Here is a 72,089-nt window from a genome sequence, read left to right as displayed (position 1 = left end):
TTTGGCCACTAAATGGCATCAGTGTTTGTGCAACGTTTTAGACTGATCCAATGAACCATTGCATTTCTGTTCAAAATGTTGTATCAAGACTGCCCAAATGTACCTAATTTGTATGTTTAATAACTTTTCATGTTCAAAATTGTGCACTCTCCTCAAACTATAGCATGGTATTATTTCACTGTAATAGCTGCTGTAAATTGGACAGTGCAGTTAGATTAACAAGAATTTAAGCTTTTTGCCAATATCAGATATGTCTATGTCCTGGGAAATTTTCCTGTTACTTACAACCTCATGCTAATCGCATTAGCCTATGTTAGCTCAACCGTCCCGTTGAAGGGACATATTTTGTGTTTTGGAAACCTATCTCTTGTAAATGTACCTACACTGTTCTCACAACCCAATTAAATGTTCTGGGAACCTTTAAAGAACTCAGAATATCAAAGGAATGTTTTGTACACTCTGCTGTGGGAGCCAATTTAGGATTTTTGCCAAAATTTGTAATACAGGATACATTTATTGGTTAACCTCGTTACATTTTGTTACAATAGGCTACATTGTTTCAGTTGTCTCATTCTTTTTTGTAATTGGATTCCGTCTCTTTAAGAGATGATGCAGCGGCTTGTGCTCACTCTAATTTGGACAAATTTAGAATGTCACTTTTTCTCAGTCGTAGGCTGGGGAGCCATACATTTTTTTGACCGAATCCTAACTTTTGTTATCCCTGTGGAAATATTTGTACTTACCTGAAGATATTTACCTTTAAATCTGTGGATACCTTTACATACTGGAAATATGTGGAATAAAGTATTGCATTTTTTACGAGTCCGTGGTCATTTAACTAGAGTGAGTGATGCATGTCTACCAAACAGCCTCAAGCTAAGCTATCGCTGCCCCTACACAGATACAAACATTATCTGAATGTCAGCACAACTGGACAGTTCTCTTGTCATATCCCCACAATGTTCCCACAACCTCAATAAATGTTTTAGGAACTTTTAAGGAACATAAAAGAACATGTTCAAATAAAATCAAAGTGTATTTGTCACATGCGCTGAATACAACAGAGACCTTACAGTGAAATGCTTACTTAAAGGCTCTAACCAATAGTGCAACAAATGTATTCTGTGAACATTCTTGTAACATTAGGCAAATGTTTTTTTTGCAACCTAAAAGAAACATTGTATAATCACCTGCACAACTTGACAGTTTTTATGTTCTGAGAACATATATTTTGTATCTTTTGTGATGTCCCCAAATTGTTCCCACCAAACTGTTCTCACAATCTAATGAAACATCCTGGGAACCTTTAAAGAACAGACAAAATGTGTTCTTGGATAGTTCTTGCAACATCAGGCAAATGTTTTCTACAAACATTGTATAATCATCAGCACAACTGGACAGTTGTTGTTATGAAAACATTTGCTACAACTTAGCGAATGTTCTGGGAACTTTCACAGAACCAATTGTGGCTCCTGGATTCGGTCTTAAGTAGCAAAATTTGAAATTGTGTTTTTTACATTGGATAAAAGTAGAGACTCAGAGCTACAAAATGGTATATCATACACTGCATTTGAGGAACAATGGGAAAGTAATTCTGCTTTTAAATTTGATCATCTTGTAAACTCACTTTTGAGAAAGTCCCCTTTGAATGTTTTGGTATCTAGTGAAGAGCTCTCCTTTGTCTATTCTCATTCAGCATTGTTCACAACCACTTAAGCTTTAGCTCCACTCATCTCGTTTTGCTCTCGGAGCGCACACTTGACACTGGCCAATGATTTGTTAACCTCTGGATAACATGAAAACAGCCCAACCAGCTCTGCTGGCAACAATCTCATTACGTTTTTTTTGCAGACGTTTACTGACAAAGGCCATATTCAACAGGTGTTATACACACATCATGTAATGTTAGCTAACGAGCCAGCCAGCTAACGTTAGCTAATTAAACAACAATGAACAGTGCCAACAATGCCATAGTGTTGGGAGCTAACCAACCAGGGTCAATGTTAGCTAGCTAACATTAGGCTACAACAAATAATAACGTCAGCTAGGGAGCCAGCCAGCTAACGTTAGCTAGCTAGTTAACAGTACCCTTTAGCTTGAAATTAAATCCCTTTCTGTCAAAATTAGAAACATGTAATATCTGAAAATGTAGCTTGCTAACGCTAGACTATTTTACCTGTATACATCATCATGCATGACACATCTCCCTGTCAGGAATGCCATACCATGGTGGCCCTTAGTTTGAAGATGTAATCCAGAGACAGGTGTTTTCTCCATCTCTGTAGCTATCATACTCCAATTCCACTGATTTCAAAACTTGATCCTCCAGAGTGTGGAGAGCAACACTTATGCAGCTCCCCTACACAATACATTAAAAAAAGCTGTGTTCGACAGGATTACCAACACAGACTGACGAGCTCAAATAGACAGAAGCCTTATATATGGCAGACCAATCCGGAACTTCTCTCTTGGCATGTCCAGCCCACTCATTAACATTTTTATTTGTATTTACAGATGGCATACAAGTTTGTTATTAAGGCACATGAAAGTTCATGTTCGAGAAGGTATTTCTGGCAAAAAAAAAACGCATTTTGGTAAAAAAAATATATTTTTACATTCACATGGCTCTCCTGTAAAGTTGTGACTTGCGACATACGACTAGTTTCTTGAATCAGGTCACAATTTCTGTTTGCTGGGAAAACATTACTGGTACATTGTGGTATTACATTACCTGGAAACTTAATGAGAACTTTTGGGGAATATTCTGTAGTGTTTGTTACAAATGTTGTGCACATTTTTATGAATGTTAGGAGAACATTCAAAGGATATTTCTTTTAAAATCTTTAAAAAAAAAAATGTTATCATGTTATCATCCCAATGTTAGATAAAACCCTATCTAGAACTTAATGGGAATCGTAACTAATGTTCTGGGAATGTTCCCGGTTTGCTGGGTCTGCTAAAGCAAGGGCAAATACCCTCCAGCACATCCTAACAGTATGTCAGACGTGTGCGTGTGTGTGTGGGTGGTGCTTGTGCATGTGTACATGTATGTTCGAGTGTGTGGGACCGAGTTGAAGAACACAATTTCACAATACACTCATCCTTCTGCTCTTTCCATTGTCTGTCTGCCTTAATTCCAGCTCCCTATCTGACACCCCAATGATTGATGTCTTCCAATCAAGATCTCTCCCCCACATGATGGGGGTGGTGTGTGGTGTGTGCAAATGGCAGGCAGGCAGGCGGGTGAGGCGTTTCCCCAGAAACAATTTTAAAAACTGCGTCCCAAATGGCACCCTATTCCCTACATAGTGCAACATTGTTTGGTCAAAGGTAGTGCACTTTATGGGGAATAGGGTGCCATTTGGGTCATAGCCAATTTGATGGTGTTTTGCCTCTAATGGAATTGCGAATAGTAAAGCAATCATAACTCTGTGTCAAATGAAGTTTGCAGTCTTGTTCTTTTGAATGTCATGAATTTAAGGCTTTCTCACATTCACATTCAGCTGCAGGCATTTTGTCCTGTCCTCCTCATGTAGTCCACAGCAGCACATCATCTATGAACACTATGTGTGGAGTTTGTGTGTGTTTGTTTGATGTGTGTGGTAGTGGTAGCCATTAGCATGCAGTGTGAGCAGTACATTGACTATCATAACTATTCACCCCCTCAGATTTCTTCTAATTTTGTTGTGTTACAAAGTGGGATTACAATGGTTTTAATTGTTCATGTTTGTCAATGATCTACACAAAATACTATGTAATGTTGGAATGTTTGTTCAAAGTGAAAGAATATTCCAACATTCTTTAAACATGAATGAAAAATTAAATACTATTAAGTCCTGATTAGATAAGAATTCTCCCACCTGAGTCAATAGATGTTAGAAACTCCATTGGCAGCAATTACAGCTGTGCTTTCCTTTGGGTAAGTCTCTAAGAACTTTGCACACCTGGATTGTGCAATATTTGCCCTTTAAAATTGGGGAGAAAAAAGCGGGTAAAATACAAATAATATGGAGAGTGATACGGAGAGTGATGTGTTAGATTCGCCCCAAACATAACACTTTGTATTCAGGACAATTTGTTGTTGTTGCAGTATTAGTCAGTTTGGAAGGACACCTGTATCTTTGTAAGGATTGTGTGTATTGGTACACCCTCCAAAGCTTACTTAATAACTTGCTCAAAGGGATATTTTTTTTTACCCATCTACCAATAGGTGACCTTCTTTGGAAAAGCTCCCTGGTCTTTGTGCTTGAATTTGTGCTTGAAAATCACTGCTAGTCTGTAGGACTTTACAGATAATTGTGTGTGGGGGAGAGACAGGGTAGTCATTCAGAAATCATGTTAACCTCTATTATTGCACACAGAGTGAATCTATGCAAGTTATTATGTGATTTATTAAGCCATCTTTTACTCCTGAACTAATTAGCATTTTCCATAACAAAGGGGTTAAATACATACCGTATATCACCAATACATTTGAGTTATTTATTGTGTATGAATCTGTAAACATTTATTGAATTTTCTTTTCACTTTGACATTATTGAGTATTTTGTGTAAATCAGTGACAAAAATATCTAAAATAAATTCATTTAAATCCTACTAAAAATCCATGGTGGATACTTATACATGAATAAACGCATATTATTTTGAAATAATATCTTTCAAATAATTGACATGAAGGAAGGGACCAGGAAATCTGGTCACAATGCAGACACAGTGGATGGATGAGACACATTTTAATACCATGTGTAGACACATGTCGGAAAATGTGGGAACAATCAGAATGTGGATAAGATCAGGACAAAGGACGCATGTTAGTCCCATGTATAAACGAGGCTTGAGATATGTTCTCTCTCTCTCTCTCTCTCTCTCTCTCTCTCTCTCTCTCTCTCTGTCTCCTCTAGACTGCAGGTTGTTTGGTGGCTGCAGAGTGACCAACAGGAGTAAGAGTGAGATAAACTGTATCACCAACAGCGTGAACGAGATGAGTGAGATGAGCGAAAGGCCACAGTTGGTAGAGATGAACTACATTACTTGTAACCACAGTAACTGCCTGGGGGCGACTGCCCAACCAGAAGAACTCATAGTGACCATAGACGAGACGTTACAGCTGCCGCGGGATACACACACTGGGACCTAAACCTTGGGCACATCAGTCATCTGATATCGGATAAGAGGGAAAGGAAACAGACAGTTTGCTTGGGTTTCCTTCATAAATGGAGCAACCTAGTCTATCACAAACCGATATCCACTGTCCATTACAGTACAGCAGTGGCATCGTCTGATGTTTGTCATGAGGTTGTTAAAATGAGGACAAAAAGTATTGAAAAGTCTTAAAACAAAGGCGATGGACAATTTTACAGCACTGGATGCAAAAGTTTGACATTGAACTGGAGGAATAACTAGCAGTTGGAGTGGACTGATTCTTTTTCTGAATTTCACCATCCTGTCACTCATCATTGTGGCTTGTTCTTGGTAAGCCTTCACCTGTACACATTGTACTCTCTAAATGTGATCCAAGTATTTGACCGTGACTAATCTCTCGTTCACACACACACACACACACACACACACACACACACACACACACACACACACACACACACACACACACACACACACACACACACACACAGTCTTAAATGTACAGTGTAGTGGTTGAAGTGCAGTGACGATCAATTCAATTTAGCTCCTATCCTCTTCATTGTCCAGATATAGTTCTACGTGCTATGAGCAAGATGTGATCTCAACAAAATCATAACGTTCCAGGTACAATATGAGGGTGAGACAATATTTTTTTCTCTTGACGTTGTAACACGACTGGTGAAACCAAGGTCATTTCGTTCTATGGAAACTGCAATTATATTACACAAAAAAATACATGATGAAGATGTGCATGTGCATGCGTATTTCACACATTTTTTATTCATTTTTATTTCACGTGTTACATATTTCGGATTAATAACTTCTATGTGTACCGTGTCTTTCCAAATGCTCCCCGTGACTTCAATCATCAATCTCAGCAAGAGCTTACAGTTCTGATATATTTTATGATATTATGTATAGCAATGGGAATGTCCCAAATGCACCCAATGATATTTGAAGCCTTTCATTCTGTATTACCTCACTACTAAGGGCTAAGAGCTGCTGCTGTTGTGTGTGTGTGGTGTGTACCATGCTGCCAAGGTGACCTCAAAGCTAAGGGGGTTGTCTCTCCTATTCTACTGCTTTACTGTACGCTCCCTCTAATGGTTAGATGCATTGGGGGAAATCATGGTGCACTTTACAGTAACTTCTGCAATGCACAGTGATGCTGCATAATGTCACATATAGAAATGCCATGCATAGATTACATTTCATGAGTAATAGAGCATAATACAGTAGTCCTTTCTATTCATTATATTTCTACATGTACCATTGTTGCAAGAAAATTCTCTTCACATCAAGCACAAGGTCTAGTTTCACCAGTCTTTTGATCAAGTCCTTCCTCACCACTTAGTCCCCTCTCCTTGCAGTCTGTGATTTCCAGTGTGTCCAAAAAGCTGAGCAAGAATAAAGACCAAAAACAACCTAGAAGTAGTCCTTGTCAGTTTCTTCTTGATTACATTTATATTTCTCCCTTATTTTACATTTCCAGAGTTGAGATTTCACAAGTTAATATTATATTCTGATTGCAAAATATTTTAACTACATGCAGTCTATTAGCTTCCAGAATGTAAGTAGGTACTGTATATCTAGCTGTCCGATAACACATTCTGATTGTGTTACCCCTCCCAAAAAATGTAATAAATTGTCACGACTTCCGCCGAAATCGGTCCCTCTCCTTGGTCGGACGACGTTCGGCGGTTGACGAACTCCTCAATGCTGTAGGAGTTCCACCGTCTTCGTCCGGATCACCCTGCCTTCTGGGTCGTCCCCGAGGCCGGTGTCGCCGTGTGTCAAGGAGGGTTACTGTCACGACTTCCGCTGAAGTCGGTCCCTCTCCTTGTTCGGGCGGCGTTCGGCGGTCTACGTCACCGGTCTTCTAGCCATTGCCGATCCACCTTCCATTTGTTTTGTCTTGTTTTCCCACACACCTGGTTTCAATTCCATCATTAAATGTTGTGTATTTAACCCTCTGTTTCCCCCCATGTCCTTGTCCGGTATTGTTTATTGTAGTGCTTGTGCACGTTATGCTGGTGTGTACCAGGTTTTGATTACCCATTGATTTATTGTTCTGTTTACGGTGGTTTTGTTTAGTAAACTGCAGTTTTTGCTGTCTGCGCCTGACTTCTCTGCCGCCAGTACGCACCCCCTACATAAATATCCTATTAACAACTGCAAACATTTCTCATTGCAGGAAATTTGCTGTAAAACTGCTAATTTTCCTCTCCGCCCCATGGCAAAATAAGTAGATTTGCACAAGTTAACACCAAAACTTAAACATTTCCATTAAAGTTGTCATAAAATGTAAAAATCTTCTCTCCGCCCCATGGGAAAATGTGTAGAATTGCAGCAAGCTAGCTTTAAAACTATAACATATTCTTTACATCCCATTGCAAAATGTGTAGAATTAACTTAAAATTGCTCTCTGCAGTGAGTTCTGATATTTTGTTCCCATCCCCATCAGTTGCACAAAAACTGTTCAAAACAGAATAGTTTTTTATTTCTTAATCAGCTTTAGGTTTACAGGCTTTTATTTGAAATGGTTCGGGAATTGGTAATGTCAATGTTTTGAAATTATAATATTCACTCACAGCATGTTTACTGTTTTGCACTTTGACATTGAGAACAGACAATTATTTATCCAAACTCATGAAAATATATGAAGTGTGGTCTAACACTAATTAGGGATATCCAATTAACAGTGCCTTGTAAGCCTTAAATTCAATCAAGCTTGAAGACAGCAGGGAGGAGACCACAATTAGCCCACATTAACATTGCAGACTTTTATCCAACCTGCCTCGGATTCTGATTAGTGTATTTAAACTCATAACACCCCCCCCCCCCCCCCCCCCCCCACACACACACACACACACACACACACACACACCTTTCTCGGAAAACAAGAGATATTTTCCTGCAATTCTGCACATTTTGCCATAGGGTGTATTTTAAAGCAAGTTTGCTGAGAGAATATTTAGCCATTTTTTAGCTAATTTCATGCAATTATACAAATGTTGCCATAGGGTGGAGGAAAATGTTTGCAGCTTTTAATATGGTAACTGATGATCAATGGGCCCCTATACTAACTTACCAATCTAAAAATATTTAGCTGACATTGGCAAATTGTGAGTGCTGATGCACAACCAAATTTCGAAATTGCACCCCTTGTGTATTCTATTATTCTTACTCTCAACTGTAAGTTGAGACACCGACCGTTCCACAAAAAAAAAGATTAATATACTGTATATACATTCAAATATTTTTGTATTTGTCCGTTGACCTGTACATGATTTACATTCTAAGTCTAAAACACACTACTGCATTATCAATCTAATCTTCCCTTCTTCATCAAGTTCAAGCTAGGACTACAAAACATGGTTTGAGACCTTGATATGTAGGCTGTTAATGGTATATGCAGTGTCATTACATAATTGTATTAGTACTACTATCATTTCATAAGTGTGTTTTCTCCATCTGTAGCCCTTTCAGTTTTTTGGTGTGATGAAAGAATTACACTTTGGTTTTCGCTATTTCCTTTCAATTTGTGTCAGACAACCAGGTGAAGGGAGTTTCTAATAATCAATGACTTAGTTGATCAATCAAGTACAAGGGAGGAGAGAAAACATGCAGACACTTGGCACTCCAGGAATTGAGTTTGACACTCCTGCAAAATGCTGTGCCTCATCGAAGTGTTGCACAGTCCAGGCTGGGTTCCACCCCTGGGGGAGAGGAGAAGGTGAAACTCTGCAGCAGGGAGGTGAAGAACAGGAAAAGTTCCATCTTAGCCAGCTGCTCCCCAGGACACACCCTCTTAGCTGAGGGGAGAATCAATCACAGAACACCTTTCTCTAACTCTCAGTGTAAAGTATAGAACAGTAACTATGCCAGCACTTACATACTCTAGCTATAGAGACAAGTCAATGATTCAACTTCAGTTAAACCGAGTCAAGTATTACTACGTAAGGAGGATGAGTTGTACATGTGCTATTTCCTGTAGGGCAGCATCATTTGGCACCAATCTGGGGTCAAATGACATGGAAGAGATGTAGTACCATATTACATAAAGAGAACGGTAGGATAAATGTAGCACAGTATTATCTAAAGAGAATGGAAGGAATGTGTCTCTCTTTCTGAACTTACCCTCCTGATCCAGGAAGTGTGCAGGGTTGAAGGTGTGAGGGGTCTTCTACTCTGACTCATCCAACAGGACAGACTGGAGGGTACCTAACACCATGGTGTTCTGAGGGGACAACAAAACAGACATGATCTCATCAACTCACTGTATTATTTATTAGATACAACTAGTACACAGTGTACACAGTGTTATGGCAACAAAGATGAATGTATAGTTGAAATTGTAAGGGATAAACGCAGACATTCTGTACAGTACCTAGGAAATGATGGGCAACGCTCCCGAGTCCATTTGCGATGTTCATTTTTCCAAGGTAATGTAAATTACGGATGTGTTTATCCAACTTATACCACAGTTGTCAAAGAAAACAATACTCAAGCACAAATTTACTGGTATGTTTAGGTGCATATTGTGTCATGATTTCAAAGTTTCCTGATATCTTTTCCAACTGTCCTGATATCTTTCCCAACTGTCCAACTGTCTTGTTATCTGGTTTTAATGGCCATTCTAGAATGCCCTTTTAGCCAATCAGAAACGAGTATTCAACAACGCTGTGGTATCTAACTCTTTTTCAAATGTTGTTATGGGCACAGTCAAACAACGGAAGTGATGGATTCGACGGATGGATTTGCTAAACTGCAGCACTCCAGTGGCAAACTTGCCAGAGTAAATTATTTGAAAGAGACAATTTATAAAGTCATGTAAACAAGTGTAAGTGTATATGTGTAATTTAATTTTTTATTTGATTCATGTTCGCTAACATTAGCTAGACCTACTAACTTAGTAGGCTAGTTCTGTTGTGATAATAATGTTAGTTGTGTTGTGGTAGAGTTCATTAAGGCCCACCAAGCCAACTATTGTCTAATGATACATGTAATTATAAAATATAGGCTACATAACTATGCAACTTTGTTGAGCATCCACACTAGAGGAAAGTTGATAGTTTATTGTTTTACAGTTTTACATTCCTACACCTGTCAATCAACTGATCAATGCAACCTACTTCTGCCTATGAATAATGTGGTAACAGAAGACCATTCATGAGGTTTCTAACACACAGATACTGATTCAAACCATTCAGTGCTTTCAGGATGTGTTCATTGTCATAGTGACAACTGCAAATAATACTTCAATATAAATGTAGGTCTAATGAAAAATAATGTAGTAACTTGTATTTAAATGTAGCAATTCAACAACAAACACTGTTTGACCTTTACATATTTTACAGCATGTCATGGCCTCATTGCTCAAATGGTTTGCAAGTGATTGCCATTGGTCTAATGGTTGTCAGTTCTTTTGGGTCTTCTTTTTCACTGTGATCATCCCTGTATGTCCTGTGGAACTATTGGCAATGCCACAGTGCAACATGCATTTTCTATGCTGTAGGCCTGTTTAACTTTCAGCAATTAGCAAGAGCAAGCCAACTTCTTTCCCCGGATAGACTGGTAGACCTAGTATAAATAAATGTTCTTTAGCTTTGTAGCCTATAGATTTTCCTGGGATTTCACGAGAAGTGGATTGGCCTATAGCCGAGAGGCTTGCATAGCCTATATAGCCTGTTGCGCAAGGGAACAGATGAGAGAGGCTAGTGATCTGTAGCCGAAGTAAGAAGCTAAATATTAGCTAGATATTAGGCCATTCGTTAGCTAAATATTAGGGTTATAAGCTAAATATTTACCTGTCAAAGTTCAAGAAAAATAAGATAATAAGATGATCAAAATGGCAGATCTGTGGTGCGTTTCTCCAGGCTGCGCTCAGTGGTCCCCAGTCACGTACAGCTCCACAGTATGGATTAGGCCTACGTTTTTAGACAAGAAAATTATTTTACAATGGGCTACAACAACAGAGTGCAATGAGGAGTGAGTTATTGTTGTCAAGAGAATATGCAATTATTGTCCATGGGCTGTACACTTCAGTGATGCAGGCTAATTTGAATAACCACTCACATGTCCTGTTTTGTTTCATGCCGACATAACTGCACGCCAACAGCCTAGGCCTGATTATGCAACCGTTTGGACCCGTTTAGGTCTATTCTAGACCGTTTAGAAGGTCCAGAAAGTTACATTAGCAGGACAATCACATGGTGTAGGCCTATTTTGTCAGAATGTAATCTGGTATTAAGATACAGTAGGCCTACTATTGAAAATAGGGGTTTCACCTTTCCTACACTATTTCACATTCAGCAAGCAAGAGCAAGCGTGCACCTCTCTTCCAATAGGCTATTAGCAAGCTAAATAAAATGTGTAATTGCGCAACAGAGCAATGAAGACAGACAGGCTCGAGATGTAGCCTATATCCGAAATTAGAAGCGTAGGCTAAGCATATTAGCCCATCATTCATAAACTCAGTGCTAGGCTTAATACTGGAGTAACTATATCCAGTCAATTTACACAGCGGGAAAAAAGTTAACGGTTAATCAGATAACAAAACAGTAGGTACAGTAGCCTACAATATGTGCTCCGCGGATGCTGCCCCGAGTGCGCTCCTTCACAGTCCCTGGGCATGCAACTCGAAAAGATCCATATTGTTTCAGTTTTTTAGGGACAAGAAATGAGTCCTGCCTAGGCTACAACAACACAATGCAATTAAGAACGTTTTTTTTTAAGTGAGTGGAAAACTCTTCCTTAGAGAAAAAAAATTGCAGAGTGCTGTATGACTGCACTATGCTGCAAATACTGCGTCCAAAATACCAGTTTTTTTTACTGCAGTAATGCAGTTACAGCTGAGTATAACAACAGTTCAGCTGCAATACACTGCAGTTAATCTGCAGTTACTGCGTCCATAATACCACAATACCACAGTCCATAATACCACAGTCGACGGCAATCTTTTTTTTGTAAGGGCTAGCCTAGGCAGTAAACTGCAGTGAATTGCGTATGTCAACTGAAGCTCAAAAGCCTGGTGTTTTGAACATATGTTAATTTCGAAATAAGTGCATCTAGGTTGCCTAATTGGGCAACCATTTGGATCAGTTATGGGGGTTTTCTCAGCAGTTTAGCCTACAGGGTCCAGGCACATTAGCAGGACAGTAATATGGTGTATTTTGTCATGATGTATTAGCTAACAGAAACATGCCAATGCAGGGATTTCTATGACAATGCACCAGTGTGGAGTAAATTGTATTCATAGTTTCCACGTTTGGCTTCCATGTTTTCAAAGCGTTTGACAATGAGGTGGATAAGTAAGGGATTAATGCTGATGTTCTGTACATTACCTTGGAAATCATGGATGACCCTCGGAGTGTGGTGTCAGGAAAATAACCTCACACTCAACGTCAACAAAACTAAAGAGATGATTGTGGACTTCAGGAAACAGCAGAGGGAACACCCCCCTATCCACATCGATGGAACAGTAGTGGAGAGGGTAGCAAGTTTTAAGTTCCTCAGCATTCACATCACAGACAAACTGAATTGGCCCACTCACACAGACAACATCGTGAAGAAGGCGCAGCAGCGCCTCTTCAACCTCAGGAGGCTGAAGAAATTCGGCTTGTCACCAACAGCACTCACAAACTTCTACAGATGCACAATCGAGAGCATCCTGGCGGGCTGTATCACCGCCTGGTATGGCAACTGCACCGCCCTCAACCGTAAGGCTCTCCAGAGGGTAGTGAGGTCTGCACAACGCATCACCGGGGGCAAACTACCTGCCCTCCAGGACACCTACACCACCCGATGTCACAGGAAGGCCATAAAGATCATCAAGGACATCAACCACCCGAGCCACTGCCTGTTCACCCCGCTATCATCCAGAAGGCGAGGTCAGTACAGGTGCATCATTGCTGGGACCGAGAGACTGAAAAACAGCTTCTATCTCAAGGCCATTAGACTGTTAAACAGCCACCACTAACACTGAGTGGCTGCTGCCAACACACTGACACTGACTCAACTCCAGCCACTTTAATAATGGGAATTGATGGGAAATGATGTAAATATATCACTAGCCACTTTAAACAATGCTACCTTATATAATGTTACTTACCCTACATTATTCATCTCATATGCATACGTATATACTGTACTCTATATCATCGACTGTATCCTTATGTAATACATGTATCACTAGCCACTTTAAACTATGCCACTTTGTTTACATACTCATCTCATTTGTACATACTGTACTCGATACCATCTACTGTATCTTGCCTATGCTGCTCTGTACCATCACTCATTCATATATCCTTATGTACATATTCTTTATCCCCTTACACTGTGTACAAGACAGTAGTTTTGGAATTGTTAGTTAGATTACTTGTTATTACTGCATTGTCGGAACTAGAAGCACAAGCATTTCGCTACACTCGCATTAACATCTGCTAACCATGTGTATGTGACAAATAAAATTTGATTTGATAACAGCAGACCTATCAGATTGCTGCCAGCTCATAGCAAACTGTTGAAAAAAAAGCATTTGACCAAATACAATGATATTTCACTGTAAACAAATGAACAACAGACTTTCAGCATGCTTATAGAAAAGGGTACTCAACATGTACGGCACTGATAGAAATGACTGATGATTGGTTGAAATACATTGATAATAAAATGATTGTGGGAGCTGTACTAATAGATTTCAGTGCAGCCTTTGATATTATTGACCATAATCTGTTGTTGAGTTATTTTGACTATTTTCTACATTGTAGAATAATAGTGAAGACATCAAACTATGAAATAACACTATTAAATAACACTAACACTATTGTTAAACCCTTTTGCAATTATGTTAGCAGAGCTGAAGACTGATGTCCTGATTAAAGAAGCAATAAAACTGGCCTTCTTTAGACTAGTTGAGAATCTGGAGCATCAGCATTTGTGGGTTCGATTACAGGCTCAAAAAGGCCAGAAACAAAAAACTTTCTTCTCAAACTCGTCAGTCTATTTTTGTTCTGAGAAATGTATGTTTGAAATTAAGGAGTGAATTTGCCAAGAAACTGAAGATCTCGTACAACGCTGTGTACTACTACTCCCTTCTCGCATGGAATTGCCTTAATTTCTCAGAACAAGAACAGACTGACGAGTTTCAGAAGAAAGTTATTTGTTTCTGGCCATTTTGAGCCTTGGATTAGCTAACACAACGTTCCATTGGAACATAGGAGTGGTGGTTGCTGATAATGCGCCTCTGTACGCCTATGTAGATATTCCATAAAAAAATCTGCCGTTCTCAGCTACAATAGTCATTTACAACATTAACAATGTCTACACTGTATTTCTGATCAATTTGATGTTATTTTAATGGACAAAAATGTGCTTTTCTTTCAGAAACAAGGACATTTCTAAGTGACCCCAAACTTTTGAAACGTAGTGTAACTCAGAGGGTTTTCATTAATGGAAGCTTCTCTAATGTCAAACATGTCAAGTGAAGTGCACCACAAGGCAGTTCTCTAGGCGCTGTTCTCAGGCCAATGACCTGCCACTTGTTTTTATAAGAAACATTAAGGTGTTTGAAATTCAAAATTGTTTGCATAGTCAACTTACACACAGCACAGACATACACACTTATCCCACCAGACATGCCCCCACGGGACATTTCACAGTCCCCAGGTCCAGATTAAATTCAAGGAAAAGTACAGTATTATGTTGAGCCAAGAGTGCATGGAAGTCCCTTCCATCTTATGTAGCGCAAGTGAACAGCAAACTGGTTTAAAAAACAAATAAAGCAACACTTCACTGCACAACTCCTCTCCCCCATGTGACCTACTTGTTGTGTGCATGCACTGACATTTATGTGTAACTGATAGATGCGCACACACACACACACACACACACACTACATGTTCATGTTTTTAAATGGATGTAAATAGTAAGTAAGTCTTCGGTTTGTAACGTATTTTTCGTTATGTGTTGGACCCCAGTAAGACTAACTCTTGCCATTGGCGTCGGCTAATGGGGATCCTAATAAATCAAATAGATTTTTCCTTTGCCATCCTCAGTGGCAACGTTCTTATGCCTTGCTTGCTGCTAGTTAGCTTACTAGCTATGGCTACATAGTCACAATGTGACGTTCTTCTTCCTCCTCTGACGAGGAGGAGTAGGAAGGATCAGAGGACCAAACCTAGAACACTAAACAAAATAACAAAGGAAAAACTAAATGGTTCTGAAAGGTGACATACACATAACAGAAAATAATCACCCACGAAACACAAGTGGGAAAAGGCTACCTAAGTATGATTCTCAATCAGAGACAACTAACGACACCTGCCTCTGATTGAGAACCATACCAGGCCAAACGCAAAACACAACATAGAAAACGGAACATAGACAACCCACCCAACTCACGCCCTGACCATACTAAAATAAAACATAACAAAAGAACTAAGGTCAGAACGTGACACACAACCTCTGCAGTCAGAATAAAAGCTAAGTTTATTGCGTCATGTTTGTTTAAGCTGTTTATCCTGCTTATACCACAGTTTCCAAAGAAAACAAGACTAAGCACATTTCCGTTGATAGTTTCATTTATATAAGCAAATTCATACTTTCTCAACTTTTGGTTTGCCATAGACCCGCGATCCAGTCGTTCATTCGATTAGTTCTATATTTATGGGCGCGACCCAGTTGTTTGTTCTTTATGTTCCATTGCCATGCTCACTGGAAATGTTCTTATCTAGCTAGCTACAGATAACACAGTCACAATTTCTGCAGCCAAAATAAGAGTACAGTAGCCATTTTCTATTGACATTAATTTGGATACATCCATAACAATGAGCTGATAATGCCGATTTTGCCTGGCATACAGTGGCTTGCGAAAGTATTCACCCTCCTTGGCATTTTTTCAAATTTTGTTGCCTTACAACCTGGATTTGAAATAGGTTTCTGGGGGGTTTGTATCAATTGATTTACACAACATGCCTACCACTTTGAAGATGCAATTTATTTTTTACTGTGAAACAAACAAGAAATAAGACAAAAAAACAGAACACTTGAGCATGCATATATATACACCCCGTCCAACGTCGATACTTTGTAGAGCCACCTTTTGCAGCAATTACAGCTGCAAGTCTCTTGGGGTATGTCTCTATAAGCTTGGCACATCTAGCCACTGGGATTTTTGCCCGTTCTTCAAGGCAAACTGCTCTTGCTCCTTCAAGTTGGATGGGTTCTGCTGGTGTACAGCAATCTTTAAGTCATACCACAGATTCTCAATTGGATTGAGGTCTGGGCTTTGACTTGACTAGGCCATTCCAAGACATTTAAATATTTCCCCTTAAGACACTCAAGTGTTAAGTATGCTTAGGGTCATTGTCCTGCTGGAAGATGAACTTCCATCCCAGTCTCAAATCTCAGGAAGACTGAAACAGGTTTCCCTCAAGAATTTCTCTGTATTTAGCGCCCTCCATCATTCATTCAATTCTGACCAGTTTCCCAGACCCTGCCGATGAAAAACCTCCCCACAGCATGATGCTGCGGATGGTGTTCTCAGGGAGATGAGAGGTGTTGGGTTTCAGCCAGACATAGCGTTTTCATTGATGGCCAAAAAGCTCAATTTTAGTCTCATCTGATCAGAGTTCCTTCTTCCATATGTTTGGGGAGTCTCGCACATGCCTTTTAGCAAACACCTCTCTTGGCAGGTTTGTTGTGGTGCTATATATTTATATATATATTAAATTTTTGAATAATGGATTTAATGATGCTCCGTGGGATGTTCAAAGTTTCTGATATTTTTTTATAACCCAACCCTGATCTGTACTTCTACACAACTTTGTCCCTGACCTGTTTGGAGATCTCCTTGGTCTTCATGGTGCCTCTTGCTTGGTGGTGCCCCTTGCTTAGTGGTGTTTCAGACTCTCGGGCCTTTCAGAACAGGTGTATATATACTGAGATCATGTGACAGATCATGTGACACTTAGATTGCACACAGGTGGACTTTATTTAACTTATTATGTGGCTTCTGAATGTAATTGGTTGCACCAGATCTTATTTAGGGGCTTCATATGAATGGGGGTGAATACATATGCACGGACCACTTTTCCGTTTTTAATTTTAAAAATACGTTTTTTTTTATTGTTTTTTTTAATAAGTAATTTTTTAATCAATTTTTTTAATCCATTTAAATTACAGGTTGTAACACCACAAAGTAGGAAAAAACGCCAAGGGGGATGAATACTTTTGCAAGGCACTGTAGCTAAAAAAGTGTGCCTTCTCGTCAGGACACTTATCAACACTGACTGTTAATTACGAGGAGATAGGATTGCATATCAAACACTAGGCTAGAAGCTAGCTAAATAGTTTGTTGATAGCAAACCTGCCAATATGACAACCCCCCCCCCAAAAAAAAATCAGTTGTTGAAAACAGCTTGTCTAACTAGAAACATGTGGAATGATTTGACAGATTTAGTGACTGAGGGGATGGGAGAAATTCATGTTCAACATTTACCACTTTAGGTCATCACGGTACTCCATTCTGCTTGTTTATGTTTTATCTGTCGGCCCCAGCCGTACTCAGGCTCTGTGTGTAGTTAATCCGACCCTCCCTGCCTAGTCAACGCCATTTTACCTGCTGTTGTTGTGCTAGCTGATTAGCTGTTGTTGTCTCACCTACTGTTTAGCTAGCTCTCCCAATTCAACACCTGTGATTACTGTATGCCTCGCTGTATGTCTCTCTCAAATGTCAATATGCCTTGTATACTATTGTTCAGGTTAGTTATCATTGTTTTAGTTTACAATGGAGCCCCTAGTTCCACTCTTCATACCCCTGATACCTCCTTTGTCCCACCTCCCACACATGCGGTGACCTAATCTATTACAACCAGCATGTCCAGAGATACAACCTCTCTCATCATCACCCAGTGCCTGGGCTTACCTCCGCTGTACCCGCACCCCACCATACCCCTGTCTGCGCATTATGCCCTGAATATATTCTACCATGCCCAGAAATCTGCTCCTTTTACTCTCTGTCCCCAACGCTCTAGGCGACCAGTTTTGATAGCCTTTAGCCGCACCCTCATACTACTCCTCCTCTGTGATGTGGAGGTAAACCCAGGCCCTGCATGTCCCCAGGCACCCTCATTTGTTGACTTCTGTGATCGAAAAAGCCTTGGTTTCATGCATGTCAACATCAGAAGCCTCCTCCCTAAGTTTGTTTTACTCATTGCTTTAGCACACTCTGCTAACCCTGATGTCCTTGCCGTGTCTGAATCCTGGCTCAGGAAGGCCACCAAAAATTCTGAGATTTCCATACCCAACTATAACATTTTCCGTCAAAAAAGAACCGCTAAAGGGGGAGGAGTTGCAGTCTACTGCAGAGATAGCCTGCAAAGTAATGTCATACTTTCCAGGTCCATACCCAAACAGTTCGAACTACTAATTTTAAAAATTACTCTCTCCAGAAATAAGTCTCTCACTGTTGCCGCCTGCTACCGACCCCCCTCCGCTCCCAGCTGTGCCCTGGACACCATTTGTGAATTGATCGCCCCCCATCTAGCTTCAGAGTTTGTTCTGTTAGGTGACCTAAACTGGGATATGCTTAACACCCCGGCAGTCCTACAATCTAAGCTAGATGCCCTCAATCTCACACAAATCATCAAGGAACCCACCAGGTACAACCCTAAATCTGTAAACAAGGGAACCCTCATAGATGTCATCCTGACCAGCTGGCCCTCCAAATACACCTCCGCTGTCTTCAACCAGGATCTCAGCGATCACTGCCTCATTGCCTGTATCCGCTACGGAGCCGCAGTCAAACGACCACCCCTCATCACTGTCAAACGCTCCCTAAAACACTTCTGTGTGCAGGCCTTTCTAATCGACCTGGCCCGGGTATCCTGGAAGGACATTGACCTCATCCCGTCCGTTGAGGTTGCCTGGTCATTCTTTAAAAGTAACTTCCTCACCATTTTAGATAAGCATGCTCCGTTCAAAAAATGCAGAACTAAGAACAGATATAGCCCTTGGTTCACTCCAGACCTGACTGCCCTCGACCAGCGCAAAAACATCCTGTGGCGGACTGCAATAGCATCGAATAGTCCCCGCGATATGCAACTGTTCAGGGAAGTCAGGAGCCAATACACGCAGTCAGTCAGGAAAGCCAAGGCCAGCTTCTTCAGGCAGAAATTTGCATCTTGTAGCTCCAACTCCAAAAAGTTCTGGGACACTGTGAAGTCCATGGAGAACAAGAGCACCTCCTCCCAGCTGCCCACTGCACTGAGGCTAGGCAACACGGTCACCACCGATAAATCCATGATTATCGAAAACTTCAACAAGCATTTATCAACGGCTGGCCATGCCTTCCGCCTGGCTACTCCAACCTCGGCCAACAGCTCCGCCCCCCCCCCCGCAGCTACTCGCCCAAGCCTCTCCAGGTTCTCCTTTACCCAAATCCAGATAGCAGATGTTCTGAAAGAGCTGCAAAACCTGGACCCGTACAAATCAGCTGGGCTTGACAATCTGGACCCTCTATTTCTGAAACTATCCGCCGCCATTGTCGCAACCCCTATTACCAGCCTGTTCAACCTCTCTTTCATATCGTCTGAGATCCCCAAGGATTGGAAAGCTGCCGCAGTCATCCCCCTCTTCATAGGGGGAGACACCCTGGACCCAAACTGTTACAGACCTATATCCATCCTGCCCTGCCTATCTAAGGTCTTCGAAAGCCAAGTCAACAAACAGGTCACTGACCATCTCGAATCCCACCGTACCTTCTCCGCTGTGCAATCTGGTTTCCGAGCCGGTCACGGGTGCACCTCAGCCACGCTCAAGGTACTAAACGATATCATAACCGCCATCGATAAAAGACAGTACTGTGCAGCCGTCTTCATCGACCTTGCCAAGGCTTTCGACTCTGTCAATCACCATATTCTTATCGGCAGACTCAGTAGCCTCGGTTTTTCTGATGATTGCCTTGCCTGGTTCACCAACTACTTTGCAAACAGAGTTCAGTGTGTCAAATCGGAGGGCATGCTGTCCGGTCCTCTGGCAGTCTCTATGGGGGTGCCACAGGGTTCAATTCTCGGGCCGACTCTTTTCTCTGTATATATCAATGATGTTGCTCTTGCGATTCCCTGATCCACCTCTACGCAGACGACACCATTCTATATACTTCCGGCCCGTCCTTGGACACTGTGCTATCTAACCTCCAAACGAGCTTCAATGCCATACAACACTCCTTCAGTGGCCTCCAACTGCTCTTAAACGCTAGTAAAACCAAATGCATGCTTTTCAACCGTTCGCTGCCTGCACCCGCACGCCTGACTAACATCACCACCCTGGATGGTTCCGACCTTGAATATGTGGACATTTATAAGTACCTAAGTGTCTGGCTAGACTGTAAACTCTCCTTCCAGACTCATATCAAACATCTCCAATCGAAAATAAAATCTTGAGTCGGCTTTCTATTCCGCAACAAAGCCTCCATTCACTCACGCCGCCAAACTTACCCTAGTAAAACTGACTATCCTACCGATCCTCGACTTCGGCGATGTCATCTACAAAATTGCTTCCAACACTCTACTCAGCAAACTGGATGCAGTTTATCACAGTGCCATCCGTTTTGTCACTAAAGCACCTTATACCACCCACCACTGCGACCTGTATGCTCTAGTCGGCTGGCCCTCGCTACATATTCGTCGCCAGACCCACTGGCTCCAGGTCATCTACAAGTCCATGCTAGGTAAAGCTCCGCCTTATCTCAGTTCACTGGTCACGATGGCAACACCCACCCGTAACACGCGCTCCAGCAGGTGTATCTCACTGATCATCCCTAAAGCCAACACTTCATTTGGCCGCCTTTCGTTCCAGTTCTCTGATGCCTGTGACTGGAACGAATTGCAAAAATCGCTGAAGTTGGAGACTTTAATCTCCCTCACCAACTTCAAACATCTGCTATCTGAGCAGCTAACCGATCACTGCAGCTGTACATAGTCTATCGGTAAATAGCCCACCCATTTTTACCTACCTCATCCCCATACTGTTTTATTTATTTTATTTTCTGATCTTTTGCACACCAATATCTCTACCTGTACATGACCATCTGATCATTTATCACTCCAGTGTTAATCTGCACAATTTTAATTATTCGCCTACCTCCTCAAGCCTTTTGCACACAATGTATATAGACTCTCCTTTTTTCTACTATATTATTGACTTGTTAATTGTTTACTCCATGTGTAACTCTGTGTTGTCTGTTCACACTGCTATGCTTTATCTTGGCCAGGTCGCAGTTGCAAATGAGAACTTGTTCTCAACTAGGCTACCTGGTTAAATAAAGGTGAAATAAAAAAATAAAAAAATAAAAAAAATGCTCCCCCCAAAAAATGTGTCTCGGCAAAAACAAATCAATCAATGTTTTTTCCTCATTGCATCTGCATTTACAATGTATCCAATTTCAGTTTTTGTAGTTGTAGGTTTAACTTTCTGTAACTTTGTAGCAACTATGTTCTGCATGTGTAGGTGCATATTGCGTGATGATTGCAAGGTGTCCCGATATCTTTTCCAACTGTCTCGTTATCTGATTTTAATGTCCATTCTAGAAACTAGTTTTCAACAATGCTGTGGTATAATAATGAATACACCCTATACTTTTAAGTCCCTATGATAAATGACCCTATCAGTTTGTGCCCCTATTGGCCCTACTCCCTACCACATTTAAGGCTTCTAAATGTACAAACAGAACACAACACTCTGACAACATACTATACATTGAGTTGCATTTGAGTTATGAGGAACAAATCCTTGAGTGTTGCAGTAAGTGGTCCCTGAGATGACTGACCTTAGGGATGGTGTACCCTCCAACCTCAGTGTCTTTAGTGGCCTTGCTGTATACATTGAGCGGTATGATATTCCCCATCTTCTGTGTCTCATGGATGACTACATCTGTGTAGGACGTGCTGTCCCTATCTTCCATGGAGGGCTGCCGTGACGACCCAACAACTGCATCCATCTCTACCTGCACCTTGGCTACATCAGGGATAAAAGATGAAAAGACAATGTTTGCATTGTCTTTTCATCTTTTATCCCTGATGTAGCCACGGTGCAGGTAGAGATGGATGCAGTTGTTGGGTCGTCACGGCAGCCCTCCATGGAAGATAGGGACAGCACGTCCTACACAGATGTAGTCATCCATGAGACACAGAAGATGGGGAATATCATACCGCTCAATGTTCAGAAAGTCGTCATGCTAGTTGATAGTGTGTGTGTGTGTGTGTGTGTGTGTGTGTGTGTGTGTGTGTGTGTGTGTGTGTGTGTGTGTGTGTGTGTAACTCCAGGTTATTAATGTAATAACATACTGCTCTCTAGTGGTGTTGAAGTATCATGCTTGTTAGGCGTCTCTTCTACACCCGGTCTGTACACAACATCAGATATTTTCAGATAAACATGTCTTGCTGCTCCTTACACTATATATGTTTTAAAGATTTCATGTAATTAATGAGGACCATGGTCTCAGTAGTTTCATGCAAAGATGAGGTGCTGTGAACTGATTTGGGCATTGAACTGTGTGCACTCACCGTTAGAGGTCACCAGAGACTCATTCTATTATGCATCTTATAAAATAATGCAGGATATTCAACCTAATGGAAATCAGGAAACAATCAATTCTAGAAATCAGGAAACAATCAATTCTACTAAAAACTAAAAATAAGTGAGAAGTAGGCATTGGTCTGAAGCTGAAAAGTAAAGGCAATTCACATGCACCACAATGCCCACTCTACCAAGGTTTTCCAGCAAACAGCTTTGACATACTACAGCAGTAATGTTGGTATATTGTACTTTAAACAATGTGTATGCAGGTTGCTTAGTATTCTAACCTTCTCAAACAGCCTAATTCATACTCATAAAGGAGGTGCTCCCACAACAATGTGATTTGTATTGCATACAAGTTAAGTATTGTATTCTTCACACACCACACTAATCCCATGCCACTACCTTTAAAGGCTTTTTAAAAAATATATGAAAACAAGCTTTGTGTAAATAACACATACACATGCTTTTGGCATAAATAAAATATACTGTACATTAAAATGATGCCTGTAAATGGCACCAGCAGATATAGTTTGCCAAGCCAACTGTACATTTGGTTTGACAGTGGACAGTATAAACTATAATGAACAAAAATATAAATGCAACATGCATTTCAAAGATTTTACCGAGTTACAGTTCATTTAAGGAAATCAGTTAATTGGAATAAATTCACTAAGCCCGAATCTATTGATTTCACATGACTGGGCAGGGGAGCAGCCATGGGTGGGCCTGGGAAGCCAGGCCCAGACAATCAGAAGGAATTTTTCCCAAACAAAAAGGCTTCATTACAGACATAAATACTCCTAGGTTTTATCAGCTGTCCAGGTGGCTGGTCTCAGATGAAGAAGATGGATATGGAGGTCCTGGGCTGGCGTGGTTACACGTGGCCTGCGGTTGAGAGGCTGGTTGGACGTACTGCCAAATTCTCTAAAATTAAGTTGGAGACGGTTTATGGTAGAGAAATTACCATTAAATTAACTGGCAACAGTCTGGTGGACATTCCTGCAGTCAGCATGCCAGTTGCACGCTCCCTCAGAACTTGAGACATACAATGGGGAGAACAAGTATTTGATAACCTGCAAAATCGGCAGTGTTTCCTACTTACAAAGCATGTAGAGGTCTATAATTGTTATCATAGGTACACTTCAACTGTGAGAGATGGAATCTAAAACAAAAATCCAGAAAATCACATTGTTTGATTTTTAAGTAATTCATTTGCATTTTATTGCATGACATAAGTATTTGATATATCAGAAAAGCAGAACTTAATATTTGGTACAGAAACCTTTGTTTGCAATTACAGAGATCATACGTTTCCTGTAGTTCTTGACCAGGTTTGCACACACTGCAGCAGGGATTTTGGCCCACTCCTCCATACAGACCTTCTCCAGATCCTTCAGGTTTCGGGGCTGTCACTGGGCAATACGGACTTTCAGCCCCCTCCAAAGATTTTCTATTGGGTTCAGGTCTGGAGACTGGCTAGGACACTCCAGGACCTTGAGATGCTTCTTATGGAGCCACTCCTTAGTTGCCCTGGCTGTGTGTTTCGGGTCATTGTCATGCTGGAAGACCCAGCCACAACCCATCTTCAATGCTCTTACGAAGGGAAGGAGGTTGTTGAAAAAGATCTCGCGATACATGGCCCATCCTCCCCTCAATACGGTGCAGTCGTCCTGTCCCCATTGCAGAAAAGCATCCCCAAAGAATGATGTTTCCACCTCCATGCTTCACGGTTGGGATGGTGTTCTAGGGGTTGTACTCATCCTTCTTCTTCCTCCAAACACATGGCGAGTGGAGTTTAGACCAAAAAGCTCTATTTTTGTCTCATCAGACCACATGACCTTCTCCCATTCCTCCTCTGGATCATCCAGATGGTCATTGGCAAACTTCAGACGGGCCTGGACATGCGGTGGCTTGAGCAGGGGGACCTTGCATGCGCTGCAGGATTTGAATTCATGAAGGCGTAGTGTGTTACTAATGGTTTTCTTTGAGACTGTGGTCCCAGCTCTCTTCAGGTCATTGACCAGGTCCTGCCGTGTAGTTCTGGGCTGATCCCTCACCTTCCTCATAATCACTGATGCCCCACGAGGTGAGATCTTGCATGGAGCCCCAGGCCGAGGGTGATTGACCGTTATCTTGAACTTCTTCCATTTTCTAATAATTGCGCCAACAGTTGTTGCCTTCACACCAAGCTGCTTGCCTATTGTCCTGTAGCCCATCCCAGCCTTGTGCAGGTCTACAATTTTATCCCCGATGTCCTTACACAGCTCTCTGGTCTTGGCCATTGTGGAGAGGTTGGAGTCTGTTTGATTGAGTGTGTGGACAGGTGTCTTTTATACAGGTAACGAGTTCAAACAGGTGCAGTTAATACAGGTAATGAGTGGAGAAGAGGAGGGCTTCTTAAAGAAAAACTAACAGGTCTGTGAGAGCCGGAATTCTTACTGGTTGGTAGGTGATCAAATACTTATGTTATGCAATAAAATGCAAATTAATTACTAAAAATCATACAATGTGATTTTCTGGATTTTGGTTTTAGATTCCGTCTCTCACAGTTGAAGTGTACCTATATTAAAAAATGACAGACCTCTACACGCTTTGTAGGTAGGAAAACCTGCAAAATTGGCAGTGTATCAAATACTTGTTCTCCCCACTGTATGTGGCATTGTGTTGTGTGAAAAAAGGGCATGTTTTAGAGTGGGTTTGTATTGTCCCCAGCACAAGGATATACTACACCTGTCAGGTGGATGGATTATCTTGGCAAAGGAGAAATGCTCAATAACAGGGGTGTCATTTTTTGGGAGAAATAAGCTTTCTGAGCATATGGAACATTTCTGGGATCTTTTATTTCAGCTCATGAAGCATGGGACCAGCACTTTACATGTTGCGTTCATATTTTTGTACAGTATATATACAGTGCCTTCGGAAAGGTTTCAGACCACTTGACTTTGTCACACATTTTGTTACGTTACAGCCTTCTTCTGAAATGGATTAAATAAATAAAAATCTCAGCAATCTACACACAATAACACATAATGACAAAGCATATCCTTGCTTCAGGGCCTGAGCTACAGGTAAGTTAGATTTGGGTATGTCATTTTACTCGGAAATTGAAAAAAAATATGTAACCTCAAGAGGTTTTTAAACAAATCTAAATACAGTATATTTGAGATTCTTCATAGCCACCTTTTGCCTTGATGACAGCGTTGCACACTCCTGGCATTCTCTCAAAGAGCTCCATTAGGTAGTCACCTGGAATGCATTTCAAGGTGTGCAGATGTGCCTTCTTCTGCACAGAAAATAGCCCTATTTGGTAAAAGATCAAGTCCATATTATGGCAAGAACAGCTCAAATAAGCAAAGAGAAACAACAGTCCATCATTACTTTAAGACAATACGTAACATTTCAAGAACTTTGTTCATTAGAATTACCAGCCTCAGAAATTGCAGCCCAAATAAATGCTTCACAGAGTTCAAGTAACATACACATCTCAACATTAAATCTTCAGAGGACACTGTAAATCAGGCTCTCATGGTCGAATTGCTGCAAAGAAATCCCTACTAAAGGACACAAATAAGCAGAAGAGACTTGCTTGGGCCAAAAAACACGAGCAATTGACATTATACTGTTGGAAATTTGTCCTTTGGTCTGGAGTCCAAATTGGAGATTTTTGGTTCCAACTGCTGTGTCTTTGTGAGACGCGGTGAGGATGAACGGATGATCTCCACGTGTATTTCCCACTGTAAAGCATGGAGCAGGAGGTGTTATGGTGTGGGGGTGCTTTGCTGGTGATGCTGTCTGTGATTTATTTACTTAACCAGCATGGCTACCACAGCATTCTTCAGCGATATGCCATCCCATCTGGTTGGGCTTAGTGGGACTATCATTTGTTCTTCAACAGGACAATGACCCAACACACCTCCAGGCTGTGTAAGGGCTATTTTACCAAGAAGGAGAGTGATGGAGTGCTGCATCAGATGACCTGGCCTCCAAAATCCCCTGACCTCAACCAAATTGAGATGGTTTGGGATGAGTCGGACCACAGAGTGAAGGAAAAGCAGCCAACAAGTGCCCAACGTTTGTGGGAACTCCTTCAAGACCGTTGGAAAAGCATTTGTTATGAGACCTAGAAATTATCAAAGTCCCCAGCCACCCCAGTCATGGACTGTTCTTTCTACTACAGCATGGCAAGTGGTACCAGAGTTCCAAGTCTAGGACAAAAAGTCTTCTCAACAGTTTTTACCCCCAAGCCATAAGACTCCTGAACAGGTAACCGGGCTGTCATTCAGTGGCTATCCACACTACATACATAATTTTCCAGGTTCCCGTGAAATTATTGTAATGGTAGTCCACCAAAATTTACTGATTAAGTAAGTTTACTGATTACCAAGTGGTAGTCTGTTTAATTTCATTGTGTATTAAAAACACAATTGAGATCATTGTGAGGGGATTTTACCCGTGGTTAGTAGGGGGCATTGGTCTTCTTGGAAAATGTTGTCAGATAATTATTGTCTACAGTGGGGCAAAAAAGTATTTAGTCAGCCACCAATTGTGCAAGTTCTCCCACTTAAAAATACGAGAGAGGCCTGTAATTTTCATCATAGGTACACTTCAACTATGACAGACAAAATTTGAAAAAAAATAGAGAAAATCACATTGTAGGATTTTTAATGAATTTATTTGCAAATTATGGTGGAAAATAAGTATTTGGTCACCAACAAACAAGCAAGATTTCTTCTTTAAGAGGCTCCTCTGTCCTCCACCTGTTACCTGTATTAATGGCACCTGTTTGAACTTGTTATCAGTATAAAAGACACCTGTCCACAACCTCAAACAGTCACACTCCAAACTCCACTATTGCCAAGACCAAAGAGCTGTCAAAGGACACCAGAAACAAAATTGTAGACCAGCACCAGGCTGGGAAGACTGAATCTACAATAGGTAAGCAGCTTGGTTTGAAGAAATCAACTGTGGGAGCAATTATTAGGAAATGGAAGACATACAAGACCACTGATAATCTCCCTCGATCTGGGGCTCTACGTAAGATCTCACCCCGTGGGGTCAAAATGATCACAAGAACGGTGAGCAAAAATCCCAGAAGCACACAGGGAGACCTAGTGAATGACCTACAGAGAGCTGGGACCAAAGTAACAAAGCCTACCATCAGTAACACACTACGCCACCAGGGACTCAAATCCTGCAGTGCCAGACGTGTCCCCCTGCTTAAGCCAGTACATGTCCAGGCCCGTCTGAAGTTTGCTAGAGAGCATTTGGATGATCCAGAATAAGATTGGGAGAATGTCATATGGTCAGATGAAACCAAAATATAACTTTTTGTTAGAACTCAACTCGTCGTGTTTGGAGGACAAATAATGCTGAGTTGCATCCAAAGAACACCATATCTACTGTGAAGCATATGGGTGGAAACATCATGCTTTGGGGCTGTTTTTCTGCAAAGGGACCAGGACGAGTGATCCGTGTAAAGGAAAGAATGAATGGGGCCATATATCGTGAGATTTTGAGTGAAAACCTCCTTCCATCAGCAAGGGCATTGAAGATGAAACGTGGCTAGGTCTTTCAGCATGACAATGATCCCAAACACAACGCCCGGGCAACGAAGGAGTGGCTTCGTAAGAAGCATTTCAAGGTCCTGGAGTGGCCTAGCCAGTCTCCAAATCTCAACCCCATAGAAAATCTTTGGAGGGAGTTGAAAGTCTGTGTTGCCCAGCAACAGACCCAAAACATCACTGCTCTAGAGGAGATCTGCATGGAGGAATGGGCCAAAATACCAGCAACAGTGTGTGAAAACCTTGTGAAGACTTACAGAAAACGTTTGACCTCTGTCATTGCCAACAAAGGGTATATAACAAAGTATTGAGATAAACTTTTGCTATTGACCAAATACTTATTTTCCACCATAATTTGCAAATCAATTCATTAAAAATCCTACAATGTGATTTTCTGGATTTTTTTTTCTCATTTTGTCTGTCATAGTTGAAGTGTACCTATGATGAAAATTACAGGCCTCTCTCATGTTTTTAAGTGGGAGAACTTGCACAATTGGTGGCTGACTAAATACTTTTTTGCCCCACTGTATTTGTCTATGCCATCCTTCTGTGTGCCCACAACACTATACTCTGTGGGGCAATATGGTGCATGTGTTGCTGTGTATATGAGAGCACACGGGCGAATTCACTATTCATTTGGGGAAAATGATTATTTTACATAGGTTCTGTTTCATATGAACTTCCTCCAAAACCACATTCAATTTATTTCTTGCTGAAGATGTTTTTGTACTTCTTGTACTAATTATTTTCAGAAAATTCAACGTTTGTCTGGCTGGTTGGTTAGCCTCAGTCTGTCATACGACCCTGTCCAAGCTCACAGACCCGAGACGCACAACCAAAGTCCAGAATTGGGATAGCTCTAACCTATCCCTGTGCTGTGTCTGAGGTGTGTAAAAATATAGCTGAGAATGACAAATACCCAGAACATTATTAATCATTCCAAACAAGGTGTAAGGAAATGGTTGCAGCTGAAACTAACTGAAGGAGCTTGGTAAATGTATTATTTCCAGGACTGTATACATCTGTCTCAATCCTAAAGTGAAAAATTAAACTTGAAAATAAAACATTAAACAGAAACTTAACACTGTGCTCCTAAGTTTCAGCTTGTATAAATGGTTCTAGACAATTGAGGGTTTGGAATATAGGCAGTGCTGAGGGTTTTGGGGTGTACATAGACAGAAAGAGACTACTTTTTTTCTGTCTATGTAGAAAGTGCTTGGAGGTCTATGTAGAAAGTGCTTGGAGGTCTATGTAGAAAGTGCTAGTTGAGGGTTTGGTGATCTATAGACTGTGCTATTTGGGGGTTTCTGGTCGATAGACGGTGCTAGTCGAGGGTTTGGAGGTCCTGTCTGGTGAGGGATGTATTCCCTGAGAGAGGTGAACCCCATGCTGAGAGGGATAAGAGTCTCACCACAGTGGGCGCTACAGAGACGTTCAGAACAGATCACTGCACTACTCCAACAGGTGAGTCACTAACCATGTTTCAATCCAACCATTTAATGAGGAAGAATGACTTGATGCATGAAGAAAGTCACGACCAGGCTGAAACAGGAAATGTTGGTAAAATTGTAGACATTTTGGTGGAATCTTTTGTCTGTAAAATGTATCATGTGATAAATGGTCGGTGGAAATGCCTTGATGAGCAAATATTGATATAATAACCATCATATCGAATTAAACTTGGCGTCACTCGATATGTTGTGTGGTCCTCCCAGTACGACTCAGGAAAGCATGCAGTTTATTAGGCTAGAGATTAAATAAGTTATGATGAACTTCACAGGGTGGTGAAAGTGCAAGATGATGAGCTTGATGTTCCTTTCAAATAAATATCAAGGGTCTTATTCTGGTGATGCTTTGTTTTTAGTTTGACAAATGAAAAGAATCTTGCTCTTATCCATACAGAATCTCATGTAGACTAGCCAACCCGCACTGTATCTGCGAGCTGTTGGCTAGAGCACACATGCCAAGACCAGAGTGGGCACATTGGATATTTAAAAACTTCCTAGGGCTAGACCCCTTCTCCATTTCCTGTCTGAATGACATGCTCAAAGTAAACTGCCTGTTGCTCAGGCCCTGAAGCCAGGATATGCATATAATTGGTACCATTTGAAAAAAAAACACTTTGAAGTTTGTATTAATGTTAAAATAATGTAGAAGAATATAACAATAGATATGGTAGGAGAAAATCCAAAGAAAAACCAACCAGAATTGTTTTTGAGAGAGACCATCCTCTTAGAATGGCAACTATGAGGTAATTTTGAAAATTAGCTCCCTGGATACAATTCCTTCCACAGGGTGTCAGCAGTCTGTTCAAGGTTCCAAAACTAAGAAATACCAGTTTTAGTACAGGGGCACAGATCAGATCACTATTTGTGAATTATGAAACCTGTGCCGATGGAAAAATATTTTGATGTGGGGCGCTGTCGTCAAACAATCGCATGGTATGCATGGCATTCGCTGTAATAGCTACTGTAAATCGGACAGTGCAGTTAGATTTACAAGAATTTAAGCTTTCAATTGATATAAAATAGTAATATACAGTTTACAGACACTTAGTTTGGAGTCATTAAAACTTGATTTTCAACAACTCCACATATTTCTTGTTAACAAACTATAGTTTTGGCAAGTTGGTTAGAACATCTACTTTGTGCATGACACAATTTTTCCAACAATTGTTTACAGACAGATTATTTCACTTAATTCACTGTATCACAATTCCAGTGGGTCAGAAGTTTACATACAATAAGTTGACTGTGCCTTTAAACAGCTTGGAATATTCCAGAAAATTATGTCATGGCTTTAGAAGCTTCTGATAAGCTAATTGACATAATTTGAGTCAATTGGAGGTGTACCTGTGGAATTATTTCAATGCCTACCTTCAACTCAGTGCCTCTTTGCCTGACATCATGGGAAAAGAAAAATAAATCAGCCAAGAAATTGTAGACCTCCACAAGTCTGGTTCATCCTTGGGAGCAATTTCCAAATGCCTGAAGCCACCATGTTCATCTGTACAAATGATAGTACGCAAAATTAAACACCATGGGACCACGCAGTCATCATACCGCTCAGGAAGGAGAGTCTGTCTCTGTTCTGTCTCCTAGAGATGAACATACTTTTGTGAGAAGTGCAAATCAATTCCAGAACAACAGCAAAGGACCTTGTGAAGATGCTGGAGGATACCGGTACAAAAGTATCTATATCCACGGTAAAACGAGGCCTATATCGACATAACCTGAAAGACCGCTCGGCAAGGAAGAAGCCACTGCTCCAGAACCACCATTAAAAAAAGCCAGACTACGGTTTGCAACTGCACATGGGGAAAAATATCATACTTTTTGGAGAAATGTCCTCTGGTCTGTTTAAACAACAATATAACTGTTGTGCTGCTGTGGAGGAAAAAGGGGGATGCTTGCAAGCTGAAGACCACCATCCCAACTGTGAAGCACGGGGGTGGCAGCATCATGTTGTGGGAGTGCTTTGCAGCAGGAGGGAGTGGTGCACTTCACCAAATAGATGGCATCATGAGGGAGGACAATTATGTGGATATATTGAAGCAACATCTCAAGACATCAGTCAGGAAGTTAAAGCTTGGTCGCGAATGGGTCTTCCAAATGGACATTGACCCCAAGCATACTTCCAAAGTTGTGGCAAAATGGCTTAAGGGCAACAAAGTCAAGGTATTGGAGTGACCATCACAAAGCCCTGACCTCAATCCCATAGAAAATTTGTGGGCAGAACTGAAAAAGCGTGTGCGAGCAAAGGAGGCCTACAAATCTGACTCAGTTACACCAGTTCTGTCAGGAGGAATGGGCCAAAATTCAACCAACTTATTGTGGGAAGCTTGTGGAAGGCTATCTGAAATGCTTGACCGAAGTTAAACAATTTTAAAGCCATCGCGCGCCATCGTGCATAAATGTATTTTGTCCCCTCACACCAAACGAGATCAGGTTAAAATATCAAAACAAACTCTGAACCAATTACATTCATTTGCGGACAGGTCGAAAAGCATTAAACATTTATGGCAATTTAGCAAGCTTGCTTTTGCTAGATAATTTGCCCTGGGATATGAACATTAAGTTGTTATTTTACGTGAAATGCACAAGGTCCTCTACTCCGACAATTAATCCACACATAAAACGGTCAACCGAATCGTTTCTAGTCAACTCTCCTCCTTCCAGGCTTTTTCTTCTCTTGACTTTATATTGTGATTGGCAACTCATATATTAGGTGTATTACAGCCACTGACCTCATTCGTCTTTCAGTCACCCATGTGGGTATAACCAATGAGGAGATGGCATGTGGGTACCTGCTTCTATAAACCAATGAGGAGATGGAAGAGGCAGGCCTTGCAACCAATCTGCGTCACAAATAGAACTGACTTCTAGTTTAGCCCTTGGCAACGCAGACGCTTGTTGGCGTGAGAGAGCAGTGTGGGTGCAATAATTTAATAATTTAGATTACTGAATGTATTTTTCAACGCTCGCACACGCAACGCGAACAGTGCAGTCAGCCTGTAACTGACCTAAGACGAGTTTTTACTAGGATTAAATGTCAGGAATTGTGAAACTGAGTTTAAATGTATTTGGCAAAGGTGTATGTAAACTTCCGACTTCATCTTCATATATGTGTGTGTGTTTTAATATCCATCATTTTTATGATTGATTATTTATTTGAATTGCGCGCCCCCCAGTTCCACTGGAAGTTTTCCTGCTAGGGGGACGCCTAGCCCTTATTAAAGGTTTTAATGCAACAGTTTTTGTGACAACCATCAGAGTTGAAAATGTGATTGAAATCTATTAATACTTTTTTTTCATTACATGGGAATTTAACCGCAAGTATTTTTTTGTTGCACTGTCTTCATGTGCATACTTATTTATTTTCTTGAGAAATATTTGTTTTAGGCATTCAATTCTTCACATTTTGCAATGGTGAGAAGAGAAAATGTTGCTATTGGACTGTATAACACATCATGCAATTCAATTCATTTTGCCATAGGGAAGAGAACCAACTTGCAGTTTTCTAACCATTTTGAAATGACTTATGTCATATTAATGACATCTGCGTGAGAGAGAATAGTAATTCAAACTCTCAACAGTAAGTTGAGACCCCAACTGAGTTTTGTTGGGGGCTCCCTAGCAGCCAGGGACCCTAGGCGATTGCCTATGTTATGCCTGGGTCCGGCCCTGCACACACCATAAATATATATATTTTTTATTCAGGTTATCAAACCAGGATGTGGGTTTTAATTTCTATTAAATGTTAGCTTTCTCCAAAATGATTACACTGCATATAACGTGTTGAAGGATAGATTTAGTCATGTCATACTGATGCATCAATGTAATGATCACGCTGTTAAATCCACTTCTTGACATGCCACACGTGTCAAATGGATGGATTATCTTGGCAAAGGAAAAATGCTCACAAACCGGGATGTAAAGAAATTTGTGCACAATTTGAGAGAATCTTTATGTGTGTATGGACATTTCAGCCCATGAAACATGGGACCAACCCATTAATTGTTGCGTTTATATTTTTATTCCATGTAGATAAGTCCCCTTTCTGTCTTCTCTACAGGGAGAGCAGAAACCATTCAAGGAAGTTATTGACATTAGCTCAGGTGATTCACACAGGACCGGGATAAAACCAATCTCCTTTGTGCGACAGGTGTGGTCTCTATCTTTCTGTCTCACTCCCCCACTCGCTCTTCTGCCCTCTCTTTCGCTCACTCACGCTCACTCATCTCTGTTCTGGCTGTGGATCTGTCTATGACCAAGTATCTTGCAGTCTCTGTCTTCAGCTCTGTGTCTGTGTGCTGTCTGTCAGGTCCTGTCGGTCTGTCTGTACCCTGAGCTCCTGCATGATGACACACTTCCTGTGGACGTCAGGCAGAGAGCCCAGAGGCTGCTGGGAGAGTGTGATGGGGGCAGTGTGGGTAAGTTGGTTGTTTATGCGTCATACTCATCTCATCAGGCAGTGAATACAGCAGTAGGCCTACTTATGGTATGTTTGGTTTAAATGATGTTAAAGGGTATATTTGTTTTAGTGATTGATCTGGTTGGTTGATTGATTCATTAATTGGCTGTTTTGTAATAGGTTCATACACAGACTCCTGTGGTCTGCCTCCTGTTCAGCGCAGCGTTGCAGAGTTCATCACTGGTCGAGACGGAGGAGTGCCTTCCTATCCCCACAACATCTTCATCTCTGCTGGCTCACAGACAGCTCTGAAAGTAAGAATATAACAACGCCAGATCTTCACTCAGATGTCCACTGTAGACTTCTATTTTCAATAGATATATTGGTAAGATTTTACAGCCTGCAGGTATAATGCACTATGATGCAGTTATAATGCATAGTAAGATTTGTGATGAGCATTTATGACGCCCTTATTATTCCCCCTCCTCCACACGACCCTTCTACAGGTGATGCTAAAGCTGTTGGTGAGAGGGAAGGGTGTGTCCCAAACGGGTGTGTTGACCCCCCAGCCCTACCCCCACACCCTGCCCATGCTGCTGGAGGAGGTAGGGGCTGTCCTGGTGCCTTACCAGCTGAGTGAAGAGCAGGGCTGGGCCCTGGAGCCAGGGGAGCTGCACCGAGCCCTCACCGCCTCTAGAGAGCACTGCAGGCCCAGAGCGCTCTACGTCAGCAACCCTGGTATCCCAACTGGTCTGTAGTCAAGTTCGGATGTCATTGTGTGCAATGCTTTAAATTGATTTTATTAAATTATAAGCTATTAAATTGTCTTAGTAGTTTGAAGTTTAACAAAGTCTTGAGTCCATAGGCCTTTCTATAGATCCCATTTAATCGTAGCATGCTGGGCTCTAGCCTTTTGGGGGCCTTAAGTGAGATTCAGTTGACATCGGAGGGAAAAATGTGTTAATTTCCTGTAGTTCACACATTTTGCTCTGCTGCTTACACATTTATGCAGTTTTAAAGCATGTTTTCAGCAGTTCTACAAATTTTGCCATGAGGCGGGGATAGGTTTTTGCAATTTTATAACAAATTTCATGCAATTCTACTAATTTTGCAATGGGGCAGAAATACAGTGTCTTGCGAAAGTATTCGGCCCCCTTGAACTTTGCGACCTTTTGCCACATTTCAGGCTTCAAACATAAAGATATAAAACTGTATTTTTTTGTGAAGAATCAACAACAAGTGGGACACAATCATGAAGTGGAACGACATTTATTGGATATTTCAAACTTTTTTAACAAATCAAAAACTGAAAAATTGGGCGTGCAAAATTATTCTGCCCTTTTACTTTCAGTGCAGCAAACTCTCTCCAGAAGTTCAGTGAGGATCTCTGAATGATCCAATGTTGACCTAAATGACTAATGATGATAAATACAATCCACCTGTGTGTAATCAAGTCTCCGTATAAATGCACCTGCCCTGTGATAGTCTCAGAGGTCCGTTAAAAGCGCAGAGAGCATCATGAAGAACAAGGAACACACCAGGCAGGTCCGAGATACTGTTGTGAAGAAGTTTAAAGCCGGATTTAGATACAAAAAGATTTCCCAAGCTTTAAACATCCCAAGGAGCACTGTGCAAGCGATAATATTGAAATGGAAGGAGTATCAGACCACTGCAAATCTACCAAGACCTGGCCGTCCCTCTAAACTTTCAGCTCATACAAGGAGAAGACTGATCAGAGATGCAGCAAAGAGGCCCATGATCACTCTGGATGAACTGCAGAGATCTACAGCTGAGGTGGGAGACTCTGTCCATAGGACAACAATCAGTCGTATATTGCACAAATCTGGCCTTTATGGAAGAGTGGCAAGAAGAAAGCCATTTCTTAAAGATATCCATAAAAAGTGTTGTTTAAAGTTTGCCACAAGCCACCTGGGAGACACACCAAACATGTGGAAGAAGGTGCTCTGGTCAGATGAAACCAAAATTGAACTTTTTGGCAACAATGCAAAACGTTATGTTTGGCGTAAAAGCAACACAGCTGAACACACCATCCCCACTGTCAAACATGGTGGTGGCAGCATCATGGTTTGGGCCTGCTTTTCTTCAGCAGGGACAGGGAAGATGGTTAAAATTGATGGGAAGATGGATGGAGCCAAATACAGAACCATTCTGGAAGAAAACCTGATGGAGTCTGCAAAAGACCTGAGACTGGGACGGAGATTTGTCTTCCAACAGGACAATGATCCAAAACATAAAGCAAAATCTACAATGGAATGGTTGAAAAATAAACATATCCAGGTGTTAGAATGGCCAAGTCAAAGTCCAGACCTGAATCCAATCGAGAATCTGTGGAAAGAACTGAAAACTGCTGTTCACAAATGCTCTCCATCCAACCTCACTGAGCTCGAGCTGTTTTGCAAGGAGGAATGGGAAAAAATGTCAGTCTCTCGATGTGCAAAACTGATAGAGACATACCCCAAGCGACTTACAGCTGTAATCGCAGCAAAAGGTGGCGCTACAAAGTATTAACTTAAGGGGGCTGAATAATTTTGCACGCCCAATTTTTCAGTTTTTGATTTGTTAAAAAAGTTTGAAATATCCAATAAATGTCGTTCCACTTCATGATTGTGTCCCACTTGTTGTTGATTCTTCACAAAAAAATGCAGTTTTATATCTTTATGTTTGAAGCCTGAAATGTGGCAAAAGGTCGCAAAGTTCAAGGGGCAGAATACTTTCGCAAGGCACTGTATATATTTTTGTCATTCTAAAGCTAATTTCCTGCAATTCTATACGTTTTGACATGACTTAAACCATGATATCTGAGTGAGAGTGCCTAACAAAATAAATGGGGGGGCCCCCTGTAGGTCAGGGCCCTGACTATTCTAACTCTCAACAGTAAGCGGCCAGGGTCCCTAAGCAACCACTTATGGCACTTATGCCTCAAGCCGGCCCTGGTATTGTGTGATAGCTAGGTGTTTTCTTTGGCAACATGCCCATGAAAGTTTCCTGTGACATTTTATCTTTAAGATGATATTATCACTATCTCACCATACTGTCATTTTCCCTCCCTAACAGGTCATGTACAGAGCAGGAAATCTATAGAATGGGTGATTCAGTTTGCTGCAGAAGAGAGGCTCTTCCTATTGGTCAATGAGGTGATATTGATAATTATTGGAGATCAGGGGGTCATTTATAACCGTTGCGTAAATTGCACACTAAGTATCTGCATGCGCCATTTCTGAAAGGACTGCACAAGTACAAACATATTGAGAATTATTAACTTGGTGCATGCCATACATATGCATTTTTCCCGTTATAAATCAAACCTGTCCTGAAACTGTGGCTCGTTAATGAGCACTAAAATGCTGATCATTCACCTTTCAGGATAACAATAACGCCATTATTTGTTGTATACTTTGGAAGTATTCGAATTTAGTTTTCTAAAGGCAATATCAAACTTGATCAAATAGCCTACATTTATTTGGAGGTGATGGAAGAATGTTCAACGTTTTCAGTGACACTTGCTGTAGGCCTAGGCTATCTAACAGACAAAAAGTTTATGAAAGACAACCACAATTGCAAATTGCTATGGACCTGTAAACAGACCGTTTGAATTTAATAGGGCCTAGTGTTATGCGTTGACTTTTTGTCCAACTTATGCTGCAGTGGGGAATCCTAAAACATTGTCTACTTATAGTGGCAGCCTACACACAGATCAACTGTCTGTTCACCTGTTCAATTCTACTGTATGTTATAAACCACGCTTCCTTTCTGATGCATAGAGCAACATACTTGAAATAATAGCGTATCTAATAGGCCCAATTAAATCAGAGAGGCGCATGGTAATTTGTGTAGGCTAAGGCTACTTCGGGAATATGAACCCACCATTGCCAGAAAAGGTGAATCATTTATTCTGCAATGGTTATGAAAATATGTATTATGTCTATAAATGCAATATTGTTTACTGGAGAAATTTGAAATGACAGTATTTAGACGTGATCTACCTTTAATAAACTGCACTCCGGAATAGATGACATAGAGAAAAGTACTTGAAATAGCTTATCTATTTGCTACTGTGAAGTGGGTCCAATTAAACGAGAGATGGGACGAATATTATCCTTGTTGTAGGCCTGTGCTACCTCGTGAGTTTGAAACCATCACAGAAAGGGTGATGAATTTATTATGCAATGATCATGGAAATGAAATAAATAGTAGCCTGGGAAATACAGCAGATGCCCTTTTCTAATTATTTTAAAATGCAAATATAAACTAAATAGATTTTCTCTCTTCTCACTAACGGCAAATGATTGCATCTTGTTATTAACCTGTATATTCTTATAAGTGTGTCCATCATAGGCTATTCCCCATTTTCACAAAATACCAATCTACTTGCCTGCTTTCAATGCTTAACTTCCACCACTAGAAACTGTGTGTATACATGGTATAAAGTTTGCAGGATGGTGAGCACATGGTCACATCAAGTTTTATAAATGCCAGTTTTTGTGTGAACTGGCACCAACTAGTTTTGGGGTCTTTTTTGTATTTACAGTTTATAAATGAGGTCCTGGGGGGTAGGCTGTGGGTGCAGGTTACACAGGGTGTCCAAATATCAGAACTACACTTTTGGTTTGGTAGTGCATGAAAATAACACCTGGTAGGTCTACTTTACAGTTGCCTGAACACCTGTAACACATTAGGATGAGCAGTGGGAGAGAATAGGCTTTTCTCTATGTCACTGTCTCTCACTTTTCCAGCCTTCATCTCTTTACTTGTCCTTCCTGCTCTGTCTAGGTGTATCAGGACTGTGTGTATGGGGAGGGCATGGAGTTTATGTCCTATAAGAGGGTCCTGTTTGAAATGGGTCAGCAGTACTCTGAGATGGTAGAACTGGCCTCCTTTCACTCCATATCCAATGGCATCATGGGAGAGTGAGTCTTGCAGTAGATCCACTTCATCCACATACTATAGTTGGCCATGTCACCAATGTCTGGAGATGATTTATTAAATGAAAAACCAAAATGTTTACAAATTAAAGGCAAATGCTTAGACCTAATGATTTAAAATCATTGTAGCTTTTCTGCCCTGTTAAACTGCTGTGTCCCCTATGTGCCCTATGCCCTTCGGCTCCTGTTCCCCCTGGCTGTGTGTAGGTGTGGGCTGCGTGCGGGGTACATGGAGCTGGTGAATGTGGACCCAGCAGTGATGGTGTTTGCTAAGACCCTCCTGTGTACTGACATCAATGCCCCCGTCACAGGACAGATCGCCCTAGAAATAATGGTTAACCCTCCAAGACCTGGAGACCCCTCCCATAGCAAGTATACACAGGTACTTATGAGTAAGGAATTCCTGCATTAGTCACAGTAGTCTCCAAAAATTCTTAGTCTCATATTAACTCAAATGTTAAAAACGAGGTAATCATTACACATGTTCAGTATTATATATTAGCTGTGTTAAGGTGTGATGTGTTAGTTACTGCTCTCTCTGTCTCCACCAAAGGAGATTCTGACCAATCGGATCACCCTGGCCCAGAATGCTCAGCGGGCTTGGGAGTTTCTGATTGGTCTTCCGGGGGTGAGCTGTCAGCCAGTGACGGGAGGTATTTTTATCTACCCCCGTCTGAGCCTTCCCCCTGAGGCAGTGGAACAGGCCAGGGTGGGCACACAGACTTCCACTATACCCCTCTGTAGCACCAATACACTGCTGACCTACACATGACAACAGTAAAACTAATATTGCAGTACTAACCTGCAGGTTGTCAAATTATGTTAGGTTAGCTGTCTTTCATCAAGTGTCATCTACTTCTTCAGTTCATCTACTTCTTTTTTTTTTCTCCGCTTCCTCTGTCTGTAGTCTGACGGACTGGAGGTAGACGTGCTATACAGTCAGAGCCTACTCGATGAGGAGGGTGTGTGTGTGGGAGCAGGGTGTGAGCATGGGCAGAGAGAGGACAAATACCACATCAGGTAATTGTGAGTGTGTGCAGAGGCACATGGGCACACAGGGGCACACAGGGGCACATGCCCCCTCAGATATGTTTTGTTAAACAATAGTGCTCAGCATCAGCAGCATGGCTACCACAGCATTCTGTAGCGATACACCATCCCATCTGGGTTGAACTTAGTGGGACTATCATTTGTTTTTCAACAGGACAATGACCCAACATACCTCCAGGCTGTGTAAGCCATGAAATGGACTTGGTCTTTTACCAAATAGGGCTATCTTCTGTATACCACCCCTACCATGTCACAACACAACTGATTGGCTCAGCATATATATTCAAGCATGTATATCCCATCTCAATTGGGTTGAGTCTGGGTGATTGTGGAGGCCAGATCATCTGACGCAGCATTCCATCACTCCTTGGTCAAATAGCCTTTACACAGCCTGGAGGTGTGTTGGGTCACTGTCCTGTTGAAAAATAAATGATAGTCCCACTAAGGTCAAACCAGATGGGATGGTGTATCGCTGCAGAATTCTGTGATAGTCATGCTGCTTAAGTGTGCCTTGAATTATAAATAAATCATTGAAAGTGTCACAAGCAAAGCACCATCACACCTCCTCCATGCTTTACAGTAGGAAACATACATGCAGAGATCATCCATTCACCTACTCTGCAACTCACAACACAGCGGTTGGATCCAAAAATGTCACATTTGGATTTTCACTGGTCTAATGTCCATTGCTTATGTTTCCTGGCCCAAGCAAGTCTTGTCTTATTGGTGTCCTTTAGTAGTGGTTTCTTTGCAGCAATTCAACCATGACGGCCTGATTCAAGCAGTGTTTGAGGTGCAGTTAACACTAATGAACTTATCCTCTGCAGCAGAGGTAACTCTGGGTATTCCTTTCCTGTGGCGGTCCACATGAGAGACAGTTTCATCATAGCACTTGATGGTTTTTTTGACTGCACTTGAAGAAACATTCAAAGTTCTTAAATGTCCGGATTGACTGACCTTCATGTCTTAAAGTAATGATTGACTCATTTCTCTTTGCTTATTTGAGCTGTTCTTGCCATAATATGGACTTGGTCTTTTACCAAATAGGGCTATCTTCTTTATACCACCACTACCTTGTCACAACACAACTGATTGGCTCAATCTGTAATGAACACAAGGGGAGACGGAGCTGGTTTCAAGCGCAGGGCGCAGCAGGTGTTTATTGCAAAGGACCACAGGAGGAGGCAGGTAGCTGGGTCCAGGGGTAGGCAGAAGGTTATATACAGGAGGAGGCAGGTAGCAGGGTCTAGGGGCAGGCAGAAGGTCATACACAGGAGGAGGCAGGTAGCAGGGTCCAGGGGCAGGCAGAAGGTCATACACAGGAGGAGGCAGGTAGCAGGGTCCAGGGGCAGGCAGAAGGTCATACACAGGAGGAGGCAGGTAGCAGGGTCCAGGGGCAGGCAGAAGGTCATACACAGGAGGAGGCAGGTAGCAGGGTCCAGGGGCAGGCAGAAGGTCATACACAGGAGGAGGCAGGTAGCAGGGTCCAGGGGCAGGCAGAAGGTCATACACAGGAGGAGGCAGGTAGCAGGGTCCAGGGGCAGGCAGAAGGTCATACACAGGAGGAGGCAGGTAGCAGGGTCCAGGGGCAGGCAGAAGGTCATACACAGGAGGAGGCAGGTAGCAGGGTCCAGGGGCAGGCAGAAGGTCATACACAGGAGGAGGCAGGTAGCAGGGTCCAGGGGCAGGCAGAAGGTCATACACAGGAGGAGGCAGGTAGCAGGGTCCAGGGGCAGGCAGAAGGTCATACACAGGAGGAGGCAGGTAGCAGGGTCCAGGGGCAGGCAGAAGGTCATACACAGGAGGAGGCAGGTAGCAGGGTCCAGGGGCAGGCAGAAGGTCATACACAGGAGGAGGCAGGTAGCAGGGTCCAGGGGCAGGCAGAAGGTCATACACAGGAGGAGGCAGGTAGCAGGGTCCAGGGGCAGGCAGAAGGTCATACACAGGGGGTCCAAAAGGTCCAAAAGGGCAACAGTACAGGCCTGCCTCACTATCACACATGGGAGGAGTAAACACAGCACTCCAAAAGTGTCACATTACAAACAATACCTCACAATGACGCGGTGCAAAAAAACTGAACTAAATACTGTGTGATAATGATGATAATGTGAACAGGTGATTAGAATTCAAGTGATTGGGATCTGGAGAGTGAGCTGCGTTCAGTGGATCGATGTGTTTGAGGAGACGTTACACAATCATTGTAGAAAATAGCAAAAATAAAGAAACCCTTGAATGAGTAGGTTTGTCCAAACTTTTGACTGGTACTGCATATTTTTCTCTGTAATACTACTTGCCACCTAGTAATTGTATGAAGTTGTCTTTAGCTAGCCCAAATAGGTTCCCAACCTCATAATTAGCTACAAAGACACTTGAGGCTGTCAATAAAGTTAGACAGCTTGTATAACTATCTTAATTGTCATTCCTGCTGGCAAGGTTGGTAGACTTTAGAAAAGCAAGCAATTTCTAAATGTACTGAATAAGACTCAGTCCTTTCATTCTTTACCTAGATTTTAGGTTTAGTTTCTTTAAAAAAACAAAATACAGAGAGCACAAGAGCTATGCTTAGATATACAGAAAAATAAACGTATTCTTTTATTTTTTTACATATAATTAAGCTTAATGATTGTTTGTTTGAAAAACGCAAAAAAAGTTATGGACATGGGGGCCTACGATTTGCCCTCTCAGATTTTTGTGGTGCATGACACCCCTGAGTGTGTGAGATTAGTACATTCAAATGTTTGTTTGTGTGTCATCCCTCCCAGACTGTGCGTGCTGACCCCCTCTGCCACTCTAGAGAAGGTCCTGGCATGCCTCGGCTCGTTCCACCTGCACTTCCTGGACCAGTTCTCCCAGCATGCTTAGGGACCGAGAGCCACAGTCTGCCACAGACATCTCCAGGACAGGGAGCTGGACGTTCTGAACACATTCTACTGGACATCTACCAAAGAGAGAGACGAAGGCCCTATAAATTATTGATCATGGGGAACCTCTGAGTAAACCAATGTAATAGGTCTGGACTCTATTTCGCATAAAGTAAAAAATTGTCACACAGCTTAGTTCATTTTTTGATTTGTTATATTATTTTCACTGCATCAGGGATATCATACACAGATGTTTCTGCTTTACAGCCTTCAGGTTGTGTGTAGGTGCCTCTGAGTAGCAAAAAGCAGGTTGGTGATTATTGTCATGAGTCTGCATTATGCATTATGAATGCAAAGACAGGATAGACAGCCATTGGAAATGGCACATTATGCTGTCTCAGAAGAATGCTTCCATCTTAGAAGGATGTAGAGAATATAGCTAATCAGAAGAGAACCAGTGTGCTCTCCCAGAAGCTTGGATGGTGTGTAAAATCTGCAAATTCAGACAAATAAAAATGTGGAATGGGTCATCACTCTAAAATATGTTGCTTAAAGCTTACTTCATTATTCAATTATAATTATTGTCACTACATCAGGGACAGCACACACATACGTATTGGCTTTACAGCCATCTTCAGTGTGTAGGTATAATAACAAGACCACATCAATCAACACAGTTACGTGAGTATGATTGCCATTTTATATCAGAAAACGTAGAAGGGGAAATGTTTACTATTTTCAGAACATAAATGGCTAGCATATTTTTATTCACTGTAGAAATTACAACCCAACAACTTCTCCAACTCGGTTGAGGCGCAGAATATGGAAAGATACTGGAGGGATACACTTCTCTGCCTCCACAAGGAAAGCGTGAAAGTGCAGATACTCTGAATTACATTCTGACACTTGAATAGTTCACTGCCTGTAACTACAGTGTATCAGCCAGAACAACTTTAATGTCTTCAGCCAGCTCTCCTACAAAATATGAAGAACATATTGGTCTTATGTGTCAGTGCATTCATCCGACGCTGTCGTTAAAAAAAAATCAGACTGCGCCTTTGTTTTTACCTGTGTGTTATTAATGAATTTGCACATTTTGAGATGTTGGACAAAGATGTTGGCATTTGCAAAAGCCATATCCTCGGCATTTACATTTTCCCATGTATTTCTAGAGCGAATTAAAATGGCTATATTGTTCTGAAATAGGCTACGTTTTGTTAAATTAAATTTCTATTCCCTTATATAGTTTAATTTATTCGTTGTCTGTTAAATATAAATGCCTATGTTAATTTGGTGCACTAGGCTAAAGTATAGGCTGCTGATGAGAATTCTTCTTCTTCGGGATTTGGTTGGCAGATCGCATCAAACTTTTTGGTGCATACACCGCCATCTACTGTACTGGTGTACTGGTGTGTGAGGCCATTCATAAAATATGTGTAACAGTTTTCTAGGTGTGAAGGAGAGTCGGACCGAAATGCGGAGTGTAGATTGCGATCCATGTTTATTAAACTGAAGCAACACAAATCTAAATACAAACACTACAAAACAATAAACGTAACAAAAACCGGAACAGCCTAATACTGGTGCACAAACACACAGAACAAGGACATCAGGACACTAAGGACAATCACCCACGAAACACTCTAAGAATATGGCTGCCTAAATATGGTTCCCAATCAGAGACAACGATAAACACCTGCCTCTGATTGAGAACCACTTCAGACAGCCATAGACCTAACTAGAACACCCCACTAAGCTACAATCCCAACACACCACATAAAAAACCCCATGCCACACCCTGGCCTGACCAAATAAATTAAGATAAACACAAAAATACTTCGACCAGGGCGTGACAATATGGTAATGCAAAAATTGTATTACGGTAATACAAAATTGGGGGAAAAGGAAAATTGTACTGTCAACTATTAGCCCTCTCTAAAAAAAAATATTTAAACAACACCACCCAATTCCACTATTTAACCCTATCTAACCCTACTCCAGACCAACATAACACTACCACTCAACACCCCCTCAGCTGTTCTGCAGTAAATCTTCACAATCCCAAGTCCTTATCTGACGCTGCCACCACAGTCTTCTATTTTCTGTGACTTTCCATCCATTTCTGCAGTACAATGAACAACCATGGCTATAAATGCTATAAAGCCCACTTCACTGAAACACATTCTTCCCATCACTCTCTGGTGGTCTCTGCCTACTCACAGGAATCCTCTCAGGATCCCTCATCCTGTAACTGTAATGCTCCGGGTGTTGTGGGTGTGGAGTCAGACGCAGGAGACAGAGAGTGCAATGCTGTGCTCTTTAATGCACAAACGCACCACAGGGGGATCCATGTTTGGGGCCGTTATTGTTGTGAGCACCCTGAAATACACGACCAGGAAACAAACACGTTCCTCTACATACAGAACCGAAGGTCACAATGATTAATCCCGCACAACAAACAGGCGGGCCGGCTGTCTAATAAAGCCCAACTAATCATCACAAACAGGTGCTACCAATAAACATACAAGGAGGGGGAGGAAAGACAATCAGTGGCAGCTAATAGGCCGGTGACGAAGACCGCCGAGCGCCACCCGACCGGGAAGGGAAGCCACCCTCGGTCGGACTTGTGACAGTAACCATCTTCCTCTACCACTCTCTTTACTGCTTTGGCATATGACACTTTCTCTTCTAATCTAACCCTGGCAACCTAAATCTGCATTTCTCTCAATGGACCCCTCCGATCTCCAGCCCGCTGGGCACCCCCATAACTATCGCACACAACTTTCTCCACCGATACCACACATTCCCTCATCTCATGCCCTCCTGCACACTTCTCACATCTAGGCATCTCCCTCCTACACTCTGCTGCAACATACCCATAAACTTGTCATCTAAAACGCCATAGTATTTTCAGAACAAAAGCTCTAACTGACACTTCCTACCTTGACCTTATCTGGCAAAGACTCCAAACTTAGCATGACAGACATTCTTCTCTGTTTCCCTATGCTCTCCACTGGATCTACGTCTCACCAAACGGCGAGCGTCACATACACCAGGAATCTTCCATTTCAACTGCTCCTCCTCAACACTTATCACTCCTTTCATCGGGGCCCTGCTCCAGAGAGCAAAGCAAGTCACAATTCTTATCCCTAATCGTGTAATCCGGAGCTCCCGCTCCCTCTGGTTGGAGGAAACACAATAAATCATCACGAATCCACTCCGAGTTATCGTCACCAATTCAACAGTCCCCAGCCTCTCCTCCAGTCAACCTATCCTCCACCCAGCCTCTCCTCCAGTCAACCTATCCTCCACCCAACCTCTCCTCCAGTCAACCTATCCTCCACCCAACATCTCCTCCAGTCAACCTCTCCTCCACCCAACCTCTCCTCCAGTCAACCTATCCTCCACCCAACCTCTCCTCCAGTCAACCTCTCCTCCAGTCAACCTCTCCTCCAGTCAACCTATCCTCCACCCAACCTCTCCTCCAGTCAACCTCTCCTCCACCCAAACTCTCCACCAGTCAACCTATCCTCCACCCAACCTCTCCTCCACCCAACCTCTCCTCCAGTCAACCTATCCTCCACCCAGCCTCTCCTCCACCCAACCTCTCCTCCGGTCAGCCTGACATCACATATGGATCACCCAAAATTCAAGGATCCATTCTCTCTAGAAATCACACTCCCACTGGGCCAGAATCACATTTATCATCCTCGGTACAAGGCCTGATCTCGGCGGTCCTCAGCACAGGTACTTCATCCTCACTCTCACCAGGTTCCGTCACTGAACTACTGGAGCCCGTATCCCTCTTTTTGCACTTCACGCACACATTCTTCACCTCACTATCTCGCTCTAAACTCAACTTCTTCTCAGCAGTCATCACTGAACCTGCCACCACACTTAATTCATCCTCACTCGTCACATTCAATTTCCTCCTCAAGCTCTTCCAAAAGTTATGTGAGATCCTCCATTCCATATTCACTCAAAACATGTTCCACTTTTCTCCTTTTTTACTTGTCCTCCATCTTGTCCTTCACCAGATCTCCCAGAAGGCTGGTGCAACGCCCAATAAAAATGTATTCAGAATTGGTTCCACTTTCTTCTTTCTTTTCTTGTCTGCCATCTTACCGCATGTGTGTGTGTGTTTATAACGTCACTGTGCTATGACTGTGTTATACTATGCCCGTCTTATGACTGTGTGTTTTGACCATGTCTTCTCCCCTGTAGCTGTCGGTCCCATTGCCAAATAGCTGCAGAAGACCCTGCTGCCTGTGGTGGCCCATAAGACCTGCAGCCAGAGTGTGTCATGACGTGTCATGACGTTGGCCTGGGGGTAGGTTTATGACAGTCGTAAATACCTCTTCCCCCCTCTTCCCCCCTTCCCCCTTTCCTCTCTCTATCCTACTGATGTGACATTTGAAAATCCATTGGTTAACATAGAGATTCTGGGAACATCAGAAGGTGGGGGGAAATGAACTATATTCTGGTAATCTGACCAGTAGAACATATGCAGTGGTACTTAATGAATATGATGTCAGTTCGGTTGTCAACTGAGACATTCTCATCAATGATAGGATGACATAAACTCCACAGTGGAAAGTCTGCACATTGTATTTATCGGATTCACATGGAATTGTTGTTCAATTTAAATGTTTGAATATAAAATTATTGGTGAAAAGATGACATGTAATTTTAGCTTCCAAATGAGAGATTTGGGTTTTCATAAGGTTAGGGCTCTGCTCAATCAGTGACTCGCCCCTGTGAAGAGACATGGGCTGTAAACTATGAAAACACACCCTTCTCCCTCCACTATATAAAGCCTTGACGACAATGTAACCTCCTGGTCCGTGGATGTGAGGACGAAGGTCCATACGTTAACAGGACTAACATGTCAGCTGTTCAGGGTACATTAGGATGACGATCCGATGTCAGAATGGTTCAGATAATAACTACAGAATGAAGCCAACCTCAGCGTGAGCTTTGGTTGTGAATGGTATGAACTTTGAACTCTTATTCACTACAGAAGTGATACCTCCTAGCCTTGAGTTAGCAACAGCAGCTGCAAACGTGGACTAGGAAAGAACAGACAGAGTATCACGTCTACCACAACGACATTACTGCAACGTATACAATTTATCAGCAGAGACATTCTTCAAGGGATTAAGGACTCGGCTGGGCAACACGGCCTTCCATCTACCACCAACCTACCGAAGCACCGCTCAGAGTAAATATTGATTGCATTTTCCTTTTCCAAATGGGCGGTAATTTAGAATGCATAAGATACTGTATTTACGATAGCATGGCTCCTCCCTTTGTTCCTCAAGTCTTCCCGCTCTTTCACTCAAACCCAGACCCCTTTTCTTTTGTGTAACCAGCTGTCATTTCTGTTCCGTCCGCTAGGGACATTTTCCTTTATGATATAATTTGTAATCAAGGTATGATTCATTCTGTGTATATGTAATTCTGTGGGATTAGTTAGGTATTAAGTAAATAAATAATTAAACCCAATTTTGTATTGCTGATTCAACTTGTTAGCCAGGGTTCGTGAAGATAACCAAGAATTTACAACTTTCAGATGAGACTGAAATAAGGTGACGATTAATATTGACTGCTATTGATGTAAAATATTACTAGGTCTTTAAGAGTTTATTCGGAAGATAACAGCTCTATAAATATTATTTCGTGGTGCCCCGACTTTCTAGTTAATTACATTTACATGATTAGCTCAATCAGGTAATATAATAATCGCTCTACCTCTTTTTCTCTCTGTATTTCTCTCTGTATCTCTCTCTCTCTCCCTCTCTTTCTCTGTGTCTCTCTCTCTCTGTCTCTCTCTCTCTCTCTCTCCCTCTGTTTCTCTCTGTATCTCTCTCTCATTTAGTTTGTCTCTGTATCTCAATTCAATGCAAGGTGCTTTATTGTCATGGGAAACATATGTTAACATTGCCAAAGCAAGTAAAGTAGATAATATACAAAAGTGTAATAAACAATAAAATCAACAGTGAACATTACACTCACAGAAGTTCCAAAAGAATAAAGACATTTAAAATGTCATATTATGTATATATACAGTGTTGTAACGATGTACAAAGTGAAAATAAATAAGCATAAATATGGGTTGTATTTACAATGGTGTTTGTTCTTCAATGGTTGATCTTTTCTTGCGTCAACAGGTGACAAATCTTGCTGCTGTGAGGGCACACTATGGTATTTCACCCAGTAGATATGGGAGTTTATCAAAATCGGGTTTGTTTTTGAATTCTTTCTCTCTCTCTCCCTCTGTTTCTCTCTGTTGATCTCTCTCACACTCACTTTGTTTCTCTCTGTATCAATCTCTCTCTCCCTCTACCTCTCCTTCCCCCTCTCGATTTCCGCCTCTCTTCCCCTCTCTCTCTCTCTCTCTCTCTCTCTCTCTCTCTCTCTCTCTCTCCCACAGGGGGACTTTGGGGGTCCTCGGAATTGTAAGGGTGCTGGTGGTAAATGGTTTGTCCGTAGTGTGACCAGCTTTATGTCGTCCCATGGCTGTGACACCCTGAAGAGGCACCAGCAGTCTTTACTCGTACCTCCTCTTTCACTAATTGGATCACCAACGTGAGTCTCCTTCCACCTTTCAAACACAGGATCTTTGTACAAAATTATAATTATTGAGCTAATAATGTTTGGGGGGGCTCAAGAAAGGAAATGGGTCAGTGTGGGCGCCTTGAGGAAAAATAATGGGCTGGTGTGTTACTAATGTCAGGGCTCATTTCTGGTCCCAGTCCACCCCTGCACACCATTGTTCAAGTATATCATTCAAAGACACAATTCTGGTATTAATGGCAGTTGGTGTAGTTGACATGACAGTTCTTTTTTGCAAATGAGCCAAGCACATTATTTTCAAAGTCTATATTCTCTAATGGTTCACTCTCCCTTGTTTTTTAGCTGATTGTGGACTACAGGAAAAGGAGAACCGAGTACGCCCCCGTTCTCATCGACGGGGCTGTAGTGGAACAGGTTGAGAGCTTCAAGTTTGTTGGTGTCCACATCACCAGCAAACTAACATGCACACCAAGACACACCAAGCACACCAAGACAGTCGTGAAGAGGGCACGACAAAACCTATTCCCCCTCAGGATACTGAAAAGATTTGTCATGGGTCCTCAGATCCTCAAAGGGTTTTACAGCTGCACCATTGAGAACATCCTGACTCGTTGCATCACTGCCTGGTATGGCAACTGCTCAGCTTCTGACCGCAAGGCACTACAGAGGGTAGTACATCACTGGGGCCAAGCTTCCTGCCATCCAGGGCCAGGCGGTGTCAGAGGAAGACCCTAAAAATTGTCAAAGACTCAGCCACCCTAGTCATAGACTGTTCTCTCTGCTACCGCATGGCAAGCGATACTGGAGTGCCAAGTCTAGGTCCAAGAGGCTTCTAAACAGCTTCTACCACCAAGCTATAAGACTCCTGAACATCTAATCAAATTTTTACCCATACTATTTGCATTGCCCCCCCTTCCTCCCTATTTTACACTGCTGCTACTCTCTGTTATTGTCTATGCATAGTCACTTTAATAACTCTACCGACATGTACATATTACCTAAATTACCTCGACTAACCGGTGCCCCAGCACATTGACTCTGCACCTGTACCCCCTGTATATAGCCTCGCTATTGTCATTTTATTGCTGCTCTTTAATAATTCATTGTTACTTTTATTTCTTATTCTTATTTTTTTTTATTGTTATTATTTTTAACTGCATTGTTGGTTAGGGCTTGTAAGTAAGCATTTCACTGTAAGGTCTACTACACCTGTTGTATTCGGCTCATGTGACCAATACAATTAGATTTGATTTGAAAGAGTTAGTTGATTTACTTGCATGTGACAGAACACTAAATTATTGCTGGTGCCATCAGATAACATGGTAGAAGTGGCACTGATTATATCCTGGCAAAGTGCATCAGCCAATTCAAATTATTGAGGTAGTTGGACGAGTTCCAACACATTTTTATGCATGGAAGTGTCCTTAACATACATAAGACCAACAACATGTCCTGGCGATCAAAGCAACTATCACGTGTGTTTGAGTGACTGGTGAAATGACTTGACGTAGATTTTTTGCTAGGCTTTGAAAATTTCCCCCGCTTTGAAATGTTGATTTATTCAGAAAAACAATATAAATGCAACTTGCAACAATTTCAAGATGTTACTGAGTTACAGTTCATATAAGGATATCAGTCAATTGAAATACATTCATAAGGCCCTAATCTATGGATTTCACATGACTGGGAATACAGATATGCAACTGTTGGTCACAGACACCTTACAAAAAAAAGTATAGGTGTGGATCAGAAAACCAGATAGTATTTGGTGTGACCACCATTTGCCTCATGCAGCGTGACACATCTCCTTCGTATAGAGTTGGTCAGGCTGTTGATTGTGGCCTGTGGAATGTTGTCCCACTCCTCTTCAATGGCTGTGCGTAGTTAATGGATATTGGCGGGAACTGGAACATGCTGTTGTACACGTTGATCCAGAGCATCCCAAACATGCTCAATGGGTGACATGTCTGGTGAGTATGCAGGCCATGGAAGAACTGGGACATTTTCAGCTTCTGGGAATTGTGTACAGATCCTTGTGATATGGGGGCCATGCATTATCATGCTGAAATATGAGGTGAGGGCGGCGGATAATTGACACGACAATGGGCCTCAGAATCTCGTCACGGTATCCCTGTGCATTCAAATTGTCATTGATAAAATGCTATTGTTTTCATTGTCAGTAGCTTATGCCTGCCCATACCACAACCCCACCACCACCAAGGGGCACTCTGTTTAATAACATTGACATCAGCACGTGGGCTGCGGTTGTGAGGCCGGTTGGACGTACTGTCAAATTCTTTAAAACAAAGGTAGGCAAATTACATTCAATTCTCTGGCAACAGTCTGGTGGACATTCCTGCAAGCAGCATGCCTATTGCACGCTCTCTGAAAACTTGAGACATCTGTGGCATTGTGTTGTGTGACAAAACTGCACATTTTAGAGTGGCCTTTTTGTTGTCCCAAACACAAGATGCACCTGTGTAATGATCATGCCTTTTAATCAGCTTCTTGATATGCCACACATGTTAGGTGGATGGATTAATTTGGCAAAGGAGGAATGCTTACTAAGAGTGAGGTAAACAAATTTGTGCACAACATTTGAGAGAAATACATTTTTTGTATATATGGAACATTTCTTGGATCTTTTATTTCAGCTCATGAAACAAGGGACCATCACTTTACACATTGTGTTTATATTTGTTCAGTGTACATGTATTGTGTTAGAATGCAGTCTTGACTTGTGACTAAAATAGATGCTGGCACTCATTTTTGGTGCTGGTATTGTTTTTGTTTAGGTACAGGAACTGTACAATACTTTTGATATAACATATTTTTTTAAAGGTGCAGGAATTCAAGCAGTAGAACATTTGAGGTGCCGGTACTCAGCTATGGTGCCCAAGTAAAGCGCTGTAAGTGTGTTGAAAAGGCCTACAGCCAACAACATGAAAATGTATTTAATTTAATAAGGAACTACCTCTTCAGCCTTGCACACAAACACACTGCTATTGCCTAATAATCATATTGCATAGGCTATATTACATGGACGTGTACACCTAAATGTAGGGCTACAACGTTTTATAAGCTATGCATTATTATAATCATCCACTTCTTCACATGTTTTGAATCGAGCATCAAGGACCGGCAATGAACTGTTCTTTCCTCAACAAAGAACACTTTCCCCCCCAAAAAAATCTTGTCCACCCCCCCCCCCCCCCCCCCCCGGGTGCTCTACACAGGTGATTCAAATAATCAAAGTTTGACAATGAATTGGTTATTTGAATCAGCTATGTAGTGCTAGGGCAAAAATAAAAAACATGCATGGGGGGTTTGGGAAATCCTGGGTCAAGGATGCATCAGTGCAATATTGGCACAAAACATATTGTTACAGACCAAAGGATCAAGTAAAACAGGGGTGTCAAACTCATTCCATGGTCTAGTGTCTGCGGGTTTTTAGTTTTTCTTTTCAATTAAGACATAGACAACCAGGTGAGGGGAGTGAGGGGAGTTTTTAACTTCACTAGGGTAGGGGGCACTATTTTCACTTCCGGATGAAAAGCGTGCCCAAAGTAAACTGCCTGCTACTCAGGCCCAGAAGCTAGGATATGCATATAATTGGTAGATTTGGATGGAAAACACTCTAAAGTTTCCAGGACTGTTAAAATAATGTCTGTGAGTATAACATAACTGATTTGGCAGGCGAAAACCTGAGAAAAATCCATCAAGGAATTGGGATTTTTTCATGTTTGTAGTTTTCTATTGAATGCCATTACAGTCAATTGACTTAGGACTCAAATTGCACTTCCTATGGCTTCCACTAGATGTCAGCAGTCTTTAGAAATTGTTTCAGGCTTGTATTCTGAAAAAATGAGAGAGTAAGACCACTCTGAATAAGTGGAGCCTACAGTGTCCCAGAGGTTTTTCATGCGCGCAATCTTGTTTACCTTTTATATTGATGACGTTATTGTTCTGTTGAGATATTATCGATTATTTAGGCTAAAAACAACCTGAGGATTGATTATAAACATCGTATGACATGTTTCTACAAACTTTACGGATACTATTTGGATTTTTCATCTGCCTGTTGTGACTGTGTTTGAGCCTGTGGATTACTGAACAAAACGCACAAACAAAAAGGAGGTTTTTGGATATATCAGGGGCTTTATCGAACAAAACAAACATTTATTGAGGAAATGGGAGTCTTGTGAATGCAACCATATGAAGATCATCAAAGGTAAGTGATTCATTTTATCGCTATTTCAGACTTGTGTAACTCCTCTACTTGACTGGTAACTGTTTGTAATGATTTGTCTTCTGGGCGCTGTTCTCAGATAATCGCATGGTATGCTTTCGCCATAAAGCCTTTTTGAAATCTGACACCGTGGTTGGATTAACAAGAAGTTAATCTTTAAACGGATGTGTAACACTTGTATGTGTTATGAATTTTTCTAATGAGTATTTCTGTTTTTGAATTTGGCGCTCTGCAATTTCACTGGATGTTGGCCAGGTAGGACGCTAGCGTCCCAAGTAACCTGGTGAGGTTAACAAATAAGTCACCTTAATTCATCGATCAAGTACAAGGGAGGAGCAAAAACCCGCAGACACTCGAACCTCCATGGAGTTTGACACGTGAAGAACACCTTGAATTTGTAGGTTAAAGTATCCCTCCAGTGGCCAGGGTTGACTTATTTTAAGAAATGCCATTGGTTGGTGGATATAAAGTTTAACATCTTTCACAGGCTGTCAAAGAAGTTGTACCAGATAGAAGCAGTAATGACTGACACAAATTGCCAGATGCACAGGCTCTGAAAGCCTAAAAAAGTGTCCCAGGTGCCCCCACGACCTGCATTTGCAAATTGGCAGTGCACTGAGAAGCTCTGAAGTATCTCTCCAGCACCTAGCTTCATCAGCGATCATAACACAGTATATAGTGACAAGATATTGTAGCCTCCGGTCTAACACTTATAGATTCATGTGGTTCTACGATTTTTAACATAGCAGTCAAACGATTTCCTGTATGCCTAGTCATTATTTTCTTGGTGACAGGGGGCAGTATTTTCACGTCTGGATGAAATGCATGCCCAAATTCAACTGCCTGCCACTCATCCTCAGAAGATAAGATATGCATAGAAAACACTCTCAAGTTTTCAGAACTGTTTGAATCATGTCTATGAGTATAACAGAACTTATTTAGCAGGCGAAACCCCGAGGACAAACCATTCAGATTTTTTTTATTTTTAGGTCACTCTCTTTTCAATGGGGTTTCATTGGGAATCCAGGGACCTTCTTGGGGACCTTCCAGGGACCTTCCTAGGGACCTTCTTGCAACTCCTACCGCTTCCACTGGATGTCAACAGTCTTTAGAAATTGTTTGAGGTTTTTCCTTTGTGTAATGAAGAAGTATCCCTGTTCAGAACGAGGGTCTCTTCAAGTGTACTGTTAGATAGAGGCGCATGACCAGAAAGCTAGCTACAGTTTGTTTTCTTCCTGTATTGAACACAGATCATCCCATCTTCAATTATATTGATTATTTACATAAAAAAATACCTAAAGTTGTAATACAAAAGTAGTTTGAAATGTTTTGGCAAAGTTTAATGGTAACTTTTGAGATATTTTGTAGTCACGTTGTGCAAGTTGGAACCGGTGTTTTTCTGGATCAAAAGCGCCAAATAAATGGACATTTTGGATATATATCAACGGAATTAATCGAACAAAAGGATTTTTGTGATATTTATGGGACATATTGGAGTGCCAACAAAAGAAGCTCGTCAAAGGTAAGGCATGAATTATATTTTTATTTCTGCGTTTTGCGTCGCGCCTGCAGGGTTGAAATATGGTTTCTCTCTTTGTTTACGGAGGGAGGTGCTATCATCAGATAATAGCATTGTTTGCTTTCGCCGAAAAGCCTTTTTTAAAATCTGACATGTGTGCTGGATTCACAACAAGTGTAGCTTTAATTTGGTATCTTACATGTGTGATTTAATGAAAGTTTGATTTTTATAGTAATTTATTTGAATTTGGCGCTCTGCATTTTCACTGGCTTTTGGCCCGGTGGGACGCTAGTGTCCCACATATCCCAGAGAGGTTAAAATGTAAACAACAAAATATAAACAACAAAAATAATATTGGAACTCTGTGGTCTTCCCATTGTTTCATATGGGGGAAATGTAGGCATGTCTGTCTATTTCGCCAAATATCTCGCAATGTGTATATTTAGCTTTTTTTCAAGTCAGGTGTAACCGGTGTGAAATGGCTAGCTAGTTAGCAGGGTGCGCGCTAATAGCATTTCAATCGGCGATGTCACTCGCTCGGAGACCTTGAAGTAGTTGTTCCCCTTTCTCTGCAAGGGCCGCCGATTTTTGTGGAGCGATGGGTAATGATGCTTCGAGGGTGGCTGATGTCTATGTGTGCAGAGGGTCCCTGGTTCGAGCCCAGGTAGGGGTGAAGAGAGGGACGGAAGCAAAACTGTTACGGTCACCGTTTTAATCAGGAGAGTCTCCTCTTTGTAATTATGTAAGTCTGGGCAACATAAAATAAATGCTTCTCTTTGTTTGTGCAAATGGCTCATGTCTTCTACCTAGCTAGCACCAGCCACATTCACGGTGAAGAAAACATCGAAGTCTACACTGTCCCCTGGTGGTTCTAAACTGTAAGTGCAGGCAGGCAAACTAAAAGAGCAGAAGAGCAGAAGTATTACTTTGACCCCTTTTTCGTGATGTCCAATTGGTAGTTAAGTCCCATCGCGGCAACTTCCCTACGGACTCGGGAGAGTCGAAGGTCGAGAGCCATGCATCCTCCGAAACACGACCCTCCCATGTCACACTTCTCGCTTAACCTGGAAGCCAGCCGCACCAATGTGTAGGAGGAAACACTATCCAGCTGGCGACTGAAGTCAGCTTGCAGGTGCCCAGCCCACCACAAGGAGTCACTAGAGCAAGATGGCATTAGGAAATCCCAGCCGGTCAAACCCTCTCCTAACCCGGACAAAGCTGGGACATTTGTGCACTGCACAGCTGTCTGTGACACAGCTTGGGATCAAACCCAGGTCTATAGTGATGCCTCAAGCACTGCAGTGCAGTGCCTTAGACCGCTGCGTCACTCGGGAGGCCCGCAGATGTAGTACTTGCTGTAATAGAGAAGAGTCTGACACCAACAGGCTCCTGAACAGCTTCTATCCCCATGCCATAAGACTGCTAAATAGCTAACTAAATAGCTAACAAAATGGATACAAGGACTAGCTGAGTTGAACTTTGTATTTATTCATATTTTTGCACACTCTCTATGCACACGCACATGGTCCTACACACTAAGCACACTGATGCTCCAACACATACAAACACACACACAATATGCACATACAGTTGAAGTAGGAAGTTTACAGACACTTAAATATATCATTAAAACATGTTTTTCAACCTCTCCACAAATTTCTTGTTAACAAACTATAGTTTTGATTTTCTAGTGATGTCAAGCAAAAAAGCACTGAGTTGAAGGTAAGCCTTGAAATATTTCCACAGGTTCACCTCCAATTGACTCAAATTATGTCAATTAGCCTATCAGAAGCTTCTAAAACCGTGACATAATTTTCTGGAATTTTCCAAGCTATTTAAAGGCACATTCAACTTAGTGTATCTAATCTTCTGATACAGTGAATTATAAGTGAAATAATATGTCTGTAAACAATAGTTGGAAAAATGACTTTGTGTCATGCACAAAGTAGATGTCCTAACCGACTTGCCAAAACTATAGTTTGTTAACAAGACATTTGTGGAGTTGTTGAAAAAGCAAGTTTTAATGACTCCAACCTAAGCGTATGTTAACTTCCAACTTCAACTGTATATACATGGCACGGGACGGGATAAGACAAACAGACGTCCGACTGCTACGCCATCTTGGAAAGAAGTTCTGATGTGCTGGAGATGGCTGTTTAACAGTCAGTGGTGTAGTATTGAATACAATATAGTATATACATATGAGATGGGTGATGCAATACGTAAACACAATTTAAAAGTGACTAAGATACAGTAGCATAGTGTGGAGTACAGTTTATACATATGAGATGAGTAATGCTAGATACTGAATCATTACTAAAGTGGCTAGTGATCCATTTCTAAAAGGTGACAGTGATTCCTATTCTATGTCTATAGGCAGAAAAAGCCTTAAACATGTATGGCAGTTTAGCTAGCTAGCCTGCACTTGCTAGCAAATTTGTCATATTTAGCTATCTTGCTGTTGCTAGCTAATTTGTCCTGGGATATAAACATTGAGTTGTTATTTTACGTGAAATGCACAAGGCCTGTACGTTTATGTAAACTTCCGACTTCAACTGTACCTGGAACAATAAACAATGCTACGTTGTTGTGATATATTATGTGATACAGTAAGAGAGGAAATTTACATTGCAGCCAGCCTTTCTGTCTCCACCACCACAGATCATGGAGGGCTTGACGGAGCCTCTCCATCAGTCACTCTGGCTGCACGTCTCCTGCTGGAGCTATTTGGCAATGGGACCACCAGCTACAGAGGAGAACATACAGTAAGAACATGGTCAATGTATTAGGACGGCCTTAAGTGAGGCAGGCACACATTTACATTTCCCAAGAAAGCTAAGGTAACTGAGCTAAACGACTATCGCCCAGTAGCACTCACTTCCATCATCATGAAGTGCTTTGAGAGGCTAGTCAAGGGTCATTTCACCTCCACCCTACCTGACACCCTAGACCCACTCCAATTTGCTTACTGCCCCAATAGGTCCACAGACGACGCAATCGCAATCACAATGCACACTGCCCTATCCCATCTGGACAAGAGGAATACTTATGTAAAATTGCTGTTCATCGACTACAGCTCAGCATTTAACATCATAGTACCCTCCAAACTCGTCATTAAGCTCGAGATCCTGGGTCTCGACCCCGCCCTGTGCAACTGGGTCCTGGTAAGGGAAACAACACCTCCACCCCACTGATCCTCAACACTGGGGCCCCACAAGGGTGCATTCTCAGCCCTCTCCTGTACTCCCTGTTCACCCATGACTGCTTGGCCATGCACGACTCACACACACACACACACACACACACACACACACACACACACACACACACACACACACACACACACACACACACACATCAAAGATCCCAGTCAGCCCAACGTAACACTGTTAGAGAGATGATAATGATAGTCTCTGATAGGTTGGTTGACTCATGAGATGCAGTGTCCAGCAGTCAGGACCCAGTTGCAGTAGCAATCAGGGTGCCTCTTCAGGTGTGGTAGTAGTTAGAGCCACTACGGTACAGCAGAGAGATCTGTAAACACACATTACACATGTGTCTACAGTTCGATTCAGTCCTTCTTTCTTGATTAAACTTCAAAATGCACTGTGAAGGGTAAAGTTTTAGAACTGAATAGTTTATGTTTGTAAATGTATATGTTTATGTTTGTATATGTCCCAGGTTCCTCAGCTATGGTTAGATCTGAGCAATATGTGGATGGTCAGTGTACCAAATCAAATCACATTTTATTAGTCACATGCGCCGAATACAACAGGTGTAGACCTTACAGTGAAATGCTTACTTACGAGCCCCTAACCGACAGTGCAGTTTTAGAAAATACGGATAAGAATATAAGAGATAAAAGTAACAAGTAATTAAAGAGCAGCAGTAAAAAAATAACAATATATACAACCACTAGGATATATACAAGCACTATAATAGACTAGTATGGGAATCTGACCTGCCAGGGCCAGCTAGAGTCCTCTCCATTCACCACACGGCCGACAATGGGCTCGTAAGTGGGCATGCCACATCCATAGGCTGTATGGGCCACACAGACAACACAGGGTTAACAACACACAGCTCAGAGGGCTCTTCCTGAAAAGCAATCAGGTTTGAGTTACACATGTCCCTATACAATCAGATCACTAATATTCTTCTTTCTCCATATGTTCAAATCTGAACTGATCAGGTTTATGAGAAATGTCACATTATGACCTTTGAATGATAAGGGGCTCAATCATTCCTATCAAGCTGTTGGGCTTATGCTATCAGATGTAAGAATGGATGTATTTGAGGGGCTGAAGGTAGTAGGTAGGTTACTCACCCTAGTGTGGATATGTGAGGGGCTAAAGGTAGTAGGTAGATTACTCACCATAGTGTGGACATGTGAGGGGCTGAAGGTAGTAAGTAGATTACTCACCATAGTGTGGATATGTGAGGGGCTGAAGGTAGTAGGTAGGTTACTCACCATAGTGTGGATATGTGAGGGGCTAAAGGTAGTAGGTAGGTTACTCACCATAATGTGGATATGTGAGGGGCTGAAGGTAATAGGTAGGTTACTCACCGTAGTGTGGAAATGTGAGGGGCTAAAGGTAGTAGGTAGATTACTCACCATAGTGTGGATATGTGAGGGGCTAAAGGTAGTAGGTAGGTTACTCACCGTAGTGTGGATATGTGAGGGGCTGAAGGTAGTAGGTAGATTACTCACCGTAGGCAGCCAGCAGAAGTACTAGACTCAGTTTCATCATCTCCCTTCCAGAGTGGGGAGCCGGTCTGGCCCTGGGGTTTTATACCATCAACTAACCTTGTCCACACACCAGACCTAGGCTCAAATACTAGAAGAAATATTTAAAATACTTTGAGTGTTTGCTTTGGCCTCCCTGTAGTGTCAAGTGGGCGGGCTTTGCACTTTTGGGGACTTGTCTATTTGTTCCATTGCAACAGGCAAACTCAATCAAGTACAGCTAAAGTATTTAAAATGATTATAAATAGTATTTGAACCCAGGTCTGCCCCATACCCCTATGATATGTACACACGTCCACTCCCTTTTCGACATCCCCTCTAACCTGTGAATCCACGCACAGTCTCCCACCTGTCAATAGCAGCCATAAGCTTATAAAGCTCAGTGTCTGTAGCCCAAAGACAGATCACCACACTGTCACACAGGTGATTTAGACAATTCAGTATTCAACACTACCAGTATTAACGCATATATATATATATATATATATACAGTACAGATGTAGGATCTTAATTTGAGCAAGTTTACTACAGTAGGAAAATAATCCTGCAGCATCAGGAAATTATTATTTGGATTATAATTAATTTGACATTTTTTGCAGGGTTTGATACATTTTTCGTTAGGGCAAATCAAGTTTGACATTTTAAAGTGCTAATTACAAGCCTTTAAAACCTTGAATACACTACAATTTTGCATGTCCTTCCAATTCTCATCTATAAAATAGTGATCAAATTAAGATCCTGCATCTTCAGTATCAATACCCTGATTCATCAATCAATCGATTCCATGCTTGTACAAGCTACTTGTATGCTACTCCTGCAGGACCAGTTAGTTGTATTTTTTCAAAGACTTGTTGTAAAGAACTCCCTCTAATCCTTCTCTTTTAGACTACGGTGGCCTACTAAAGACCTGGACCGGCGTTGGCTGAAGCAGGTTGATTAAAGGGCCATGTGTCAATAAATCCATATGATGGCATTTCATGTGTTCACAGTGTATACTTTCTCTTACTGTAAGGTTCCTTTCTCCATCTCATTTTCTCTATTACAGCAAGTTCTGCACGCTCTTCTATTACCTGCTCTGCCCTTATAGTTTATAACCACAAGGGGGTAGTGTTTCCTGCGCTGTTAATGTCTGGTGTTTGTGCTACTTGCTTCATGTAGAGACAGACAAATGTATTGCTGAATGGAGGAGAGGTGTGCGGTGAGTCATGACAGTTCTATATCTAGGTGTTTGTGTTGGGAGTCAGAAACTACATTCACATTAATAAGGGCTTTACTTCTCGCTCTGACACACACACACACACACACACAGACACACACACACACACACACACACACACACACACACACACACACACACACACACACACACACACACACACACACACACACATGATAATCAGAACCGATCAGAGCGTTGAAAATACAGAGAAAGTAGAAAGTGATTGCTTTGTTTCTGAAATGACAGACTGGCCTTGCTGTGCTGCCTGTTGTTTAATGCAGTGAGTGAATGAGTGGGCTTCAGAGTACAGGCCATTGGCTCCCTGCTCATTACTGCCTGATACATTCTGTGTGTTCCAAAAGGCATCATATTCCCTATATAGTGCACTACCTTTGACAAGAGCCCTATAAGCCCTGGTCAAAAGTAGTGCACTACAAAGGGAATATGGTACCATTTGGGACGTACTCAAAAAGTCCTTGGCTGCAAATAACGTGATAGCTGTTGCTGCACACGGCTGAGCATTACACATTACTCAGGCAGGGCTGGGTCGAGGAAACCAGCGACTGCCATCTTTCATCTCTCCATCTCTCCATTTATCCATTTATCTCTATCTCTCTCTCTCTCTCTCTCTCGCTCTCTCTCGCTTTCTCTTTCTCTCTCTGTGTGTGTATTTTGCTTTCAGTCTCACTCTCCTTCTCTCTCTCTCTCTGTCTCTCTCTCGCTCTCGCTCTCTCTCTGTGTACCTTTGGCTTTCTGTCTCCCTCTCCCTATCTCCCCTCTCTGTCTTTTCTTTCTCCCCTCTTCCTCACCCATTTTTTCTCTCTCTCTCTCTCTCTCTCTCTCTCTCCACAGTGAGTGGAGCTCAATGTTGTAGGGTGGTTTAATTATTACAGCCAGGAAGCCCATGAGAGGGGCTCAATACTCAAAAGCACGCTACACGCACACGCACACGCACGCACGCACGCACACACACACACACACACACACACACACACACACACACACACACACACACACACACACACACACACACACACACACACACACACACACACACACACTCGCTGACATATGCAGTGTTTACGGTGAATGCAGTCTCACACACTAAGGCAAATCTTGAGGACACATTATGCAGAGAAGGACGCCACTGAACTGTAACACAAGTTGACTATGTCAACACAAGGGTGGGGAGAGTCTGCCTTGGACTTCCTAGTCAGAGTCTTCGACCTGAGACAGAAAGTGTTATCAACCTCTGCTCATGCCCAATCAGGACTGAAATATGGCACAGAGTTAGTTAAAACCTCTTAAGGTATAGGGGGCAGCATTTTCACCTTTGGATAAATAGCGTGCCCAATTTCAACTTCCTGCTACTCATGCCAGGAATATAAGATATGCATATTATTAGTAGATGTGGATAGTAAACACTCGGAAGTTCCTAAAACTGTTTGAATCATGTCTGTGAGTATAACAGAACTTATGTAGCAGGCAAAACCCTGAGGACTAACTGATCAGAATTATTATTATTTTTGCCTCTGACTGTTCCCTCAGATGTCTTTGCCAAGGGATATTTGATAGGAACCATTTTTCAGTTCCTACCACTTCCACTGGATGTCACCAGTCTTTGGAATTTGGTTAAGGTTATTCATTTGTGCAACGAAGAAGAAGCACATCCTGGAACAACGTTACACTATTGAGAGTTGCGCAAGACGTGAAAAGGAGCATGGTTTGTTTACTTGCTGTATCGAATACAGATCGCCCCGTCTACAATTTGATCGATTATTAACGTTTAAAAATACATAAAGTTGTATTACAAAAGTAGTTTGAAATATTTTAACAAAGTTTATAGGCAACTTTTGAAATGTTTTGTTGTGACGTTGTGTTTTTGTAAGCTGTTTTTTTCTGGATCAGACGCGCTTTATAAATGGACATTTTGGGTATATATGGACGGAATTAATAGAACAAAAGGACCAATTGTGATATTTTTGGGACATATTGGAGTGCCAACAAAAGAAGCTCGTCAAAGGTAATGCATGTTTTATATTTTATTTCAGCGTTTTGTGTAGCGCCTGCTATGCTAGCTCCTTTGTTTACTGCTGGTGCAGATGGGTGCAGGCTATCAGATAATAGCTTCTTATGCTTTCGCCGAAAAGCTTTTTAAAATCTGACATGTTGGCTGGATTCACAATGAGTGTAGCTTTAATTGAGTATCTTCCATGTGTGATTTAATGAATGTTTGATTTTATATCATTATTTGAATTTGCTGCGCTGCATTTTCCCTGTTTTTTTCCCCAAGTGGGACGCAAGCGTCCCCTATACCATAAGAAGTTAAGAGCCAATGCCTGCAGGACATTGTTACTGGATTAACAAATGATAAAGTCAGGGCAGAGATGAGAGTGCATCTCCAGAATATTACCACCAGTGATGGTGGGAACTGTTGATAGAGAAAATGCAAAAGGCCAGGGTTTCTAGTAAATTCACACCCACACGAGTGAACGCAGTGCAGTGAGGATAAATGGGATGGCGGAGAGGAATGTGCACAGGCAGAGCCCCCAAAGACCACAGTCCAAAAACTAAATAAATACAATCCCTTCCTGAGTAAAATTGATGTGAGCAATGAGGCAATCAAGGAAGTGACCTGTCAGGTACTGTAGCATCATTAGTACAGTTAGTGCAAGGCCAGAGTGACAGTTCAGTTAGGAATCAACCAACAGAAAACCAAGTACAGCCAATTGAGAGAAAAGAAAAAGCAAAAGTTGTTGTGAGACTGGTCATCAGACTGGTCAACAGACTGGTCATCAGACTGGTAATCAGACTGGTCAACAGACTGGTCAACAGACTGGTCATCAGACTGGTCAACAGACTGGGTCTGATCTCCTGCGTCTGATCAGACTGGTCAACAGACTGGTCATCAGACTGGTCAACAGACTGGTCAACAGACTGGTCATCAGACTGGTCATCAGACTTGCCAGCATTGCTACAAATGTGGCAGTGATAGCCATAGCCTAGTTAAATAACGGTTAAATAAAAAATAAAGAAAATTGGGTAGTAGGATGTAGAATCAGGTGCAAGCCATTGGGAAACGCCTGGGGGTCACAACCATGGAACAGGGAGTGACCTCAGATACATCTAGTTCCATCCAGTGTTGCAGCAGATGCAGTGCAAAGGTAGAGAGAACCTCAGAGTTGAAGTTGTGTTCATTGTGTCCTAAAGATGCCTATTGTTCCAAAGTGTGCCAACAGGATCATTGGAAACAGCCCCAACATACATGCAAGATTCACCTTTCCTGCAAAATGAAAGGACACAACTCACCTTGTCCCATGACACAGAGAGAGTGGGGGCCAACTACTCCAGCTAACCTAGGCCATTGTAATGTAGCACAAAGTGTGGTGTTATATGCAGGACCTAAAGACTCAAGGTATCCATCATAACTGAGGAAAGGAGAAGACAAGCACTATGGGAATCAGGGGCTCAGGTATCCATCATAACTGAGGAAAGGAGAAGACAAGCACTATGGGACACAGGGGCTCAGGTATCCATCATAACTGAGGAAAGGAGAAGACAAGCACTATGGGAATCAGGGGCTCAGGTATCCATCATAACTGAGGAAAGGAGAAGACAAGCACTATGGGAATCAGGGGCTCAGGTATCCATCATAACTGAGGAAAGGAGAAGACAAGCACTATGGGAATCAGGGGCTCAGGTATCCATCATAACTGAGGAAAGGAGAAGACAAGCACTATGGGAATCAGGGGCTCAGGTATCCATCATAACTGAGGAAAGGAGAAGACAAGCACTATGGGACACAGGGGCTCAGGTATCCATCATAACTGAGGAAAGGAGAAGACAAGCACTATGGGACACAGGGGCTCAGGTATCCATCATAACTGAGGAAAGGAGAAGACAAGCACTATGGGACACAGGGGCTCAGGTATCCATCATAACTGAGGAATGGAGAAGACAAGCACTAAGGGACACAGGGAATCAAGGATCCATCATAACTGAGGAAAGGAGAAGACAAGCACTATGGGTCCCATAGTCGTGACGACTTCCGCCGAAGTCTGTCCCTCTCCTTGTTCCGGCGGCATTCGGCGGTCGACATCACCGACCTTCTAGCCATCGTCGTTCCACTTTTCATTTTCCATTGGTTTTGTCTTGTCTTCCATCACACCTGGTTCCAATTCCATCACTTACATGTTGGGTTTTAAACCCCCCCCCCCCCCCCCCCCCCATGTCCTTGTCCGTAATTGTTTGTTGTCAGTGCTTGTGCACGTTATGTTCTGGTGTGCGTCGGGTTGTGGTGCAGGGTGTAGTGGTGTATATTGATGACATTCTGATATACTCCGCTGCATGCGCCGAGCATGTGTCCCTGGTGCGCAGGGTGCTTGGTTGCCTGTTGGAGCATGACCTGTATGTCAAGGCTGAGAAATGCTTGTTTTTCCAGCAATCTGTCTCCATCCTAGGATATCGCATTTCCACCGCACGGGTGGAGATGGAGAGTGACCACATTTCAGCCGTGCGTAATTGGCCGACTCCCACCACGGTAAAGGAGGTGCACAGTTCTTAGGGTTTGCCAACTACTACCGGAGGTTTATCTCGGGTTTGGTCAGGTAGCGGTTCCCATTACCTCACTGCTGAAGGGGGGCCCGGTGCGTTTGCAGTGGTCGGTTGAGGCGGACCTGAGGGCTCTGTTTACCTTGGCTCCCGTGCTGGCCCATCCGGATCCATCTTTGGCGTTCATAGTGGAGGTGGACCCGTCCGTGGCTGGGATAGGAGCGGTGCTCTCTCAGGGCTCGGGTACGCCACTGAAGCTCCGCCCCTGTGCCTTCTTCTTGAAGAAGCTCAGCCCGGCGGAGCGAAACTATGATGTGGGGGACCGGGAACTGTTGGCTGTCATCAAGGCCTTGAAGGAGTGGAGACACTGACACTGTTTGAGCGGGAGGTACTGGTGGCCTACCTTGGCTAAGGACGTGAGGGTTTATGTTTCCTCCTGCTCAGTGTGCGCCCAGTTTAAGGCTCCTAGGCACCTGCCCAGAGGTAAGATACACCCCTTACCCGTTCCACAGCGGCCTTGGTCGCACCTGTCGGTGGATTTTCTAACTGATCTTCCACTCTCACAGGGTAACACCGCTATCATGGTCGTTGTGGATCGCTCCTCTAAGTCCTGTCGTCTTATTCCTCTGCCCGGTCTCCCTATGGCCCTACAGACTGCGGAAGCCCTGTTTACACACGTCTTCCGGCACTACGGGGTGCCTGAGGATATAGTGTCTGATCGGGGTCCCCAGTTCACGTCTAGTGTCTGGAAGGCGTTCATGGAGTGTTTGGGGGTCTCGATCAGCCTTACTTCAGGTTTTCACCCCGAGAGTAATTGGCAGATGGAGAGAGTGAACCAGTATGTAGGTAGGTTTCTGCGGTGCTATTGCCAGGACCGGCCGGGGGAGTGGGCAGCGTACGCGCCCTGGGCCAAGATTTCACAGAACTCGCTCCGCCACTCCTCCACTAACCTCTTTCCCTTCCAGTGCCTACTGGGGTACCAGCCGGTTCTGGCGCCTTGGCATCAGGGTCAGACCGAGGTTCCTGCGTTGGACGACTGGTTCACGCGTGCGGAGGAGATATAGGAAGCTGTCCGTGTCACGACTTCCGCCAAAGTCTGTCCCTCTCCTTGTTCGGGCGGCATTTGGCGGTCGACCACTTTTTATTTTCCATTGGTTTTGTCTTGTCTTCCATCACACCTGGTTCCAATTGCATCACTTACATGTTGTGTTTTAAACCCTCTGTCCCCCCCCATGTCCTTGTCCGTAATTGTTTGTTGTCAGTGCTTGTGCACGTTATGTTCTGGTATGCGTCGGGTTATGTACCCATGTATTTTATTGTTCTGTATCCGGTGGGTTTTGATAATCAAACTTAGCCATTGGAAACACAGTTCTGCTCTCCTGCGTCTGATTTCTCTGCCGCCAGTATGCAGCCCTGACATTGGGGACACAGGGAATCAAGGATGTATCATAACTTGGAATGGAGAAGACGGCATTTGCCACACACACAAATTAGACCACTGACAGAAATTATGAGCAATACAGAGAAACTGGATCTGAGGGCAGCCAATGGTACCCAAATTCCCTTTCTGGGTTGGATGGAGATTTTGTTTTGGTTTGCTTGATCCCAAAGCTGATGTCATTGCAGGAAAAAAATTGAGGGTTCCTATATTAGACTGGAGAAATCAATCATTGGGTTTAATGTTGTTGAAGAAATAGTAATAACAAAAAGTAACAATGAGCCCTCAAAGCTGATGTAAAGATGCTAAGAAATGCACTTAAGCTAGGACAGGGCAAGGCAAAGACTCTACTCAATCTGCTTCAGCACTCAAAGTACACGGAGGAATGCTTCCTTACAGCAGGCATATGGAACATTGTCATTCCAGGTGGACAAACAAAATTAAAAGAGGCCCCCTTCAGTTCTGACATTTTGTTATTTGAACCGGACGTGAGCGTGATCTGGGGCCTGGATCTACAAAGTCAGGTCGTGAAAACATTGAAACGCCCATCTCGAAAAGTTGTCACTGCAACAGTGAATACTACCTAACATGACGTTACCTTACCAAGACAAACAGTGATAGGGACTTCACAGAGAGTGGTGGCGTGTCACCCGGTTCCTGTGCCAAGTGGAGAAAGGGTTAATGTAGCACAGGTTCAGGACAGATCCCCACTGGAGCCTGACCTAGACACTGGTCACATAGAGTGGTCAGACCTACCTGTAGATGTACAGCACTTGAATCAAGAACAACAATAATTAGTCAAACACATACTCAAGAGGAATCAGCCATTTTTGCCAAAGATCATATAGGGTGCATTGAAAATCTCCAAATGGAGAAAAAAATGTACTGATAACATACCAGCGACAAAGCTATACAATGGTGTGCCACATCCCTTGAATGCTGAGGTGAAAATCCACCTCCAGGGGCTCCTGAACAAAAGCTTAATCAGTAGAATTCATCATACGCATCACCTCTGGTCTGCATACGGAAAAAGGATAGCAGTTTAAGACTTTGTGTTGTTTACAGGGGATTGAACAAGAAGACTATTCTGGACAGATACCCCGTATACAGGAAATACTTGATGGTTTGGGAGGAAACTTCTGGTTTACAGTTTTAGATCAAGGAAAGGCAGACCACCAAGGCTTTGTGGGAGAGGAGTCCAGAAAGTACACTGCCTTCAGCACTCCTTGGGCCTTATGTGAATGGAACAGAATTCCATTTGGCTTATTTAACAGTCGCTCTGCCTTCCAACAAAGCACGGAGGAAAGATTAGAGAGTATAAGATATAGAATCTGTATACCATATTTGGATGATGTGCTTATTTTTAGTCAGTCATTTGAACAACATGTGGAAGTTGTCTGTCAGGTACTCAGGCAGCAAAATAAAGGGGGTATTAAACTCAGGGATGAAACGTCTGACTTATTCAAGAATCAGGTCCGTTATTTATCTAAAAAAATTCTGCTGAGGGTTACAGAATGGATGTTGAAGAAATTGTAGCAGTGCAAGAACTGGTAAACAGGTCACCAACATGCAAAATGTCTCTATGACTTACTAGCAGTGAAGTGGGAGACCCAAGCATCCCGGAAACAAAGGACTAAGATAACTATGCAGTCGGGAAAGGCTCCGCCCCACCAGAAAGTTATATGGGAAGATGCTCACCAGAGAGCATTAGAACACTTGGTGAGTGTGTTGACTAATCCACCTGTGCTTGCTGACCCAGATTTCAAGGAGCCTTTTATCCTGTATGTCGATGCCTCTGAAGAGGGATTGGGAGGCGTATTATACCAACGACAAAGTGGCAAACTGAGGGTCATCTCCCGCACCCTGACACAAGCAGAGAGAAACTATCACCTTTACTATGGGAAACTGGAATTCTTGGCCCTCAAATGGGCAGTGACTGAGTTGTTCCGAGACCTCTTTTATGCTCCCTCTGTGACAGTGTACAGTGATAATAACCCCTTGGCATATGTACTAACTACAGCGAGACTGAATGCCACCGGTGATCGCTGGGCGGCGGAACTGTCTGACTTCAATCTCACACTGAAGTATCATCCTGGAAGTGTAAACACTGATGCAGACTTTTGGCCAAAACCATTAGAATGTCAACAAGAGTCATGCCATGTCAAACAGTTACTGCAAGAGTGGAACAAACTCCATGTCTGTCCAGAGGGATTATTACAAAGGAAAACATCAAAAAAGACACAAGTTGTAGTACCAAGGCAGTACAGAACACTAAATTACAAGTACTTACAGACTGAAATTGCCCATCTAGGAGTGTTGAAATGCTATTATTGGCCGCCCATGCAACATGACATTGAACACTTTATGTCTAAAGTGTGTAAGTGTATCAAACAAAACAAACCCAGTGTAATAACTAGGGACCAATGCAAAATGTATGGGCTACAGTCCCTTTTGAGATTATTTCAATTGACTATGTGCATTTAGAGAAAAGCAGAGGGGGCTACGAGTACATTTTAGTTATTTTAGATACATTTGCACAAGCCTAAACCACTAGAAATAAGTCAGGGAAAACAGCAGCAAAAAAGCTTTGAGGGCTTTTCCCCAAAGTATCGCTTTGTGTCAAAAATCCATCACGATCAGGTAAGAGAGTTTGAAAATCAGTTATTCAGAGCTTTGCAGAACTGTACGGGACATCAACCACCCAAGCCACTGCCTGTTCACCCTTCTATCATCCAGAAGGCAAGGTCAGTGCATCAAAGCTGGGACAGAGAGATTGAAAAACAGCTTCTATCTCAAGGCCTTCAGACTGTTAAACAGCCATCACTAGCACACCAGAGGCGTCTGCCTATAGACATAGAATAGGAATCACTGGCACCTTTTAGAAATGGATCACTAGCCACTTTAGTAATGTGTCATCTGATAAAGATAATTCAAGGTTACTGACTATATTTTGCTGGAAAATGGCTGTGCTTATTGTGGTTTGGTGGAGACCTAACATAATCGTTTGTAGTGCTTTCGCTGAAAAGCCTGTTTGAAATCGGACACATATGTTTTAGGAATTGTAATTATGAGATTTCTGTGGTTTGAATTTGGCGCCCTCTTTTTTCACTGGTAGTTGTCATATCGATCCCGATATCGGGATTGCAGCCATAACAGGTTAATGAGAAACGGTAGTGGAAGGATCACAGTAACGCTGGGAAAACAATAAACACTCAAGAGACAAACGCACACGGCACATAATTCAAGCTTTAGCAACAGACAAAAGAAAACACACCTCTTTTAACAAGGAAATCATGAGTAAATAGGACACACCTGGGTGTCATTAACATCTCTAGGACAGTCTCTGCTGCCCTCTGGTGACACGTGGAACTATGATGGTACCACCCCTTCTAGGAGCGGCTCCAGTCGTGGAGCCAGGGCGACCACCACGTAGTTGGTTAAAGTCCCAAATGAGTCCCGTAGCCCTCTCAATCCACCAGGCACTGCAGTGTGCCTCGGACCCGACAAGCCTCCAACAGACACCGGACACTGTAGGTCGGGTGACCATCGTCAAGTCAAGGAGGGGTAGATGTGGGGGCAGAGAAGGGACCTGTCCTAACCAGCTTGAGGCAGGAGACATGGAAGGATGGACAGACCCTCATAGACCTGGGAAGCTGGAGACGATAGGTGGCTGGGTTGATGCGACTCAGGTTCTTGATTGGTCCCATGTAGCATGGAGCTAGCTTCTGCGAGTCCACCTTTAAGGGAAGATCATGGGTGGACAGCCACCCTCGTTGACCCCGTCGGTGGAGCCGAAGAGTCCTTCGGTGCCGGTTTGCTTGGTGTTGGTGTCGGGCAGATGCAAGGAGGATCGCTACAATGAGGATCGCGCTCTGATCCCGGTACGGCGACATCATTGAATGAACGCCTCGGCTGACGGCACCCCCACTTCGGGCCTGTTGTTCAAGAACTGACACTCAAACGGTGACAGTCCAGTGGACGAGTTCATCAATGTGTTGTGAGCATACTCCGCCCAGATGAGGAACTTGCTCCAGTTACATGCCTGGGTGGAGACAAAACATTGGAGGAACTTCTCCAGGTCCTGGTCGGCCCGATCCGTATGCCCATTCGACTGTCAGCGGAAGCCCTAGGAGAGACTCACCGACGGCCCCAACAGGGAGCAGAAGGCTTTCCAATACCATGCGATGAACTGGGGCCCACGATCTTAGACAATGTCCTGGGGAAGTCTGTGTAGTCAAACGACGTGTGTAATCATGAGTTCAACGGTCTCCTTCACTGAGGGAAACTTGGGTAAGGCAATGTAATGGGTTGCCTTGGAGGACCGATCAAAGACCACTAGGATAGTGGTAAGTCCTTGGGATGGAGGTAACCCTGTGATAAAGTCTACGGACAGGTGGGACCAGGGACGGCTAGAGATGGGCAGAGTTTGGAGCAACCCAAACGGTCGCTGTCGTGAGGACTTCCTTTGGGCACAGGTGGAACAGGCCGCAACAAAGGATCTCACATCCTCAATCATGTTGGGCCACCAGAATTTCTGCCTCAGGAACTCCAGTGTTCAAATTAACCCCTGGATGCCCAGTTAATTTAGAGAAGTGAAAGGCCCACCCTTGCTCTACCACAAAGGCAAGAGTAGGATCAGGATGAACGAGGATGGGTCCGGGAGGTGATACATCCCTTGAGCTCCATGAATGCCCTGTCAGCCTCGGAGCTCCAGCCAAAATGTGTCTGGGACGT

The 72,089-nt window shown here is 42.5% G+C and overlaps 1 protein-coding gene across 1 annotated transcript; it reads left to right on the top strand.

The window, feature by feature from the left end:
* The first annotated feature begins 29,528 nt into the window (after positions 1-29,528).
* On the top strand, positions 29,529-43,437 carry LOC139410246 (alanine aminotransferase 2-like). The gene is made up of 11 exons (XM_071155720.1): positions 29,529-29,753; positions 33,864-33,953; positions 34,113-34,221; positions 34,383-34,516; positions 34,709-34,952; positions 37,278-37,357; positions 38,994-39,130; positions 39,353-39,527; positions 39,699-39,854; positions 40,053-40,165; positions 42,958-43,437. Exons 1-11 carry the CDS (start codon positions 29,649-29,651, stop codon positions 43,055-43,057), a joined length of 1,443 nt encoding a protein of 480 aa, XP_071011821.1. The 5' UTR covers positions 29,529-29,648; the 3' UTR covers positions 43,058-43,437.
* Positions 43,438-72,089: the final 28,652 nt, after the last annotated feature.

Source organism: Oncorhynchus clarkii, chromosome 5 (assembly GCF_045791955.1).
Source record: "Oncorhynchus clarkii lewisi isolate Uvic-CL-2024 chromosome 5, UVic_Ocla_1.0, whole genome shotgun sequence".
Lineage (NCBI taxonomy): Eukaryota > Metazoa > Chordata > Actinopteri > Salmoniformes > Salmonidae > Oncorhynchus > Oncorhynchus clarkii.
The sequence above is the reverse complement of the archived record's forward strand: the minus strand, read 5'-3'. Positions and strand labels throughout refer to the sequence as shown.

Bases quoted from the DNA above. Each gene is read 5' to 3' on its own strand.
- LOC139410246 (XM_071155720.1), top strand. From the start codon at position 29,649: ATGTATTCCCTGAGAGAGGTGAACCCCATGCTGAGAGGGATAAGAGTC. The intron at 34,517-34,708 runs GTAAGAATATAA...ACCCTTCTACAG, and splicing joins GCTCACAGACAGCTCTGAAA to GTGATGCTAAAGCTGTTGGT. The intron at 39,131-39,352 runs GTGAGTCTTGCA...GGCTGTGTGTAG, and splicing joins TCCAATGGCATCATGGGAGA to GTGTGGGCTGCGTGCGGGGT.